General features: G+C 46.3%; 1 protein-coding gene and 1 long non-coding RNA gene across 2 annotated transcripts; both read left to right on the forward strand.

Annotated features, from left to right (window-relative positions):
- Positions 1-5,307: 5,307 nt before the first annotated feature.
- Positions 5,308-29,209, forward strand: LOC123412491 (ubiquitin-like-specific protease 1D). The gene is made up of 14 exons (XM_045105437.1): positions 5,308-5,634; positions 7,158-7,209; positions 7,958-8,034; positions 8,199-8,437; positions 9,292-9,340; positions 20,236-20,306; positions 20,455-20,484; positions 20,570-20,665; positions 20,748-20,847; positions 24,702-24,796; positions 26,088-26,210; positions 26,605-26,719; positions 28,004-28,111; positions 28,229-29,209. Exons 1-14 carry the CDS (start codon positions 5,350-5,352, stop codon positions 28,913-28,915), a joined length of 2,127 nt encoding a protein of 708 aa, XP_044961372.1. The 5' UTR covers positions 5,308-5,349; the 3' UTR covers positions 28,916-29,209.
- LOC123412492 lies at positions 9,347-19,894 on the forward strand. The gene is made up of 2 exons (XR_006613522.1): positions 9,347-9,731; positions 16,443-19,894. It is a non-coding gene; the product is annotated as an uncharacterized LOC123412492 (long non-coding RNA).
- Positions 29,210-72,089: the final 42,880 nt, after the last annotated feature.

Consider the following 72,089-nt stretch of genomic DNA (forward strand, 5'->3'; position numbering starts at 1 on the left):
AGTTGGGCCTTGCGAGACCAGCTTTAATCTAAAACGAATTATCAAGGGGGTCCCCATAACAACCCCGATCGTGTTAGGAGTGCTCAATTATGGAACATAACACCGGTAGCCGAAAACTAAGGGGGCAAAGGTGGAACAAAACACCAGGCTAGAAAGGCCGAGCCTTCCACCTTTTACCAAGTATATAGGTGCATTAAATTAAATAGCATTTAAATATGGTGATATAATAAGGAACCCATGTTATCACATGGAAGGAACTACACCTGCAACTAGCAATGCTAACAACATGGTTAAGCAAGCGGTAACATAGCCAATCAGTGGTTTGCTAGGTCGAACAGGTTGAAGGTAATCATGGCTTTGTTGAGAGGCTGATATTTAACATGTGGTAGGCAACGAAACATAAACGATAGAAGCGGTAAAACTAGCATGGCAATGATAGTAATGGTATCTGGGGAAATGGTCATCTTGCCTGAGATCCCGCTTGGAAGAAAAATGACTCCGAGAAGTCGGCGAACCCACGTAGTCGAACGGGTCCTCACATTCCGACACGCTTGCGGAACTCTATCGAGACGGAACAAACCGGAAACAAACATCAACACACATATTCACCACAAGATGCACAACATGATGCACAACCTAATATGATGCATGATCAGTTCAAAGATGCAAGGAATGGCATGGCAGTTCACCTCACACCAACACTACACATTAAGTGAAGCTCGATATGCAACGAGTTGCATATCGACGAAACTCCACGTTTAATTATTAGTTCACTCCCGTATAATAACACGACAATATTAAAATGTTGTTAACATGGCAAGGGGTGAAGCATAAATTAAACTACCTATCTAGGCATTTTAAATGAGGCCGGAAACGACATATAGCATCTCCGAAATGACCCCACGTGTTAAATCTTAATTCTATCCAGATTTGTTCTAATCACATTTTAGGTTTGTCAAACGGTAAAACAAAGTGGTTCACATGATTCTACTCGTCATTCTGGTCCATTTACATATATGGCACATCTCCAACGGAGCTACGGACAAATAGTTACAACCTAAACCGTTTTCAACACGTCGACACGCAAACCGATGCAAACAACACAATAAACAGTTCTAATTATGCATGAGAGTTGGAAATTATTACTCTACGCAGAAATTCTAGTCAAAAACCATATATAACCCACTCCGATCCGATGCACGGTTTGGAAACTACGCTCGTTTGAAAAAAAAACAAAGCTTTTCCTGAAATTAGCAAAGTCCGTGGAAATTGGAAAATCACGCCACGTTAAAAAAAACAATGGACCGAATTACACCATGGTGCAGTGGCCCAGGGCTGAAATCGGCCCAAGAACTGTGTGTGCGTGGAAAAATAAAAATAGCAGGCACGAGGTAAATTGGGGTGCCCAGGACTCGAGCTCGGGACCTCCAATTTAGTAACCTTGTTACGCTAGCCAACTCAGCTATCATTGTAATCGTGCTCAAGAGTGCTGGCCAAACTGAATAACTTGGACAGGCCGAATGGATCTGGCAAAACAAACAGACTTCAGATCGGGCACTCCTTACAGCGGGCAAAAGGGCCGGCGGGGTTGCAGGCCACGGGCAGTACGGCGACGCAGCATGTCAACGGCGTCGGAAAAACGCTCGGCGTGGTGATCCGGAGGCGGGGACGCCGGATCTGGGGCGGGGCTGCCCGGATCCGTCCGTTCCCGGCGAGCTCAAGGCACAGCACGAGCTTCTCATGCACATCCATGGCAGGGGTGACCTGCAGGAGGGAGAGAAGAGAGATGGGCGAGGGGGGAGAAGAGAGAAAGAGAGGGAGGTCGAGGTCCTACCTGCGTGAGGTAGCCGGCGGTGGCCGGAGCTCCTCGCGGCGGTGGGGCGACGAGGCGCTGGGGCACTGGGAGCACGAGGCCACGGGAGGACGGGCTCGGTCGAGGCTACTGCAGGGCAACTCCGGCGACGATGACGTAGTGGAGGTGACCCAGGGCAGGGAAGACGTCTGAACGGACGTAGTCGACGTCGAGGAAGAAGATGGGCATGCCGGATACGACCAAGGTGGCCTCCGACCACGCAATCAACAACAGGAAGCTCTCAGCCATGGTGCTCTAGTTCTCTGTTCTCTTGAGGAAGAAGGGAAAACAGAGGGAAAGATGAGAGGTGGCGGCGCGAGGAGGGAGAAGGACGAGCTAGGGCAGGACACAGACGTGAGGGCAACTAACAGGGGCTAGGGAGTTGTACGGCAGCAATCAGAACGGTGCCAGGAGGATAAGACGAACATCCACTCGTTGGAACGAGAGGAAGGGGAAGGTGGAGGTGGGCTAACTGGGCTGCATCAACAGGTAAGATAGGTGGCCTTCAGGTGGGGTGGGCCTCTCTCCCTCTCTCCACAGATTTAAGCAAAAAAAAACAGAATATTGAATGAAGATAAGAAAGAGAGGGTTAGGAAAGAATTTAGACATGGGGATTATTTTCTTGGACTCACAAAATGAGCTTGACCCAAGAACTATAGTAATGAGCATGAGTGAAGTTTTTAATTCGAACTTATTTGAATTATATTCAAATGAGTTTGAATAAAGTGGGCATTGGAAGGTCCAAAATGTTGATAAACTAGGAGGAGCTTGGGAAAAAAGATGAAAGAATGACCGCAAGGTTCGGGGACCAAACTTGGAGTAGAAAGCGTGGGATTTAAAATGTAAGTGTGTTCATGGGTGAATCCAAATAATGGATTATTTTATAGTAGCTCCCTAAATATCAGGAGGATATGTTATAAAGAGAATCATCATGTGAAACCCTCAATTAAATAGACCCAAGATCCATGCAATTTATTTATTTGACTGCAGTACAAATTAAAGACTTGATGGCATGCTGACATGATGAATGCAACGAACAAATAATCACAAGGCGGCAAAGGAACAAAAGGGAAATCTTCTGGAGCGTCGGTCTCGGGCTGTCACATACATGTATATAAAACATCCAAGATTGATAATATAATAACATGGGACAATAAAAAATTATAGATACGTTGGAGACGTATCACATACTCTTCACAAACATGTGCAATGTTTAAATCACTAGGTTTTGGAGCATCGCTTCTCATGACTGTTATGTTCACCACCTTCTGACCTTTGATAGCTAGGTCATCCAACATTTCCTCCACCTTTTCATCATCTGTGAGTTCTTCCATTCCTGAAACCCCAACACCTGGATCTCTAACATAATACATGAAGTCTGTCATCCCATATCCTTCAAGCTCTATCAGTGCAATTAGATTATAAAATGTTATATCATCCACATTTAGGCATCTTTCAAGATTATCTCTCTCATGGAAATGAAATCTGGCTTCCCACACCTCATCATTCAATCTACAAATAAAATAAAAGTTATCACTGAGTTAACAATTCAGTTAAAGTAGACAACGAGTAAAAGTTTTAGTTAAAAAATCAGTTAACATTGAGTGAGTTCATATTCAGTTAAAGTTTCAGTAAAAGATTCAGTTAACACATTGTAAGCATAATGTGTTTAGTCCAAATTTACTTGTTAAATTTCAGTACAAAGTTTTGTTATGTTAAAATTGAGTCTAATTACATGTGCCTACTCACACCTGAGTTACATGTCTGACCACATAAACAACCTAGAACAATAATCCTAGAACCCTAGAACTACATACACTTAGAACCCTAACCCTAGAAGCCAAATCGGGGTAGGGAAAGAAAAAACTTACGAGACACCGCCGAAGGAGGATGCGTAGTGATGGCTCCCCTCTAGATCTTCCTTTACGGACTTGGCGAATGTCCTCGCCGTCGCGTATTCAACAGAGTGAGCCGACGATTGCGTATGCGGAGGCGCAACCCGAGATGGGTTTGAACTACCGCAAACCTCAGTTGGATTTGCAGGAGCACCATCACCACCAGATGCATCGGCAGGACCACCGCCGCCGCCATCGTCACCGCTACGCGAGGTGGCCATCACCGGCTGCAAGCAGGGGCGAAAGAGGAGAGGGCGAGAGAAAGGAGAGGGGCGGGGGGGGGGGGGGCTGTCTGACCAGGACTGACTGACGCAACGTCTTGACTCGGTTTGTCCAAACAGCGCCGTTTACCCAACCATTATGCTACGTCGGCGTTTTCCGGCCCCACCTGTCGGAAAAGAGATCAAACGTGGTTAAATGGCCGATCAACGCCTTTTGCAACGACTTAACATTTTTTTTGATGTTTTGTGCAACCGATTAACGAGTTGGTGGTTTCCTGCAAACCTAGCCACAAATGTGATGGTTTCTTGCAATTGACTTCCATATTCCAGTCAGGCCGGGGCCATGATCGAGCCCAAGGATAAAGCAGCCAACACTAGCGCGTAATGGAGTACATCCGTTCTCCATGTATGACATACTATATGCATTCGCCACAATCCTTGAATTGACTAGAAACACAAGAGACCTTCAGTTTAAGATGGTGCTCCTCTACGCCTATTTTCGACGGGAGGTAAGTTGATTGGGTTTGATTCTTTGCTTACTTGTGCAATTCACTTCATACTAATGGAGATTCTCTGATTGACTAATTTTTATGAGGCTAGCCAGATAGCTTGCATCAAACGGGTAAGCCCCACATTGTTAACATCAAAATTATGTGATTTTTTTTTTGGTTTTCATGGATTCTTCACTCTAAACATTTTTACTCGTGGAATTCATTTGTAAAATGTAACTGGTAGCCTATAGTGTTGTTCGTTAACATGGTTTTGATTTTTACCTCCAATGCTGCTGCAAAAGTGTTTACGAATCTGATGATATGTTTAATTGGCTGTATGTACCTATCATCTTTCAACTTGTAGTAATGGGGTCATATTTATCTAGGGCCATTGTAGTCATGTGAATAACCAGCAGTCAGATCGAAATAAATCGGACGTTCGCCTCGCCTGCTCGTGCGACGCGCCGCCGCACCAGCGAACCCTGCTTCCGCGACGCGCCGACGCACCAGCTAGTCCCTACTCCCGCGACGCGCCGACGCCCTGCTCGGCCCCGGCCGAGCCCGAGGTAGCTCCCGCCGTCCTCTCTCCGGTCTCCCTCCCTCTCATCTCCTCTGTTCACTCACCAACCTGCAGCTATGTGTAACCACGTTGGGTGTGTTTGGTTGCACGTGAATGGATTATTGGGGGTGGTCTCAGGCCCTCCTATCTTCCTTTTTTTTTTCTTCCAAGAAGGCCTTCCTCCAATATGCCAGAGGCCCCAGCTGTCAGCACCGTCGACTTCTCCTCCGCTGCCTCCTCTTTCTCTTCCCCAACCCCAACTTCCCCTTGACCCCGCCCCTCCCCGTTCCCCCGCCCCCTCGGCGAGCCGCGCCGCGCCGCGGTGAATGCGATGGCCACGGCTTCGCCGGAGCCGCTCCCCAGCGGCGAGGAGGGGGACGAGGATGCGGGGGTGAGGATCGATGATGATCTTCGCGGCAAATCGCACCAGGAGCTGGAGGAGAAGCTCAAACGCCTAGAGGGCGGCCTCAACGCACTCCCCCGCCGCCTACCAGACGGTGGAAAGAAGTACCGCCGCTCGCTCCTCGCTGTCCGCGGGGAGCTCGAGCGCCGCGCTCGCTTGGCCTCGGATTCGGCCTCTTTCCGGCCGCTGCCGCAAGGCCACCTAGGCGAGCCGGTAAAACTATTTTCCAGTTTTGTATCTCTATTCTCTTGGTGTGCGGCAGTGTGGATTAATATTTTGATCTTTGCCTTGGTTCCTCCGAATTTGGGATGGGTCTGCCTTGGGGTAGATTGGAGATGCGGGTAAAGCTTTAGGGTTCTTAACCTTCCGTTCGATAAAATGCCTGCAAGCCATATGCATTTGTGTTTTTCTCTAAGGAACGGTAGGGGCACCGCCAAATTCTGTAAGCAGGAGAAAAAACACAGCTAAAACCTACTGGCCATGGTCATCAAAGGGCCACCCTGCCATGGCAAAGCACCAGGTCGTAATATCTTCCTACTTGCATGCGAAACAACTTGCATCGAGGCATAAGCAGAGTTAAAAACTTCGAGCATTCTTTTCCTTCCAAATGTTCCAAAGGGTGTAAGTTATGATTTCATCTAAAACCAATCACTCCTTCTTAGTAACATATGCATGGGCCTTGTTCCACCAATCCTGAATGCGGGGTTCCACGGCTGTGGCGCGAGCGTAAGTCTGATTTTTAGCGGAAAGTCCAATAGCGAGGGTACCTAATGGCCAAAGCATATCACCATGAGAGCTGCATAAGGTGACCAACCTCGATCAAACAGCTGATCACAGGTGAAGATTTGCTTCTGGAAGGAAAGCCAAGTGATAAATCCACACTTACGTTTTGCGTCAGCCCTCCAAACCGCATCGTGGTTGATGGGAGTTGAAAGACCCTTCGAACTTCACCCTATATGCCGAGCGAGAGGAGCAAACCCCATCAGCCATCCACCTCCAAGTGATTTTGCGCGGGAAAATGGAGCGGGCCACTACATGGAGAAGATTCCAGAGACGAATTTGTTCACCTGCTCCGCGTGATGAAGCGGGGGTATGCTGCTGTGTTCAACAGTGGTAGAATTCCATGTTATCATCTTACTTGTGTGCGGCGGTAGTATTGAAAACAGAACATCTCTGTGGACAATGATAGTTCCTGAATTTTCTACCTGAAATCCAAACTAAAACCTCTCCTACCATCCGTTTTCTCTTGCTTTTTACGACAGACAGCGTTAATCTTCTAATCTGTTACTTTGGTGACAAAATAGCAGCAGCTTTCTGTCTTTCTTTCCATATGTTTAAATTTTCCCTAGAGTCAATCAGCGAATCATGGCCTTTGTCTGATTAAGGAAAATCTGTAAAAATTTAGCAAGAATTGCTTCATGTGATATGTAAAGCGGGCTAACCATAGGAGGGTTGTATTTGTGTTCTTTTCTATTTAATCCATTCTTTTTAATTTTAATGCATTTGAAAGTTGTTTTTTGTGATATGCCAACTGAATAAAATTTCCACAAGTATAGAAGTAATATTCTTCTTCGGCAATGGTGGTTGCTGGCTCGCCAGTAACCACTGGAGTCATTGGATGGATCTTTGCGCGGTCGATTGGCACTTGGCACCTTCCTATGGTTGTGTATATGTACAGTAAGCGTTCTGAGCTGTCTAGCACTCTATAAGCCTAATCATGGAATGCTCCCTCGCAGGATGGCAATAGAGGCGAACGGCTGATCCAGTCAAGGTGTGCAGAACCGTCTGGTATGTGATTGATTTACTGTTTTGACAATGTATCATATTTGAAACTTTCTGCACACTGCCATCTCATGGAAAATCCATTTTCGGAATACTTGTTTTCATTACATCAATTTTTTGTAGTTGGGTAATAATTCTGAATAACTAGATATCGTGGACATAAAATCCCTGCCTGCTTATCTTTTTAAAATGCTCCATCTAATATTATTGCTTACTGCAGTGCTGCAATGTTATTTTACCATGTTGGTATAACTGCTTTTGGGTCTGTCTCTTCTGTCCTTTTAAGAGAATTGCAAGTTCCGTGCTGTACTTAATAAACCACCTCATACAACCTAAACCATGTGCCATATTGATCAAATGCACATGAATAATGATCTAAGTTAGTCACTTCAGTGCCATGCGATTTTGTATTTTGCTATTGAAATTGATGAAATCGATAAATAGTTTGGGTAAAGAAAATGTAGTCAAAGCTGGAGCTACTATTGTCAAATTGTTTTGTGCCCACAGCTATATCGAAAAACCGAAATGAATGTTTTTTGAATTTACTCAGACTTTATATTGGTGTCACTATGTATAATTAGGCAAGCCACTGGCCGACTGGATTAAAAGATTGAACACCAGAAGGTCTGAATAGTTGTCGTATCTCATTTCCTAAACTCATAACTTATTGACCATTTTTCTAACACGAATTTCTGTTATATTCGTTATTTATTAATTTGCTATTCAAAATTTTAATTTTCTTTACGACTTGTAGGTTTGTCTAGGAAATGCAATGAAAATCATGGAGTAAACAAATCTGATTTCCTTTCCGCATTTGCGGTGGATGATGAGGTAATAAATGTGTTGCATGGTAATTAATGTGTTGCATGGGTTAGGCTTGCTTCGTATAATCCTTCCCCATACCCCACCTGGTGTGGGAGCTTCTATCACTGGGCCTGTGCTATGGTACTTAAATCTGTGTATTTTGTGCAAGTGTTGAATTTTCTGTACGTTAGGCAGGCATCGATGTGGATATAACAAGTATATGCCCTGGCAAGACTAAAATGTCAGTAGAAAATAAAGGGAAATCGTATGAAGTGAGTGAATCTTGCAAAACCAATGCACAACCAACGCCTCCCAAAGTATTATGTATCGACAACTCAATCGACGTGGAAAATATGTCTTCTGACGACGACTTCAAGGATAATGACGATATTAGGATATGTGAAAATGCTTCCACACCTTCTCGGAAAAGGTTAGTATGTATACGCTCTTCTGTTTCATTGTGTTAACCTGCACGTCCATTTGTTCTTTATGGCAATGATGTGTTGTTAACTAACTTTAAATAGTCACGGCTTGCTGCACATGCTGCATAAGCCTATCGAAATTCTCCTTCATACGGGACAGTGATAGCTTCCATGGTAGATGTAAAAGGTTCTGTTAGATAACTTACTACTTTTAGTAAATACCAAACACTCTGACTTGAAGATACCACTACCAGGAAATACAAAATTTATGATTTGAACTACAAGGGCTCTCGGTGTAGTTTTTAGGAGTACAAAGGAGTCAAATTTATTTAATGTTTGACTTACATAACATCTGCCCAAGGAAAGTTAGGCAGTGTGCTTAAGTGGTCAATGCATGCTATTGGTTCAAGGAAGGCAGATTACTGGTCTCTTATGCTTAACTTTGTTATTATTTTCTGATCGATCACTTCATTGTTTGAATGTGGTTTTGTCCATCATTATCAAATTCAAATACAATACATATTTCTCAAAAGTACAAGGTCAAACTGACATGGAATGAAAAGGGATACACAGCAATTTGACAAGAGAAACATGTGATTCTTCAAGTAATCTAATTTAACTTCTGCAAGGATATTTCCAGTATTCATCAGTCATGTCCCTATGCATTCCCCAGTTACTTCACCTGTTGTGTAACATATCTGACTGTGATTATACCCCTGACCTTATTCAATTGTAGTTTTCTGATCAATTGGTTGAACACTGTATATATGGCCACATCTCATGCATGCATGGTTATGCTAATTTTTACCATCTATTATGTGAACTTCTCATTGTACTGAATCATGCAACCTACCTCTGCCAGGAAAGGAGATGACTCAGTAAACTTCTCAATGCGGTTGAGACCAAGAAAGGTTTGTAAGTACTTTTTAGTTTCTATGACTCTTACCATCATGACCGTCAGATTGCTCTTTTTATGTTGATTATTATTGAAGTATTAGGATTGACAGAGCCCCAGCCGCTCATGATTTTGCAGTAGATACTAGAAAAGGGGTTTTGTTTTAGAATGACTGTCATACTGGTTAATTATATGGAAATATTGCTAGAACTTAATATTCTGAGGAAAATCATTGAGTGTAATGATAGCGTCACCTTTTTTCTCATGGGCCAATATTGGACCTTCAACCTGTGGCCCTCTACAGATATTTGTAAGTAGCATAACATCAACATGTGACCTTTCTCTTGTTGTGATGGGGTTGAGTCTCGTTGTATTAAGAACTTTAGACCGACAACCATGTTGTTGAGGTTTTTTTGAGAAAACGCAAAAGCCTTGCGTTTCTTTGCATTGAAAAGGGGGGGGGGGGTAGTACAGCCTCCGAAGAGGAAGTTGCAGCACGGTTACATGTAGGTCTAGTGGACATCCCAGGTTGGGGGCAAAGCTACCCTAAGCCCTTTGTCCCCAGCCCGAGCCCAGCACCTAACCTCATCTTGAATCCTATCTAAGAGCTCGTTCAGCGACGGAGGTATGTGATCGAACACACACGCGTTCCTATGCTTCCATATCATCCAGGGGACCAGCAGCGCGACAGAACGCAGTGTCTTGCGGAGCGGTGGGGGGGTGGCGTCTCGCGCCCTACTCCACCAGTCCTGGATGGAAGCGTCGTGCATCGGCAGAGGGGCCGGGAGGTGCAACCAGGACAGCGTCTCATGCCATGCCTGCCGCGCGAAGGAGCAGGAGATCAGCAGGTGCCGGATAGTCTCGGGCTCCTGGTCGCATAGGAGGCAGCGAGTGTGGTGAGGGAGCCCTCGGCGCGCAAGCCTGGCTGCGGTCCAACAGCGGTCCAGATCCGCAAGCCAGTGGAAGAACTTGACTTTCGGGGGAGCCCAACCTTTCCAAATGAGCTGCCAAGAGTGGCACGTTAATGATCCATGGAAAGTTGCCCTGTAGCAAGACCTCGCCGAGTAGATGCCGTTGGCCGTCCACTTCCAGATGAGCTTGTCCGGCTCCGAGGACAGATTGATCCGAGCGACGAGCTGCCATGTCCTCAAGTATTGGCCTATCTCCTGCAGGCCCACCACACCTCTGATGTCACGGGCCCAGGCATTGCCGGCGATGCCTTCCGCCACCGTCCTCACTTTTCTTCTGTTCTTGGGGATGCATAGGTATAGGAGTGGCGCAAGCTTGCGAATTGACTGCCCATGCAGCCATCGGTCCTCCCAGAACAGAGCGGTGAGGCCATCACCTACTAGCATGAGGGTGGATGCATGGAATAGGCCGCGCTCCTCAGGGGAGAACTGTAGGTCAAGGCCTTGCCATGCACGGTCGGCATCCGTCCTCGATAGCCAGAGCCAGCGGAGCCTGAGCGCTAGCCCCGTGCGCTCTAGGTCTCGAATGCCCAGCCCGCCGTAGGCGAGCGGCCGGCAGACAGTGCGCCAGTTGACGTGACAATGCCCTCCCATTGCAGCCTCACGACCCGCCCAGAGGAAGCCGCGCTGTATCTTCTCAAGCTGTTTCAGGGTCTTCTTCGGGGGCGAGAGAGCCAACATCTGGTGAATCGGGATCGTGCTGAGAACAGATTTGACCAATGCCAGCCGTCCTGCCTTGTTCATGAGCCATGCCTTCCAGGACGGGAGGCGGCCTACGACGGCGTCTACCAGTGGCTGCATCTGTGCCGGTGAGGGCCGGCGAGAGGAGAGCGGGATGCCCAGGTACGTGATGGGCAGCGCCGCGGGCTGGCAGCCCAGCGCCTCCAGCAGGGCGTCGGCATCCTCACCCCCATGCAGGGTCGTGGCGGAGCTCTTGCCGTAGTTCACCCGCAGGCCAGATGCGGTCTCGAAGATGCCCAAGATGCTCTTCACAGCAATAACCTCCTCCATCTCGGCGTGGCAAAACATCATCACGTCGTCGACATATAGAGAAATTGCCGGAATGCTGCGACGGGGGTGCAGGCGCCTGAGGATGCCGGTGTGGAGCGCCCTGTGCATGAGGCGGGCCAGCGCATCGGCCGCTAGGACAAAGAGCAGCGGCGATGTGGAGTCGCCCTGGCGCAGCCCGCGCCTGTGCCAGATCGGGGGGCCGGGTACTCCATTGAGCATAACTCGCGTGCTGGCCGAAGAGAGCAGGATGGACAGCCATTCCCTGATCCTGTCATCGAAGCCATATTGGCGCAGGACCTCAAAGAGGAACGGCCAGGATATGGAGTCGAAAGCCCGCGTGAGGTCGAGCTTGAGCATGATGCACGACGCGCCCAGGTGCTGGAGCATCCGCAGAGACTGCCTGACGAGCACGAAGTTGTCGTGGAGCGTGCGTCCGGCGATGAAGGCGTTCTGGTTGCGGCTCACCAAGCTATCGAGCTTGGGGGCGATGTGCAACGACAGAACCTTGGCGAATATCTTGGCGACTATGTGGATCAGGCAAATGGGCCGATAGTCTCCCAGCTTGTGTGCATCCGCTCGCTTGGGCAGCAGGGTGAGCAGGGCTTGGTTGAGCTTACCAAACCCTCTTCCTCGTAGCGCATACAGCTGCTCGAAGGCGTCCAGGATGTCTTGCCTGATGATGCACCAGCAAGCGCGCAGGAATTCGGCGGTAAACCCGTCCGGCCCCGGTGCCTTGTGGGGCGGCATGCGGCACACCGCAGCCCAGATCTCCTCGGAAGTGAAAGGCTCGTCCAGGCTGCCCAGCTGGCCGGGCGTGATGAGCTGTGCCAGGTCAAGCGTGTGCTCTCGGGCCACCGCAATGCCCAGGAGCCCGTCAAAGTGCTCAAATGCGGCCTGGGCCATCTCCTCGTGATCAGTCCGAACCTGTCCATCAACTAGGAGGCTATGCACACGATTCTTCTGGCGGCGGTAGGTGCACTGCCGGTGGAAGAAGCTCGTGTTAGCATCTCCCTCCGCGAGGAAGGTAATACGGGCGCGCTACCGCGCGATGGTGCGCTCCAGGGAGGCAAGCCCGAGGTATGACTGCTTGAGCTGCCTGCGCAACCAATCCTCTGATGGGGTGAGCGGGCGAGTCTCCATTGCGAGGTCGAAGCGGGCAATCAGCTCGCGGGAGATGGCCAGCTTGTCCCAGATACTGCCCGTGGAGCGGGCGCTCCAGCTCGTAAGGGCGCGGGCAGTGGCCTGCAGGCGCCGGACCAGCCGCTGGAAGGGGTCGGGGTCATGTACCGAGCTCCAGGCTGTGGCGACGGCGTCGTGGAATCCGTCGAGGCGAAGCCAGAAATCCTCGAAGCGGAAGCGCCTATGGGCCACGGGCATAGGAGAGCAGTCCAAGAGCAGCGGGCAGTGATCGGACACGACGGATGCGAGGCAACGGAGGTGGCACTCTCCATGGCAGTCCTCCCACTCCGAGGTGCATAGTACCCGGTCAAGGCGCACGAGCGTCGGCGGCGATTGCTCGTTGGACCAAGTAAAGCGGCGCCCGTTGAGGTAGACTTCCTTCAAGGCAAGGTCGTTGATAGCACGCCGGAATTTGCCCATCATGCGGCGATTCAGGTTACCCGAACTCTTGTCAGCATCCCGGTATATGAGGTTGAAATCACCACATAGCATCCATGGGCCCTGGCATGCGGCGCGAATGTCCCGCAACTCTTGCAGAAACAGCAGCTTCTCGGGGTCGCCTTGGGGGCCATACACCGTGGTAAGCCACCACGGGGCTCCTTCAGGCGCGCGCACCTTGACCGTGATCGCGTTTTGGGTAAATAAGGGGTCGGAAATGGTGACGGCCCTAGTTTTCCAAGCGATGAGGATGCCGCCGCGGGTGCCGTCAGCCGGGAGATAGGTAGAGCCATCGAACTCGGACCCGAGGGTGTCCAACACAGTCGACGAGCAAATCAACTCCATTTTCGTTTCCTGGAGACATACAATGGATGCCCGAGTAGTACAAAGCAGAGAGCGAATCGCGCAGCGCCTAGCGCGTGAGTTTAATCCCCTAACATTCCAGACCACAATCTGAGGACCTCGATACATGGAAGAGAGATCGACAACAGACGCCGCCAGCCTAGCACGCACGGACCATGACATCACCCGCCGGCGTAGCCAAGTCAGCGGGATAGCTCGGTCGACCAAGGCGGCCATGGCCTGCAGCACTGGAAGCCCCAGCGGCATGGCAAACATCTCGTCATAGGCCTTCATCTCTGTGGCTGTAATCTGCTGGTTCACCCCCACAATGCCGAGGGTGCGCATAATCTGCACCACCGCGCGCCGATCTGATGGGCACGGAGCCGTGGCTTTGTCGGTGGCTGCGGAACGTCCCCTCCTGGGACTGAAGTTGAGGGCGGGGCGCTGCCGCTTCCCGGGAGAGGGCAGAACGGCGTCGAGCTGTTTGGTGGCCGCGGAGAGGAAGGCACCCAGCGTCCAGGGCTGGCTGGGGGCGTGGCAGTTGCGCCGTCGCTGCAGGGTGATCGGCGGCGAGGCGAAGCGACCAGGGGCCAGAGCACGGGTGCTAGAGCTAGCAGCGCGGGGGGAGGAGTCCTGCCTGGGCGTGGGTCTCAGCAGTATCGAGAGGCGCCCTGGGCAGGGGGAGGAGCCCGGTGTCACGCGCGGCAGGGTCGACGGCTCCGTGGGCGTCGCGGGCCCAGGCGCCCCGGCAGGCGTGGCAGTTAGCGCGGGTGTCGCAACTGGCGCGGCCCCAGGGGCAGCGATATCCCAGGTCCTGGGCCCATTCGCAGCAACAGCCAGCCCGGCCAGGTCAGCTACTGCGGGCGCAGAGGCAGGGGCAGCAGCACCAATCTCCGCGGGCCCCGGGGTGACAGCTGGGGCCGGTGGGGACGGGGCGGGCAAGGCCGAATTGGCGGGAGCGTGCAGATCGCATCCCGCCTCCCCGACGTGAGTGCGCGCGTGGGCCTGCTGCGGCTGCGCAGGGAGGGGCTGCGGCGGTGCGGGGGGGGGGGGGGCAGAGGAGATCCTCGCCCCCTTCGGTCCAGACAGGGCTGCAGGAGGGACAGGGAGGGTCATCCCGTCTGGTTGCTTTGCAGGAGCCGGACGTGGCTGGCAGCGATCCCGACGGGGTGTGGGATCGGGCTCAGAAGTGGCGGGCCCGGGCGAATCATCCTCGGTCAAGGGCGTGTTAGAATCGGCGGCCCCCTCCGGTCCTCGTCCAACGAATGGGGGCGTGCCACCCGTCCCACTGCCAGCCGTCGCGCCGTCATCAGCGGGAGGGGAGTTGGCAGCTAGCGATGGGGCCACCGGCAAAGTGGCTTTGGGCGTCACTGCGGGCCCCTGGCGCCTTCCTTTCCTGGCGCCCTGACGCGGGCGTGCAGGCCCCTGCTGACCGGGCCAGGCGAGCATCCCCTGGCGCGTGGGGCGGCGCCCCTGTCGCGGTGCGGCCGAGGACGGCCAGGGCGCAACCGTACAGGCACCGCCGGGGCGGCCGGAGACGCCGCCGGAGCGGCCAGAGCCGCCGTGGGCATGCGGCACCAGAGCGTCCACTGCCATGCCATCCGCCCGGCCGGCCTGCGCCCCGTCCGTTTGACGACGTTTGCGGCCCCGCCGACGCGTGCGTCCATTGCCGGGGCCCTGCCCCCTGCTCGGCCCAGGGCCATGCCTGCCAGTAGCATCGTCAGCCTCGCCACCATTGTCGGAGGAGTGGGCAGCGGCTGGAGCGGGTCGGATCAACTCGGCCTTGGTGAGGGCGATGGCCACCGGGAACGTGAGCGTTCTGACGCCGACGCCTCCGAGGGCACGCGGCCGGGCAGCTGCTCGACGATTTCCAGGACGGCGGCGCGCCGGATGGCAGCCGGGTTGTGCGCGTGCCCTGAGACGCGGAAGACCGCCATGTCGTCGCGGGAACGAGTGCGGGGGTGCAGTCTCTCGATCCAGCAACAGTCTCCCAGCAGGTGCTCGACAGTGGAGAGCAACCAGGCGTGAGCGGGGATGCCGCAGAGCTCCAGCTCGACGCGGTACTCGAGCTCGCCGGCGCCGGCGTGGGCGAGCTTGCACCAGGGCCGGAGCGACAGCGAGAAGCGGCCGGAGCTGATGAAGTGCTCGCCACGGAGCCGCCGCATGATAGCCAGGGAGGAGAAGATGATCAGGAAGTCTTCGGGATGGTGCTGGTGAACTGTGAAGTCTCCTTCCTCGAGCTCGAGGGAGCCGAGGAGCAGAGCGGCGACCTCGTCAATGGACACGGAGGGGCGAGTGCCCGTGACCGAAGCCACCATCGCGCGGGCGAGCACCAGCTCGGCCTCGTCCATCTCCTCGGTCTGCGCCATGAACACGCGGGGGGGCGCGTCCGCGGCCGGCAGGGCGGGAGGTGGGGAGGGGACTGGAGCCAGCAAGACGGGAGCGGGGCGTGCCGCTGGGGGAGGGGCAGCGCGAGGAAGCCGGGTCTGCAGGACCGTGGCGTTGCACTGGGATCGCTGGGTCGCGGCCGCGGGCCGCCTACCATCACAGTCCCGAGAGGAGTGACCGGAGGCGAGGCAGCGGCGGCAGCGAATGTCGTTGGGGCAATCCCGGACGCAGTGGCGATGATCGAGGCACCGGAAGCAGAGGCCCGCGAGCTCCTCGGGGGAAGGGCTGCGGCGGCGCGAGGTCGAGGGTCTGGCAGGGGCCTCCTGGCGCGGGCGACGGCGGTGCTCCCGTCGGCGAGCCTGCTGGAAACCATCTGCGTCCAGCACCGGCCCGCCCGAGACACGGCGGACTTCCGAGCGGGGGCCAAGGCGATCTTTGGCGGGAGGACGGGCCGCGGGAGCGACGCAGCCAGGAGCGGCGGCGGCCGACGGCGCGGGGACGGCCGGCGGGGTGCGGTCAACGTCGCTGTACGAGCGCGCCGACGAGCCGCTCTCCGAGCCAGAGCTGCAGTCCCCATAGGAGACGCGCTCGCCGGAGAGGGACGTCCGGCGGTCGACAGGGTCAGCCAGCACCGGAGCCATGGCGCGAGGGGCGGGGGGGAGGGCGGGGAGGGTGCTGCCGGCGGGGCAGTCCGGGCGGCGCGGTGGCTAGGCGAGCGGAGCGCGGAGGGAGAGCGGAGCGCACATCTACCTTGGCACAATAGATCTTTGCTGTTACTTCTATGTTGTTGAGGTTCAGCTGCATATTATCCTCTGGTCCAATGGAAATATGCAATGTCATTTCTAAGAGCATGCTGGTCAAACTTTCGGGATGACTATTAGTCTATATACTCCCCCATTCCCAAATACATTGTCATGGTCTTCACGGTACAGCTTTGGCTGTCCAATCATAATACTCTAGCGTATATAAGTATCTTTCTGTGATGATTCTATACTATTTCTGGACAATGTATGTACTTTTGGCAATGGTTTCTAAAGCAATATCTATTTGTGAATGGAGGTAGTAGCTAATTTAGTTTGGCTAGAAAAAAATTATGTAGTCATATTTGCGCACAAAATTACGTAAACATAAGCCAAGATTGACTGCTGCGTGCTACCTATGTAAACACCGCATAGTGCTAATTTCCTTCCATGTCGTTATGAAAATATGTTCACTGGTTTGAATCTTAGTGTTGCATAGTGGTGTCAAATGGCTGCCTTCATCACTTCTGCCACATTTTTCCTCTGTACCATGTGGCACCGCATTAGGTCCGCCCCTGTCCGTTTGTGTCGGGACGGACAAATAGCATGGCCCAACGCGCGTCTCCTGGCCCAAATTTTGTCTGCCGCACATCCGTCTGGACCCATTTCCGGCGCAAATTGGGCCAGATTTGCGTCCAGACGGACTCTAGACAGACGAGCGCATGTACTCTCGCTGTTCGCCCTTGGGCCAGCATGTCATTCGTCCAACCAACTCCCATCGACCCCGTTAAATCCTCATGCGTGGACGGGCCCGCATGTCAGCCACCCATCCATCCCTGCTGGGGTCCTTAATGGCAACCCGTGAACCGGCCGCAGGTCCACGTCCACTTCCACACACTTCTCTGCCCCCCTCGCGCCCGACAAGCCATACACCACGCCGCTTGTCATCGCCACCGCAATGGGGATGTGGAAGTGGATCCCCGACAAGTCGGGGAATAACACCCATGAAGCGGGGTCGTCCTGTGGGTCGTCGGGGATGAGGAGCGCCGCCGGCTTCTCCCTCTCGCCACTCGCCCCGGCGCCGCGGAACAGACCATACATCAAGGTGGAGGTTTGCCGGCGGTACTCACAACCACCCCATTGCCGTGGTCCGATGTGCACCTGCCAAACTGGTGGCATCTCAGCCCGGATCGGGTGCTCGTGCCGGCCATCCCTGTGAGCGTGCACGCTCGCTGTCCCCGCCCGCACTGCTAATGGCCATGAGGGCCGAAGAGGAGGAGCTCATGAAGAAGGTGCTTGAGGACTTGGTCCGTGAGTACGTGCACAACCAGTGGGAGGGCTAACGTGCAACTCGTTCTGTCGGCCGCGAGCGTCGTCTTTCTGGAGCCGTTGGCCGCGCCTTGAGACCCGGTGTTGGTGGGGCAGTCCTGGAGCTGGACGTTGACGGTGCCTTGCACACTGGAGTTTGTGTCTGCCCTGCCCTCTTGGCTGCGCGCCGAACCGTGGTCACCGCCTTCGACGCATGAGCTGCCGGTGGTGCATGAGCAGCTGCAGGAGCTGCCCGCCCACTTGTGGCAGTGGCACAAGCGCTGCCCACCCACCTGTGTGGCAGCCACCGCCCTTCGCCGACCTCACCGAGGACGAAGAAGGCGACCAAGACGGCTGCGACGGCATGAACTGAGGACGACCAGGACAGGCACGCGTCGGCCGGTCTAGGGTTTCATTTTAGTTGTTTTAGTTGTTTTTAGTTCATAAGTTTAGGGCCAATTCTTTTGGGCGGCTTAAAAAATAATCTGCCTCTTCCCAGCTTAAAAATTAAGCCGCTCCCAAAATTTGTCGAGTCTTCTAAATTAGTAATCCCATAACTAGTTCAGAAGCCCCAATGAACGAGGGAGACGGCTTATGGGAAAAGCTAGGGAGGAGGCGGCTTATTTTTTAAGCCATCAAAAGAATTGGCCCTTAATGTACGGAAGCCGGGACTTTTGGACTTATATGTAATATATATGTTTAAGTTTTTAATTTTTTTCATGACTTTTTTGTTTGAATTCAAGTTCTAAAAACCGGACATTGTTTGAAATGCGTCGGCCGCGTTGAGTGCACCGATGGGCGGACGGCCAAAACCAGACACGCTGGCCTGCTCATCCGACCCAAACGGGCAAAAATCGGTCAAAACGGCCGTTCGTTTGGGTTGGCCGGTTGGAGTTGTTCTTAGTCTCTGTTCCTGGGTGAAGTTCAGGTGCGTAAGTACCGATGGAGAAAAAATACCAAAGTTTATGCTACTTCATCCAAATGAGTGACACCTCCATTAACGCGGTGCACACTCGAAATTTTTTGGTAGAGAATTCACCTGTAGTTGTAGGTGACAAATGTATCGGGTCATAACTACTAGCTTTGTGGTTTGTCTGGATCTGGGCCATAGTTTCTCTGGTCGTGATGCACCACTTCATAAAAATAAGTATTGTTTGGGGCTATACATCTTCAGTTATTGAAACCTTAATGGGGTTTGCGAACTTCTGATTTTCTACAAATCATATGTAGTGGAAAGGACAGACACAATGCGGTGTAATGCTTGATAATGCAAACACATTCTCAAGTAGCCACTCAAGATCTTAATTCTTAAGATGAACAAAAAAGTATAGAAGAAAAAAAGAGAAGATGTCCATGGCCACTTTGCGACATTTAATCCGGGAGCAAATATAGTATAGGAGTGGGAAGACCCGACATCTGAATGTATTTTACCAGATTGCGCCTGTACATAGTTAGCTTGTAAGATTAAAGTAAGATAATTACTTGGTGCACTGTACTACATCTGTAATCTTTTCGAAAGAAGTTCAATTTCCCAAGGACGAAGCGAATTGGCGAGACAGTTGCAGTATGCAGTTCTAAGCATAAGCTGGATTTGGTTGCACTTTTGAGGATGGTGTACTACACTCATCTGGTACATCCATGAATTTTTCCGAAGGTTCTAGAGGCAGTACAGTGTGCAATATCTACATGCAAATGTGGGGGCAACATGCATGGACCATGGCACAAGATTGAGCCAAGGGTATTAGATGAAGATAACAGTCACCAGACGGCGGCCATCTCCATTTGATGCCACCAGTAGAAAATAAAAATAATACTGATCTATAGGACCAAGCAAAGTCAAATCACAGATCACCTTTATGAAAGAAAAAAAATGGAGAGAAATCATCTTTGAAAATTAACCTGGTAGCTTTCTTGCGGCCATCTGAAAAAAAGAAGAAGAAGCTGCAAGAAGAAACTAGATGAATTAGATACCGATCCTAGCATGTGAGCTATTGTCTCCTACCATTGCTGACAAGACGCAGGGAAAGCTGTATGTCATAGGGTCATGCGTAATAAGAAATACTTTCCTTCTGCAGTGATGGTAGTATCTGGGTATACGTAGTAGCTAGGAGAAACTAGGAAGTCATAATTTTGAACCATGACGTGTGTGGCTGTTGCTAATGAGAGGATCATGATTTTCGGGGGAGTGCCAGAAAAGAAGAAAGGAAGACCGACTGTTTTCAGTACCAGTAAAGGATTAGGAAAGGTTATCTTCAGTTAGATGTTAGGTCTGCTATCCTGCAATTACAACAACTTTCTCTTTGGCAGTAGTGATTACAACAACCCAATACAATTTAAGTGCTCTTACTTCTCTTGTTGGGGTTATTCTTGATTATTTTCTTAGTGAATCATAAATCATACTGTAACCAACTAACCATTAGTAACGATCTGTCCATGTCAGCTTCTAGAAAGAGTAAGCTAAGCAAGTTATGATTTGCTTGCAACCATGATGAGGTAACTCTTCTGACAAGTTTGGTCTGATTTTTGCACCGGTTCAGGCTCAAGAGGTGGTTCTACTCGATGCAGATGCACACCATTCAGAATCTGCAGAGAAGCCAACCACTAAACGGTAATAATTTGCTAATTTCCCATGTGTACTCTGATACTTGGGACAACGCAAAATTGTGTGGCCAACCTGTGACTCGCTATAATGAAATATAACAATATTATGTATGTTTAAAGTTTTTAGATTATTAACTTAATTCTGACTTCATTAGGGATGCAATGAAGATATATTATCCTTCAAGGTTAGCATTTGAATTCTTAAGAACCCATTGAGCTTAATTTTTGTGTGCATAGTTGATGATTATTTTCTTTTTGCCTTGCCGGCAGCGAACACTCAAATTCTATTGAGCTTTGTGATGATGACATAAAATGCCTTGAGCCTGAATCGTTACTTTCCTCACCTATAATGAACTTCTACATTATGTAAGTATCGTTCTTTAGTTTCTAAATTCCTCATTCATTTCCTTTCTCGTAACAGTTAAAGTCATAACTATACATCTTGTAGGTACCTTCAAGGGCCAATGTCATCAATTAATACACAAAGAGACAAGTATCACATTTTCAATACATACTTCTTCAAGAAACTTGAAGCCCTAAAATCAAAGGTAACTCTCTGCAGTAAATTTCTAAATTGGTTGTCTTTACTGGCTCAGTATTCTATACTGTGATTTCTGTTAGGAAAGCAACTTATGTTTATTGAAGCCCCAAGGGGCATATATATATTACACATGACTTGAGGTGCAAGGAAAGTAAACATAGACTAATAAGGACTCCTAGACTAATACTAATAGATTAATAAGGACTCCTAGACTAATACTAATACTTCCTAACACCCCCCCTCAAATGCAAAGCGTATGCAATAGCATTGCATTTAAAGAACTGTAATACTAAAAAAAATGATAATCCAAATCCGCGTCTTGAGAGTGTCGTCGTAGCATGAAGAGTCTTCAAAACTTGTCAAGTCGCCGAAGGAGAGAACGAAGAGATGGCACATCAGAGGTAGACACCGCATCACTTGAAGATACAAGATAAGTATCAAGAGAAGATGGGTTGTCAAAAGAAGATGGCACATCAAGAGGAAGACAACGAAGAGATGGCACATCAGAGGAAGACACTTCATCACTTGAAGATACAAGATAAGTATCAAGAGAAGATGGGTTGTCAAAAGAAGATGGCACATCAAGAGAATAAAGCACTGTGCAGAAAATCATAGTCCACGACAACCGTCGGCGAAAGAAGCTCGGCGGTTAAGGCACGATGGACGTAGATCGACAATGCAAAAGAAGTCCAGAAAATCCTATAGAAAACAACAAGGGCAAGTAGGCCACAAAAGTTGCATAGAAAGGATCAGAACTGGAGAAAGGCTGACGGACTAAGGTACGGTGGACTCGCATGGCATGAGAAAACACAAAATATCAACGGATTTGGTGGACACAGCGGAAAACAAGGAAGCTAAAAGCTAGGAAGCATACACGACACAAAGATGCAAAATCCATCGTGTATGCAAAATACATTGTACTTTTTGTTTATTGTTAGTGAAATCAAAATAGGAACGGAGCAGAAGCTAGCACGCCGCCAGCCACGTACGTGACGGAAAGGCAGTAGCTAGCATGCATGAGCGAACGCAGCAACTAGCAAGCAGGCTAGCATGCAGCAGCCAGCGTAGCAGAAGATAGCAGCAGCAACGTGCGGAGCAGAGGCAGCGGTGGCCAAGAGGAGCACCATGTAGTAGCAGGAGTAGCACCACGTAGCAGCAGGAACTGCTGGACGAAGATCGCGAACGCAACATGCGCATTGACGGCTCCTCGCGAGATCCATCAAGCTGCGTGGCCGCGAGCCGCTCCATCCAGCTCCTCGTATTAGGAAAGCAATTGCTGATCCGGCTGTAGCAGCAGATCCGGTTGTACGAGCAGCTGGTGGTGACGGGATCCAGGTGCTATCTCGATCTGGCCAGCACTGGTGATCTGGCAGATGAGGTAGCGAGATCCAGCAACCAGTATCGATTCGGCCAGGAGCGGGGCGGATCCGGGGGTGCCTCGATCTGGCAGATGGGGTGGCGGTAGCAAGATCCAGCGAGGACGAGGCAGGGGCTGGATCCGGCGGCTGCTGTAGGGAAGTGGCTGCTTCGATCGGGGGCCTCCTGCTGTGAACGCTGGGAGAAGACGAGATCGACCCAGATCGATCGAGAGGAGAAAAAAAAAGTTGGATCGTAAGGTCGAGTTGCAGCGTCCGGAGACCTAAACCTAGGCTCTAATACCATGTTAGGAAAGCAACTTATGTTTATTGAAGGCCCAAGGGGCACATATATATTACACATGACTTGAGGTGCAAGGAAAGTAAACATAGACTAATAAGGACTCCTAGACTAATACTAATAGATTAATAAGGACTCCTAGACTAATACTAAGGCCCCCTTTGTTTGGGCTACAGATTTTTAAGAATCGCTTTGGATGTGGATTTTGGGAATCAGCTGCAGCTACAGATTCCTAAGAATCAGAATCCAACTGTTTGTTTGTCATGATTTTGGATATCTGTAGAAATTTTGAGAGATGTGAAATGCCTATAATGACCATGGCGCTAGAGGTCGCTCTCTGTCAGGGGCAGAGCAGCTGGAGCTTAAAGGTCGGGCGGAGGATCCTGGGAGGCGGGACAACTGGAGCTCGAGCTCGGGCGCTGGGTGGAGGATGCTTGCCGGAGGTAGGGAAGGGGCCGAGGCACGCGGATCCATCCTTTGGGCACCAGCAGGAGCAACACTCCGCTTGGGATGGAGAAGAGGTTGGGGTGGAGAAGAACGAGAGGGACAGGGGGCTCGGGATGGAGAAGAGGTCGCGGTGGCAGTTCTGTCGTAATTTTGACTGAAAATAGGGGCAAGTGCTCAAAACGAATCGTTTTCTTTTGTGGGAAGCTGCAGAATCTATGGAATCACCAAAATCGCCGCTTCTGGCTTTGCTTGTGTGCTAGTTCATTTTTAGAATCAGATTCTAGGAAGCTAGATAAGAATTTGGTGTGTTTGTTTCAGATTCTGATTTTAGAAGGCCTAGAATCTGAGAATCAGAAGCTGCAGCCCAAACAAAGGCCACCTAATACTTCCTAACAATTTCTACAGTTGCTATGTTCTATTCTAGTACATAACTGCCACGACTAGGTTACGTAGGGTAGGCCATGGCAGGCGTGACAATAACCCGTACCGTGTTTCCTAGCTGAGCACCTAGAAGGCTAGAACAACGAATATGCTTGATGCTTCTCTTGGACAAGTGTGATATGTTGTAGAATAAGAAATAATTTTCTTATGGAAATGACGGACTGCTGTGCATTCAATTAAGGAAAATAATGCCTCTTATCCATACAGTGCCACACAAAAAAAATGCATTCTTATCCACTGCCCATTCAGGCACAGGAAAGGCTGTTATGTCTAAGAATATGAAAATCTTTGTCTTAATTTAAGGCTTATTGAGTATTAGGTTCTTCGTTGCCCCTTGTCCGAGTGCAGCATGTCATGAACAGAGCTTTTTGGACTGTACTGCCTGTGCAAATCTATAGTACAACTGTACAAGGATGAAAGCACACACATAAACCTCAGACCAAGAAGTGTAGAGGGAGGGAGGGTAGCAGCAGCAGCAGCTGTCAAATGCACACATCAGCAGTAGCACAAAGCAGAACACCTCGCTTCTCCTAACCGTAGAGCAGCAAGGAAACAGTCTCGGGCATCCTCTTCTCAACCAAACAGGCAAACAGCAAAGCAGCGACATGCAAATAGCCAACATCATAGGTAGTCCCAAGGAAACAGGAGTGCATCCAGAAAGCGTCTCAGACCAGCATGCGAACTGCAACGACCAAAGATGTCGCTAGTTGGCAGGGGCTGATGAAAGAAGGAACTGGCGGCAGAAAGAAGCATATCTAATTAAACAGCCAATTGGTCTTATTATCTGAAATCAGTAAACTGCAAGCTGAAAGTTAACAATACCATTTTATCTGACTGAACACCATCGATCAGAGACGTGGCTTGTTTGCAGTGGCTGATGGAAACAGGAACTGGTGGTGCTAAGAAACATATCTAACTAAACAACCAGTTGGTCCTTATTATCTAAATTAGTAAACTGCAAGCTGAAAGTTAACAATGCCATTTCATCTGACTGGATGGTTGTGCTTAAATTTACAAGGCATGTATCCACACAGCGGAAGGTACATGAAATTTTTACAAGGCATGTACCTACACAGCGGAAGGTACATGAAATTTTTACAAGGCATGTACCTACACAGCGGAAAGTACATGAAATACAAAAGGGTTAAAAAAACTGCATTTAGGTTTTACTATTAATCTTTTATCCGTCGGGTAACATCGATGATGTGCGTTGTTAAGTACCTTTTCGTAGTAAATTGAAGATTTGATGTTTATCTCAGCTGTAAACATGTGGTCGTGTCTTATATATTCAACTCATTTTGCTTTCTTATTGTGAAGGAAGACAAGTGTTCTTATTTCTTAAACCTGAGAAGATGGTGGAAAGGCATAGATATATTTCAAATGCCATATATATTATTTCCTGTGCATGCAGAGTAAGCAATTTTGTTGTCTCTTTCGCTAAGATACATTACTTTAGATTGGTATTGCTTTTACTTGTAGGGTTATACATGTTTTATAGAACTTCACCTCATGTGTATTTTGATAAAATGCAATTGAGTTTGAAGGTGGAAATTTACATGTTTATAGAATATTGTATATATTGTATCTTTTGAGATTCTTATAACTTCTACTCATGGTTTCCACGTTTTTTTTAATGTAAGGATGATTTCTACGGACATTTTGTTGTATCACAGCAAACGTCACTATCAGTTAGCATTTTGAAAATACGTTCCTGGCTGGTGAATCTATGTGCATGACAAACCATGATATTGTTTCTCGAGATTCTGATTTGCCATGCCTAGGACAGTCATTCCGAGGCAGAGCTATAGAAGCTGATAAAATCTGGTTCCTGTATAACAAGCCAAATGCTGGATATGGTATATTGGCAGATTTGACAATGGGTTAATGTCAGTCTTAGCTTATACCATAATTAGCTATTACATATCGTGCTCTGAGATTGAGCAATTCCGCAAGATTACTGGTGATATTTACCAAGTCATATCTTTATGAGGAAATCTGGGAACTGGCTGGTTTCTGTTTCTAGCAAAATTGTGGGGACTGCTGGAACGCTGGTCATAACGAAGTAGATGCTATTGTGCTTGTTTTTTAGTATATAAAAACGAGACCAACAGGGGGAGGAGCCCCTGCGGCTTTTTAATTAAGAAAAGGGTGTGAGACATACATTCAAACTCATGGGCTTGAACCCACGCCGGCAGTGGACCACTGCGCTCCAATCACTGGGCTAAGAGCCCATCCATGCTTTTTTTTAGTTTCAGTTGATACTTGCAGACCTAAGAGTGGATGTTTATAGAGAATAAGGCGTGCACATATTTCAAAATTAAACTTTGACATAGATTAGACTAATCAAATGTATATTACAAAAAATATCTCGTTGGATTCGTATTCGAAAGAAGTTTCAGTGATATAATTTTTAAGTCACAAAATAATATATTATTAGTCTGCTTTATGGTCAAAGTTGGATTTTGGGATGCGTGCGTACCTTATTCATCGGAATGGAGGGAATATATATTTGTTGTAAATGCTAGGAGGGAGCTGTCTGTAAAAGGTAATTTGTATTCCTATGTTGCCTGACTGGATTCAAAACTTCACTGCAACATGACCTGATCGTTGATGCATATTTTGACCACATATGCTAGACTTATGCGTTACGTCAATATTCTGTTAAAAGGCTCAGGATGTTTTGTTTTTGTTCCAAATGTTCAGTACCCATTGGAGCCTGGTGATTATATGCATGCCAGCAAAGGAAGATCTATCAGGCCCCATTATACTTCATTTGGATTCACTGAAGTTCCATAGCAGCAGATTGATTTTCAGTGTTGTTGAGAGGTAAGTAAGCAGTCTCAAAAGTCAAAAGAGTTGATGAGTTGTACTGCTTTGTTTTGGCATTAGGCTTTTATTTGTGCAACATAACGACACAAATGGGATACAGCTACTTTGTTTCCTCTATTCTTTTCATACAACAGACCCGAAGTGGTCGGACCCTTCTCCATACCCTGCGTAAGCAGGAGCTACATGCACCGGGCTGCCCTTTTTATTAAAGTATCATTTATTTCATACATTTTTGCATTAGAAGTATATCTTCTGGAAAGTAGACACTATTATTTTGGCATGCCATTACTTTTCTTGTCTAGGGTGTCAAAATTTCGTGATATCCTCACCTTCTCAGTTTTCTGCTGTATTATTTTCATTGTATTCTAAAATTATGTATGTTCATTTGTAGATTCTTAAAACAAGAATGGAATTACTTGAAGGAAAATGGTTCTTTAGCAGAATGTCCTATACGAGAAACGGTGTGGAAGAGCCTTCCTCGTAAAATTGAGAAGAAATCAATTGCGGTAACTTAAGATCTTTTTATGAAATGCGTGTACTGAGATGTGTGCTTTGAGGTTAGCTTTAGCTGATAGAATGTACCTATTATAGCATCCAACAGTTTGTGCATTGCTGTGTCCATTTCAAATCTGAATAACAAAACCATTATTAGATTCAGTCACTCAGGAAAATAGCATCGGACCACCTGTGATTTTCATTTGCGTATTGACAACCTCTTGGAATTTTTGTTACTGTTCATACTAGTGAGTAATTTTTTAATAGCATGTATTGTGGCCGAGAAGGTATTATTTGGTGCCCAGGCTTAGCTGCATCCGCGATAAACAGAACAAAAAAAAAATAATAGAAAAATTCAAAAATATCCGTTTCTTTTTGCATGGAAGATAATTTGGTGCTTGAGGTGCGCTCCAAATTTCAGATCATTTGGACATTTGAGTAGCTCTCGGCAAAAAAGACAAACTTGGGGTCTGTGAAAAAGTTTACTGTTCATGTCTTGTTTTGACCCAATTTGTCTTTTTTTTTTGCTGAGAGCTACTCATATGTCCAAATGATCTGAAATTTGGAGCGCACCTCACGCACCAAGTTATCTTCCATGCAAAAAAAAAGAACCCTGTACATTTTTGAACTTTTTAAGTTTTTTTTGTGAATTTTCTCTCCACCGGGTGCAGATGAGATTGGGCTCAGAAATGGATACAACAACAACAACAACAACAAAGTCTTTAGTCCCAAACAAGTTGGTGTAGGCTAGAGGTGAAACCCATAAGATCTTGCGATCAACTCATGGTTCTCGGCTCAGAAATAGATATTTGAATAAAAGCATGCTGTAGAATTTATCTCTAGCAATTAATATTTGCATGCCTCTATAATTATGGGGTGATTAATATTCATAAGAAAACATGTGACTAATAGATGACATCTAGATACAATGAAGAAAAGCATCATAGGCATGAAAATATCATCTCTCTTTAGATAAAAGAAGGCACACTCTTTCTTTCATTTTTCTCTCTTCCAACTCAGCATGCTGACATCATCCCATTGTGCGTGGCCTAAGACAACAGGTGTGATGTTGCATCAAGTTACAAGTACAGGCTGTAAATTGCTAAATGCATGCATGCAGTGATTTATGAGTTCAGGATATTGTCAAAATGAAATTTTGGGTGGGCATCCAGATTTCTTATAAGTGAATGCCCATTGTTGCTTACATATGCTGTTATAACATGTGCACTATAGATGGTGTATTTGTCTCTCCATGCTGTGATCTTATAGCTCTTACTCTCTTCATTTTTTTCCAGGTTCCGCAGCAGGAAAATGAATTTGACTGTGGCCTCTTTGTTCTGTACTATATGCAACGGTTCATTGAGGAGGCACCTGAAAGGCTTCGCAAGAAAAACCTTTCTATGGTGAGCCACTATCTGTTAGTGTGTTGACCACTTTACGTTATGTGTTTTTGACTGTAGAATACTGAACTGCACGCAGATGTTTCTTGCTCATTTCTTCTCTATTTTTTTTTCTGTTAGTTTGGCAAAACATGGTTTCAACCTGAAGAGGCTTCTGCATTACGAAAGAAAATGAAGACCCTGCTTCATCAGTTGTTTGAGGAAGCGAATCCCAGTAACAACAGTACATCGGAGCAGACAGCGTGTCAGTTGCTTTTGGAAGCTAAATCTGCAAACAATGTAATGGAGCCGGCAACGTCAGAACACCCTTTGGAAGTCGGTTCAGGTTCAGCTGAGGTGGCACCAACGTCTGAACGCCCTTTGGAAGTCGGTTCTGCTGAGATGACACCAACGTCTGAACACCCTTTGGAAGTCAGTTCTGCTGAGATGTCACCAACGCAAGAACATCCTTTGGTGGGCAGTTCGGCTGAGATGACACCAGTGCAAGAACATCCTTCGGTGGGCAGTTCGTCTGAGATGACACCAGTGCAAGAACATCCTTTGGTGGGCAGTTCGGCTGAGATGGAACCAGTGCAAGAACATCCTTTGGTGGGCTGTTCTGGTGAGATGGCACCAGCGCAAGAACATCCTTTGGTGGGCAGTTCGGCTGAGATGGAAACAACGCAGGAACATCCTTTGGCGGGCAGTTTGGCTGAGATGGAACCAACACAAGAACATCATATGGTCGGCAGTTCGGCCGCGCAGAAACCTTTGGAAGGCACTTCGAACCGACCAACAAGTTTTGAGCACCCTTTGGAATGCAGCTGATTGATGTTACCACCTTTGGAGCGACTTACGTTGCCCGTAGAAACCGGCTCGGAATTGTGTATTATAACCGGGAAGGTGTTGTAGCCTGCATCTGTAGGCAACTTTGAGGAAGGGGTGGTGTTGCATAGCTGAACGTTACAGTTAATGTATCCACGGGAGCTTCCGTGTATATAAAATATCAGTAGGAAAACTGGTGGGTGTATGACGATATGAGTCGCTCAGGGTCGGCTTAATTTGTTGTTTAGTTTTTTTAGCCAGGCTGGGAGAGCACAATCTAAGGCTCTGATTAGACCATGTTTTTCAAGCCAGTTGGCGAGTTGCCATGTTCCGTGTTCTTTAGTTCTGCAAACACTTATGGATTTTACGTGTTGTGCCAAAGGGCGCAAGCAGGTGTGGAGATGAGCAGGTTTGTAGATTATAAGTACCAGATCTCGCCCTGAAGCGTTAAGAGTTGATCTACACGGTTGTTTAGTTACACAACAACACATTCGCCTACTTGCGACTTAGGCCTCCTCGTCCTTCCTCAACCAGTTCGATCGGACATGACCAGGAACGCGCCGGCAATTTGCGGCTGCCCAGCCATCCGTGTGCCGACTGATACGGCGAGATAAGTCGAGGTTAACTGGATTTGGGGATTTTAATCAGTGGACACACGCACACAAATTTGTGGTTTGTAATCTGCAGGGATATAGAAAAGCGAGGACGTTTTGAGCAGCTTCATTCATGAAAAACGAGCGTGCCTTCAACGTCGCAGCAAAGAAGGGGACTCCAGCCTGAAGACCATGGCGTTTCAGTCTGCCGGAGCCCACAACCAAGCATAGGGGTAGGAGGAGATCGGATCCCCCTGCCGGAGCCCACAACATAGGGGGAACCACTTCCTCGGGACGTCGTTAAGGAGCACAGTAGAGTGAGAGGACCGGAGATTTTTATCCATCCAGTCACACCACAGCGTGGGAAACCACCGCGCGAGCATGATCGTCCACATACTCGCCGAGTTGATGCAGTCAAAGGCTTTGTCGAAGTTACACTTGAAGACAAGCGTGGGGGCAGCCCGCTTAAAACATCACTACACCATTTTCGAGGCGTGGACGAAATTTTCACCAATGCTGTGCGCGGGGATAAACCTGGACTGGTCCTCGTCGATGGTCTCACAGATCTGCAGCTGCAGCCGCGAGGTGAGCCTGCGCCAGAGAGTCTTGATATCCGTGTTTTGGAGAGAGACAGGTGGAAGGAGGTGGATGTCGCCTAGAGGGGGGGGGGGGGGGTGAATAGGCGCTTTAAAATAATTACGGTTTAGACTTGAACAAAAGCGGAATAAAACTAACATTTAATTTGTCAAGCACAAAACCTAAAACAACCAGGTTCACCTATGTGCACCAACAACTTATGCTAAGCAAGATAAACAATTAGGTTATAGGAAGATATACAACAAGAAATAATATGGCTATCACAAAGTAAAGTGCATAACTAAAGAGCTCGGTGAGAGATGTTAGAGTTATAATATAAGTCATGTACCCTTTTGTATTTAACCAAATATATAAGGGGTTTCCTGCATATAGTCCACCATCCGTACATGTATATATACCGGTTTATGGCCTCATGGGAATACAAGTTGCTTTCCTAACACACGTGAGAGGGGGTGTTACAGTATATGTGGATTGCACCAGTCCATTCCATCGGTTCGGACTTTTGGTTGCGTTGGCTAGTGCATGAAGCTTAACATGGTATTAGAGCCTAGGTTTTCTTAGCACGCGCAACTCGTGCTCCTCCCGATCTAATTCCCAGCCGCCGTCGCTCCTGTCTCCGTCGAAGACTCGTGGCTGTCTCTTCTCCGAATCCCGCTCCAACTGCGTCTCGTCATGGTGACAGAAGGACCCCCTCTTCTACCGCTGGAGGGAGCCCCGTCCCAGCCTCGATCTCGTCCAGAACCGACTCTGCTCTCGCGGCGGTTCCAGGTCTTCAGGCACCAATCCGCTCCCTGGATCTCGCCCAACCTCGATCCGACTCTGCTCTCGCGGTGGTTCCAGGTCTTCAGGCGCCAATCTCGCTCCTCCCCGGCGCCATGCAACGCGCCGCCAGGATCCGCGCCGCGCCGTGCCGTGATGTCCGAGGGACGCGCCACCAGTCCGCCCCGACCTACCGCCTGGATCGGATCTCTCGGCCACCACGGGACCAGCCGCCCCGACCTACCGCCTGGATCGGATCTCTCGGTTCCCACTGCCCCGGCCGACGCGGTTTTTGCCCTCGAGAACGATTCCAGATCGGCTCGATCCCGTTGACTGATTTCCTTTCCTAAAAAAATAAAAAAAAATGTCCACTGCATCTGGCTATGTTGCTGTCCCTCGCTGTTCGGTGATCTTTGATGGTACTAACTACGCCGAGTTCACTGGCTTCATGCGCATTCACATGCGTGGCATCCGTTTCTAGGGAGTTCTCTTTGGCGAGGTCTGTTGTCCGCCACGTACGGTTCCTCCTGTGGCTCCCACTCCTCCGACTCCACCGGTTCTTCCCGCGGATGCTCCTCAGGCTGCGAAGGACGCGGCTAAGGTTGCTAATGAGGCTGCTATTCGTGCTTATGATGAGAATGTTTTGACTTATGAGGTGGCTCTTCAGGTGTATCATGGTGCTTTGTCTGTTTACACCGAGTGGCTTGATGATGATGACCGTTCTGCAGCTGTTCTCACTGCCAGTGTTTTGCCTCAGTTTGCCTCTGAGTTTCTGGGCCTTCCTACTGTCTTTGAGATGTGGACTCGCCTTCGTCAGCACTATGAGCCCTCTGGTGATGCCTTATACCTCTCCGTGGTTCGTCAGGAGCATGCTCTTCAACATGGTGACTCTACTGTTAATGACTTCTATGCACAGAGTTCTGCTATCTGGCGCCAACTTGATTCTCTCCACAGTGCTGGTTGTCGTAGTTGCCCCTGTTGCCAGGCTGTCCAGGCCGATTTGGAGTTTCATCGCGTCTACGAGTTCCTGTCTAGGCTCCGTAAGGAGTTTGAGCCTCGGCGTGCTCAGTTGTTTGCTCGTGGTCGTATTCTCGCATGGAGGCGCTTTCTGAGATTTGTGCCGAGGAGACTCGCTTATGTGGTGTTGGTTTGCTGGAGGTTCCCTCGGTGCTCGCTGCTCGGACTCTTTCTACGCCACCTGCTGCACCGACCCCTTCTCGCTCGAGTGCTCCGTCGCTCTTGCCCACTCCTTCTGGCGGCTCAGGTCGCCCTCGTTCACATTGTGGCTACTGCAACAATGATGGTCATATTGAGTCCCACTGCTACACAAAGAAGAAACACTTGCGCAAGGCGCGATCATCATCTACAGCGACTTCGTCATCTGCCTCGACAGCTTCAGCCATCACTTTGACTGAGCAGGATATTCTGAGACTTAAGCGTCTGCTCGCTGCTTCAGGTTCTTCCTCGACGGGTACTGCTGGTTCTGTGACTGAGGCTTCCCGCACTGAGCAACCACCTTCTACACAGTCAGGTACATCCCCATGGGTTATGTACTCTGGAGTTTCCTTTCATATGACTTCTAATTCTTCCACTCTATCCTCTCTTCGATCGCTTGATTCTCCTGTTCATGTCCTCACCGCTGATGGTACTCCCCTTCCTGTCGTTAGTAGAGGCACTCTTACCACTCCTTCTTATTCTGTTCGTGATGTTGCTCATGTTCCTCGACTTACCATGAATCTGTTTTCCGCTGGTCAACTTGCTGATTCTGGTTGTCGTGTCATCCTTGACCTTGACTCTTGTTCTGTCCAGGACCGTCGCACGCACACTCTGGTTGGGGCTGGTCCTCGCCGCTGTGATTCTGAGGGTCTTTGGGAGTTGGACTGGCTTCATGTTCCTTCCGCTGCCCACTCTATCGCTAGTTCTTCCGCTTTGGTTGCCTCGGCTACTGGTTCCTTCCAGCAGTGACATCATCGACTTGGTCATCTGTGTGATTCTCGTTTGTCGTCGTTAGTTCGTCGAGGTCTTGCGGGGTCTGTCTCAGGAGAGGCCTCTTTAGAGTGTCAGGATTTTCGTCTTGGCAAGCAGATTCAATTACCATATCCACATAGTGAGTCAGTGTCTAAGCGTCCTTTTGGTTTAGTTCATTCCGATGTATGGGGTCCGGCTCCCTTCGCTTCGAAAGGGGGTCATAAATACTATATTATTTTCATAGATGACTTCTCTCGTTACACATGGCTTTATTTCATGACTTCTCGTAGTGAGGTGTTGTCCATTTATAAGCGTTTTGCTGCCATGGCTCATACTCAGTTCTCTTCTCCCATTCGTGTGTTTCGTGCTGACTCCGCCGGCGAGTATATCTCTAAGATGTTGCGTGGTGTTCTTGCTAAGCAAGAGACCCTCTCTCAATTCTCTTGTCCTGGTGCTCACGCTCAGAATGGCGTAGCTGAGCGCAAGCATCGTCATCTTCTTGAGACGGCTCGTGCATTGATGATTGCTGCCTCTCTCCCGCCTCATTTTTGGGCTGAGGCCGTCTCGACCTCCACCTATCTCATCAATTTCCAGCCTTCCGCTGCTCTATAGGGTGGTGTTCCTTTCGAGCATCTTTTTGATCGTTCTCCTGATTATTCGACGCTTCGCTTGTTTGGTTGTGTTTGCTATGTTCTTCTTGCCCCCCGCGAATGCACCAAACTGACCGCTCAGTCTGTTGAGTGTGTCTTCTTAGGCTATAGTGATGAGCATAAGGGCTATCGTTGTTGGGATCCTTTCGGTCGTCGGATGCGTATCTCTCGGGATGTGACTTTCGATGAGTCTCGTCCCTTCTACCCACGCCCATCTTCCTCAACATTTTCAGTGGAGGATATCTCTTTCCTCACTTTTCCTGACACACCTATCACACCCGTCGAGCCTTTGCCTATTCGTTCCGCTCCCTCTGCTTCTCCACCTCCAGTCGATTTGTCGCCACCATCTTCCACGGTCTCCTCGTCTAGCATGTCACCGGATTCTACACCTTCATCTCTGGTGAATTCTTCGTCGCCACTCCCCGATTCTACCTTGGCGATTCCTCCTTCCATTGTTCCATCTTTTCCTCAGTGTTACACTTGTCGTTCACATTCTTTGGATGCCTCTGAGGATGTGTCGTCATCCTCGTACCAGCCTACTTATGGCTTGCGTTCTCGTCCTCGTCCGCCTGTTGACCGCTTTGGATTTTCCACCGCTGGTGCTGCTGTTCTTGAGCCGACTACTTATCATCAGGCCGTTGTTCATCCTGAATGGCAGTTTGCGATGGCAGAGGAGATTGCTGCTCTTGAATGCACTGGTACGTGGGATCTTGTTTCCCTTCCTCCCGGAGTCCGTCCCATCACTTGTAAGTGGGTCTACAAGGTTAAGACCCGCTCCGATGGTTCTCTTGAGCGTCACAAAGCTCGTCTTGTGGCTCGTGGTTTTCAGAAGGAGCATGGTCGTGATTATGACGAGACTTTTGCTCCTGTGGCTCATATGACCACTGTTCGTACACTTCTTGCCGTGGCCTCTACACGCCACTGGTCTATCTCTCAGCTTGATGTTAAGAATGCTTTTCTTAATGGTGAGCTGCGTGAGGAGGTGTACATGCAGCCACCACCTGGGTATTCTGTTCCTGATGGCATGGTATGTCGTCTTCGTCGCTCTCTCTATGGCCTTAAGCAAGCCCCCCGCGCCTGGTTTGAGCGTTTTGCCTCTGTGGTGACTGCCGCTGGTTTTTCACCCAGTGTTCATGATCCAACATTGTTTATTCACCTTTCTCCTCGTGGTCGGACTCTTCTTCTTCTCTATGTTGATTACATGGTCATCAATGGGGATGACCCGAGTATATTGCCTTTGTTAAGGCCCGTCTTAGTGAGAAGTTCCTTATGTATGATCTTGGACCTCTTTGCTACTTTCTTGGGATTGAAGTTTCTTCTACCTCTGATGGCTTCTTTATATCCCAGGAAAAGTATATCCAGGATCTTCTTGCTCGTGCTGCTCTTACTGATGAGCGCATTGTTGAGACTCCTATGGAGCTCAATGTTCACCTCTATGCTACTGATGGTGATCCCCTGCCTGACCCGATGCGTTATCGTCATCTTGTTGGCAGTCTTGTTTACCTAGCTGTCACTCATCCGGATATCTCTTATCCGGTTCATATTCTGAGTCAGTTCGTCTCTGCTCCCACATTGGTTCACTATAGTCATCTCCTCCGTGTTCTCCGATATCTTCGGGGCACGATCTCTCACCATCTATTCTTTCCTCGCTCCAGTTCTTTACAGCTTCAGGCCTATTCGGATGCTACGTGGGCTAGTGATCCTTCAGATCGCCGTTCACTATCTGCTTACTGTGTTTTTCTTGGTGGTTCTCTCATTGCCTGGAAGACGAAGAAACAAATTGCAGTTTCCCGTTTGAGTGCAGATGCTGAGTTGCGAGCGATGGCTCTTTTGACGGCAGAGGTGACTTGGTTACGGTGGTTACTTTAGGATTTTGGTGTTTCTGTCACTACACCGACTCTGCTCTTATCTGACAGTAGAGGTGCTATTAGCATTGCGCGTGACCGTGTGAAGCATGAGCTCACCAAGCATATTGGCATTGATGCTTTCTATGTGTGCGCTGCTGTGCAGGATCAGGTTATTGCTCTTCAGTATGTGCCTTCCGAGTTACAGTTGGCGGATTTCCCGACGAAGGCCCAGACTAGAGCACAACATGGCTTTTATCTCTCCAAACTCAGTGTTGTTCATCCACCATGAGTTTGAGGGGGGGGGGGTGTTAGAGTTATAATATAAGTCATGTACCCTTTTGTATTTATCCCAATATATAAGGGGTTTCCTGCATTTAGTCCACCACGTGTACATGTATATATACCGGCCTATGGCCTCATGGGAATACAAGTTGCTTTCCTAACAAGAGATAACCAAGGCACGCAGAGACGACGATGTATCCCGACGATCACACCCTTGCGGATGCTAATCTCCGTTTGGAGCGGTGTGGAGGCACAATTCTCCCCAAGATGCCACTAAGGCCAACGTAATCTCCTCACGCCCTCGCAAAATGCAAGATGTCGTGATTCCACTAAGGGACCCTTGAGGGCGGTGACCGAACCCGTACAAACAAGGTTGGGGCAATCTCCACAACTTAATTGGAGGCTCCCAACAACACTAGAAAGCTTCATCATAATGGCATATGGCTTCGAGGTGACCACAAATGCTCGGGGCAATCTCCACAACTTAATTGGAGACCCCGACGCTTGCCCGGAGCTTTACACCACAATGATTGAGCTCCGAGGCACCACCAAGCTTCTAGGACGCGAAAGCATCCATGAAGAACAATCTCTAGGGTACCAGGTACCAAAGGGTAATAAGCTTCTCAAACTTCACTTCCACGTGTCACCGTGGAGAACTCAAACCTATGCACCAAATGCAATGGCAAGGGCACACGGAGTGCCCAAGTCCTTCACTCCCAAATCCCACCACAACAACTAATGCTATGGTGGAAAATGAGAGGAAGAGCAAAGAAGAACACCAAGAACTCCAAGAACTAGATCCAAGGGGTTCCGCACACTTAGAGGAGAAAGTTATTGGTGGAAATGTGGATCTAGATCTCCTCTCTCTTTTCCCTCAAAAGGAGCAAGAATCATTGGAGGTATTGGGAGTTAGCAAGCTCGAAGAAGGTCAACAATGGGGGAAGAACACGAGCTCAACAGATAGGATCCAATGGGGAAGAAGACCCCCTTTATATAGTGGGGGAAAGAATCCACCTGTTACCCCCACTTTTAGCCCGAGCATAGCGGTACTACCGCTGCCTAGTGCGGTACTACCACACGCACGGTAGTGGCAGAGGGAGGAACTACTGCACGGGGCAATGAGCGGTAGAATCGTCGGAGCGGTACTACCGCACGCCCTTATGGTACTACCATAGGGTACACGGGAGGTACACGGAAGTAAAAAATTACTTCCGTGTCTACCTTCGCTAAGGCTACGGCTGTGCAAAAATCCGGCACGGTAGTACCGGACACGGTTTTGCGGGACTACCACATGAGGGCGGTAGTAAAAAACTATGTCCGCTCATACTACCATAGGCGCTCGTAGTAGAAGCTGGTGACATCGGTAGTACACAGCGGAAGTACCGCCTAAGCGGTACTACCGCCTGTTTAGAGAAAAACAACTGTGGAACTGAAACTTCCATAACTTTCGTATGCGAGCTCCGAAACGAGCAAACTCAAGCTTGTTGGATTCAGGACGACAAGAGCTATCCAAACAACGTGTGGAAATCTTAAGAACATGCAGTTATGAAAATGCAAATGGACTCCGTTTTCGATGAATCCGAGCTTGTCATGAAGATGACCATAAGCTCTACAACTCACAAAGAGAATCACCAAACAAGAACCAAGAAATATGATGCAAGGATGCAAATGGTTTGAGCTCTCAACGAATGATACGATGAAGCTACTCACTTGTGAGCCCCCCTGACAGAACTACAATCAATTCTAAAATAGAAAAACCTATCAAGGGCAAACATATACCTTGCACCTAGTCCTCTTGAGCTAGATGATAATGATCTTGGCTTCTTCAAGATGGACCACCTTTCTTGATTGCGTTGGTTTGATGAAGACTAGTTGATTGCTCCCCCATACTCACTATGGGTGAGCCACTCTTTAGCACATCTTCACAAGTCCATTGCCACCACAATGGATGACAAGCTTCAAGAATGATATCTTCGTGATGCTCCACTTGAACTTGCACACCGCAATCTTGATGATGATCACCATTTGATGTCATCCTTCATAGGTTGAACGAGATCTTCCTCTTGACGCAAACCCATGGAAACACAGCTAACCCCACATAGAACTCTCACGAAGACTATGTGTTAGTACACAAAAGCGTTATGGACAATGCTTACCATACCATGGGATCACTTGATCCCTCTCGGTACATCTTGTACGCTTTGTGTGTTGATCATCTTGATTTACTATTTGCTTAGTCTTGATCAACCTTGTGTCTTTATGACCAATCTTTGGATAATACATTGAATACCACCTTGGTCATCATATAACTCCTTAAAACCATCAGACAGACTTCAAGAAGTGCCTATGGACAAATCATTCAATATAACTTAAGGAAACCATTAGTCCATAGGGATTGTCATCAATTACCAAAACCACGTACGGAGAAATATATGCTCTAACAATAGGCCTGAAACCAACACATGGGGAGAAACGCGATGAAGGCATGGTTGATCCCGTTGAGGCTGGCCATGCCAAAGTGGAAGTCGTCGAACATGCGACAAACGTCGCGCCCGACCATCGACCAAGCAGCATGATAGAATGCTGGGCCGAGCCCATCGGGACCGGGGGCGCTAGTCCGGTCAAGAGCGTGAACAACACACCTGACCTCGTCGGTGGTGAAAGTGGCCACCAGAGATGGGCCGTGCACCTGGGGCACATTCGCATAGAGGGACTCCAAGTTGAAGGCCTAGGAGGGCATCGCCGGCTAGCCCAGAGGCTGGAGTAGAAGCCCAGGAGGGCGTCGGCCTTTGCTGCATGCCCATGACGTGGGAGCCATCGACGTCGAGGGCGCGGATGCAGTTCCCACGCCGGCGCTGGGAGGCCTGGGCGTGGAAGGAACGAGTATTCTCGTCCCCCTCCCGCATACCCCGACACTTCCCCCGCTGCTTCCAGTATGCAGCATGACGAAGGATGGCTGCTGTAACACCCCCTGGTTAACAGCTACAGTAACTTTAAGTGCAGCTAGTGCCCCTTAGTGATTTTGGTGTATTGAAGACTTATAGGTTAAGAGACTAATGTGTTTGAGTTATTCAAAGAACATCGACCCCTAAAACGAATTTCTTCAACTGAAGACTTTGATACTTTCATGAAGATTTTGAAAGTGAGGAAATTGGTCCTTGAAGATATTGAAGCGAGGACTTTGAAGTGTGAAGACTTCTGTTTTTGTAGTTTCATTTCTTTTCTTTTGAGTCATAGGAACTCCATACTATTGAAGGGGGTTGAGGTAAAACTAAGGAAAAGTTTCCAAGTGATGCTCATCTCAAAGCCTACACATACCCAATCCTTCAAGTGAAGCCTTTGGATTTCTTTTCGAGTTTAGTCAATTTCTTAAGTGATAGAGACGAAGATCTTCTGGTCTCTTAGGAAATCGCTCTAACTGAGAAGTTAGGATTTCGCGAGTGTGAATTGCCTACAAGTGAGGAACACGAGAGACATGAGGACTTTCACAGCTTGAAAGTTCAAACCGCTGCTGTGCCGCATGCCAGCTGTCCCCAAACCTTATCCACGCAACGGTCATATCATTGGGGCATTTATGTCAAATCATGTCGGGATTCTCCCCGGCTATAAATAGCCGCCCCATAACCACTAGCTGGTTGGCTGCTCCAAGAGAGAACTTGACACTTGTCATTTGAGAGCATCCCATCCTCTGAGGACTTTGAGAGAAAATCATCAGTAAGGAAAAACCCCAAACACCCAAACCAAAACCCAAAAACCCAAAGTGATTGAGCATCATAGAAGAGATTGCTACTGTGTGGAACCGAAGCTTGTTACCTTTGAAGACTGTGTATTTTCCAAATGGTTAGGCGTCACTCGTCTAGAGCATCCTGTAAATTGTGGATTGCGGGGTGACCGAGTTTGTGAGGGTTTGGAAGTCTTCCCTGAAGCTTACCACGAGTGTTGGGCGAGGACTGTGTGTCCTTAGTTCAAGGAGAATACGATAAGGACTAAGTGTCCTGGGACTGTCTGCCCTGTAGTTTAAATACCAAGCCACTCCAGACCAGATGTACGACTGTCACATTAGTTGGAACTGGGTCATCAAATCACTGTCTTGACCAAGTACCTTGTTCTATTCCTTAACCCTTCTATTACCTCATTTATGTGTTGATGAAATTGATCATTACTGTTTGAAGAACTTGACTGAAGACTTCCTCAATTTCCTCATCTCAAATTCTTCACCCCACTAGTTCATCACCCGCTTATCCTGTTCATGCTACTCATGCTAAGTGTTTGTTTTATTCCTTCATGACAACCATGCTTTTGGCACGTTACACTTACACCCAAGTACTTATTCCGCTGCAAGTTCTTCATTACTTACCAATTTCCTCACCGGGAAATTCCTCAATGACAAATTTATAAAAATCACCTATTAACCCCCCTCTAGTCGATATAATGCACTTTCAATTGGTATTAGAGCAAGGTACTCCCTTGTTCTGTGTAATTTTGGTTTGATTACCTAGAGTTTTAGTTATGTCGACCGCATGTATGATCAAGGTCACAACAGGTTGTCCTACCTTCAATGGGACGGACTACCCCTACTGGAGGAACAAGATGCGCATGCATCTTGAAGCAATTGACAATGATCTCTCATACATTATGGAAAATGGTGTTCCCGTTGTATGTGAATCTATCAACGCTGCTGATGTGAAGAGACTCAAGCAACTTGACTCTCACGCGGAGAATTGATACGTCTCCAACGTATCTATAATTTTTGATTATTCCATGCTATTATATTATATGTTTTGGATGTTTTATATGCATTAATATGCTATTTTATATTATTTTTGGGACTAACCTATTAACCTAGAGCCTAGTGCCAGTTTCTGTTTTTACCATGTTTCTGAGTATTGCAGATAAGAAGTATTAAACGAAGTCCAAACGGAATAAATCTCCGGAATGGTTTTTCTTGGACCACAAGAAACCTGCTAGACTTGGAGAAGGGGGTAGGAGACCTGCCGGGAGACGTCAAGCCTGCAGGGCGCACCCCCTGGATTGTGCCCCCCTACAGGCCTCCTAACCCTAATCTTCATCCTATAAATTCCCAAATGTTCCCCCAATACCAGAACGATACCAAAAAATAGTTTTCTACCGCCGGGAGCCTCTGTTCCCGTGAGATCCAATCTTGGAGCCTTTTCCGGTAATCTGTCGGAGGGGGAATCGATCACGGAGGGCATCTACATCAACTCCATTGCCTCTCCAATGATGCGTGAGTAGTTCACAACAGAACTACGGGTCCATAGCTAGTAGCTAGATGGCTTCTTATCTCTCTTTGTTCTTCAATATCATGTTCTTCATGATCTTCATGGAGATCTATGTGATGTAATACTCTTTTGCGGTGTCTTTGTCGAGATTCGATGAATTGTTGGTTTATGTTCAGATTACCTATGAATATTATTTGAATCTTCTCTGAATTCTTATATGCATGATTTCATATCTTAGCAAGTCTCTTCGAGTTATTGGTTTGGTTTGTCCAACTAGATTGGTAATTCTTGGAATAGGAGAAGTGCTTAGTTTTAGGTTCAATCTTGCGTTCCCTCTACATCATGTCATCTTATCTAATGCGTCACTCTGTTCTTCATGAACTTAATACTCTAGATGAAGGCATGAGTCGGTTGATTTGTGGAGTAATAGTAGTAGATGCAGAATCTTTTCAGTCTACTTGAAACAGACGTGATGCCTATATGCATAATCATTGCCTTGGATATCTTCATAATTAATCGGTTTTCTATCAATTGCTCGACAGTAATTTGTTCACCCAACGTATTATTTTCCTTCATGAGAGAAGCCTCTAGTGAAACCTGTGGCCCTCGGGTCTATTTTCCATATTATACTTTCAGATCTATAAACCAAAAATACCAAAAATATATTGCTGCCATTTATTTACTTCTGTTTTACTTTTCGTTCTAGCAATCTTTTATATCTATCTCTATAGATCTCATCCTAGCAAATAACCGTGAAGGGATTGACAACCCCTTTTTAGCGTTGGGTGCAAGTGTTTGATTGTTTGTGTAGGTGCTAAGATTGGGGCCTTGCTTGTTCCTCCTACTGTATTGATACCTTGGTTCTTAAAAAACTGAGGGAAAGACTTATCTACTTTGCTGCATCACCCTTTCCTCTTCAAGGAAAAAAAACGCAAGCTCATAGAGTGAGTGTTTTGGGATCTACAAAGCTCATCTGGGACATGCTGTCCAAAGTCAACGAAGGAATCTCTACTCAACGTGTCTCTTGGGTTGACATTCTTCGCAATCTCCAACCACTTTAAAAGACTCGATAATGAAAATTGTTAGCAAACCTTCGATCGCCTCACTTATATCTCCAATGAGCTACACGCTCTTGGGGACACTAACATCACCGACCATGCGGTGTTGAAGAAATTGATGAGATCTCTTGATTCCTCATTCGATATACGTGTTTTGATGATTCAAGAGCGTGGAGACTACAAGTCACTAGATTCTACTGATATCCTTGAGAGACTCAATACTCATGAATTCCAACAATATGAGAAGTGAGCTCTCTATGATTTAATACAGATGCGCTTCAACCTATATGCTCTTGTCCGACAAGGTGTTGATTTTGATGCTCTCACTACTCCTTTCGAATCCTCGAAAATTGATGATGTGATCAAAGAAATGCCCCCTGATCGCGCTCCAGGATCAGATGGTTTTAGCGGAGCCTTCTTGAAAGCTTGTTGGTCGATCATCAAACATGATTTTTACATACTCCGCGACGAGTTTCATAAGGGCACTCTTAACATTGAATCTCTTAACTACGACTACATCACGCTAATCCCAAATAATAACTCTCCATAGACAGTGGGTGACTTCCGCCCGATCACGTTGCTGAACTGCTGCATAAAAATGATCACCAAAATACTTGCCAACCGTCTTTAGAAAATCATACTTCAAGTTGTGCACCGCAACCAATACGACTTTCTTCGGGGGAGATCAATTCACCATTGCCTTGCCTGGATGTTTGAGTATATCCACCAATGCCAAGCCTCCCGTAGGGAGATCATTCTCCTTAAACTTGATTTTGCCAAGGCATTTGATACCTTTGAACACTCGACAATGATCCAACTCATGCAGAATATGGGCTTTAATTCAAAACAGATTGAATGGATCAAATGCATCTTATCCTTGGGAAAATTCTCGATGTTGTGGAATGGATCTACGGGAAGACAGTTTCAGTGCAAGTGAGGTGTCAGACATGGGGATACGCTCTCCCCGTTGATCTTTGTTCTTGCCGCGGACCTCCTTCAGACAATAATGAACGAGGCGCTGGTGCAGGGTGTTTTGTCCCACCCCATCAACGCTCCGGGTAACAGTGACTTCCCAGTCATACAATACGGTGATGATACCATCATCATCATGCCCGCCTGCCCGATTCATGCTGCAAGATTGAAAGGATCCTTAATGACTATGCCACGCCATCCTGCCTCAAAATCAACTACCACAAATCAACACTGGTGCCTATCAATACCCCCGCTGACAAGTATGATGGCATTGCGGCAATCTTTGGCTGCAAGACGGCCAACATGCCATTTACCAACCTGGGCCTTCCCCTTGGCACAACCAGGACAACGGTGCTGGACATGACACCATTAGTTTGCAAGGCAGAAAGAAAAATCACCGCCGCCATGTCGATGATGTCGTATGCAGGCAAGCTACCCCTAATGAACTCACTCATCACATCTCTGCTCATGTTCTCTATGGGGACACTAAGAATCCCACCAAAGATACTTGAATAGGTTGATAAGATCAAGAGACGTTTATTGTGGAGAAAGGGATGGGCTGGGAGTGTTTAACCTTAAAGTACAAAACGACGCCCTACTTCTGAAACTGTTACACAAATTTTACAATCGGCAAGATATCCCATGGGTGTCGCTTATCTGGAATACCTATTATACTGCTACCGTTCCACATGCCCAGGATACATGTGGCTCTTTCTTGTGGCGGTACCTCATCAAGCTCATGCCGATTTAGAGAGGGGTAACCAAAGTGATGGTGAACGATGGTGCATCAGTGTTGTTGTGGAAGGATGATTGGAATAACACTATCTACACGGACAAGTTCCCTCGGGCATTTTCATACGCAAGATATGAAGATGCCTCGGTTCAAGATTTCCTGGGAACATTTTCTCTACAAAACGCCTTCCTATTGCCGTTGTCGGTACAAGCACATGAAGAGGTGAGGCTGATGCAGCGATAGGTGAATGAGGTCGAGCTCAATTCAGATGGCAATGTTTGGAACTGCGTTTGGGACACTGGAAAATTCAATACCATGACGTACTACCGCTTTTACTTTAGGGAGGTGATGGATCATGCAGTGTTCGGTTGGTTGCGGAAATTAAAAAGTGTTCCCAAGATCAAAGTGTTTGGGCGGTTTGTGCTAATTCTTCACCTGAAAGCTCAAAAGAGGACACTACAACATCAGACCTAACTTGGATTGCCTGCTGTGTGGTCAACATGTGGAGAATATGATGGAACACCTATTCTTTCACTGCTACTTTAGTCAACAATGCTAGGAAACTCTGAATATCAAATGGACTAGGCACCACCATAGACCAGACCTCCGTCAACACCTGAGGACAACATGTCCACGCAAAATGTCTATGGACATCTTCCTTGTGGCAGCCTGGAGCTTGTGGAAAGAATACAACAACAACTATTTTGAGAATGTGACTCCATCACTAGCCTCTTGGAAACATTGGTTCATAAAAGACTTCTCACACCTAAAAGTTAGAGTGCCTACTAGCAAGGTGCATCTTGTAAATGACATTGTAACATCTCTGGTTAAACATCACTAGATGTGATCCCCCCTCCCCTCCCCTCTCTGTACTCATGTGTATATGTAAAAAAAATATATATGTTAATATATATGCACTAGGAACCTTTCCTACTATTTCCATTGTCAAAAAAAGGCAAAGGTTGTTTCCTCATATGAAGAAGAAGAATCTGATTGCAGTCTTGGTGATCCTGAAGAAATTGGTCACGAACTTGAAGTGCTTGTGAGGAAATTCCAGAAGTTCTCTAGACGAGGTTAGCTCAGAAAATCTTCAAGAGGAGATGTGAGGAAATCATAATCTTCATGTGAGGACTATAAGAAAAGAACCTGCCATAAATGCAAGAAGTGTGGTCACTACATTGCTGATTGTCCTTGCTGGTCAAAGGAATCAAAGAAGAAGAAGTACAAGGATGATAGTTCTGATGACTCGAAGAAAAAGAAATCTTCAAAATCCTCATCATCAAAGTCCTCATCGCACAAGAAGAACAATTTCAGAAAGGATCGGGCTCTTATTGGCAAGGAAATGGATTCTGAGGAGGAATCTGAGGAATGTGATGAAGAGGAAGGATCCGAGGAGGAGTCAGAGTCTGGTGTGGCAAGTCTAGCCCTTGCTACCAAATTCGTCAGCAAGTCCATCTTCAACCTTGAAGAAAATGACTACGTCAACAACGCCGATGACTGCGACGACGACTTTGCTCCCACCTATTGCTTCATGGAAAAAGGTGCCAAGGTACCCAAACACACTTCCTCTTCTGACTCAATTGACAGTGGACCTGATGATTTTCAAAACCTAACAATCTTGCTAACATTCCCACTAATCAACATAATGCTCTTTAAAAGCTTTAGAAACTGCTAGAAAAAAGCGACGACCTGTTGAATGAGGAAATGGATCGAACTCAAACTTTGACTGATGATATTCAAAGTCTCCAGTCTAAATTTGGTAGTCTTCAAGAAGGTCATGACACCCTCTTGGCTAATCATGAGAAGCTTTCTTATGAATTTCTTCAAAGAAAGCAAGATCTTAAGAAACTAAGTGCGTCTCATGATGATCTTCGAAGTGAAAAATGATTCTTTGCTCACTCAACAGACCAGTTCCGCTCAGGAAGAATTCATTCTACCATGCATGAAATGCATAGAACGTGAATCTGCTAATTCTTCACCCGAAAGTTCAAATGCTTCTATTGCTACAAAATTTTCAACTATATCCGTGGTCACAAATTCCTCACTTGAGGAACCCACAAATGTCACTGACGAAAATGCAGGGTTGAAGGAATTGTATGTGACATGCATATACAAAAGTCTCAAAGGCATCAAACACTTTGCAATGTGGTCAAAAAGCATATTATGAAAATAAACCCTAGGAAAGAGGGTATTGCATTTGAGAGGAAATTGAATGCTGATGGATCATATTGGAAACCTGAGTAGTATCCCAAAACCTCATGGGTTGTTGCGAAATGACCTCGTGTAGATCCATCCACATTACCAGGCTTTGCATGTGAAAATTCATATTCCTCTGATGAGTTACATGACTCCAATTATAAACTGTTCAAAAATAAGAATTGTGAAGTATTTGCTAGATATGTTGGAACTAACTGCAGGAATGGACCACCCTTGAGGAAAATCTGGGTACCGAGAAGCATCTTGGAAAATCTTCAGGTGAATGCCCTCATGACACCGCCCATGAAGAATAGGAACCCAAATCAAATTCCTCAAGTAGACCAAAGTATTCACGAGGTCCAACTCCTCATATGGTCCAAATTTTGCTCATACTCGTGCTAATGCTTTTGAATGTAGGGAAACTACAAGGGTCATGAATATGTGCAATATTCCTCAAATCATTATGTTCATAAATCCTTGAAGAATTTCTGTGCATATGCGTTCGAGTACACTAACCTTCTGCTATGAAACGAAGTGCATTAGCATCAAAGCCTAAGTTTTCGTATGCTGCTCGTAGAATGATGAACTCTTTGACACCCCTTCAGATGTGGGTGGTGAAGAAATTGAACTAACCATTTATGCATGTCAGTTCTCTAGTAAAACTTAATCTTCTGAAAAATATGATGGAGACGTGAGGAAATGCTTGAAAGGATGCAAGCTAATCATGATGAAATGATAATAATTTCACACGTCCTCATGTAATCTTAACTCTACACTTTTGGATGAAATTCAAGTCAGATGAATTTGATATCATATTCTTCACTCTGAAGCATATGAGATGGTAAGATGTACTAACTCATCTGCAGGATGACACCCCTAAAGCCAATGAGTGGGTTCTTGAAAGTGGATGTACTAATCACATGACTGGTGACAAGAGTCTATTAATGAAAATTCCATTAATTCCATCACCATTGAAGCATATCGCCTACGCAGACAAAGGAAAAAGCAAGGTATTGGGTCTTGGTGAGGTTGCTATCTCCAAGGACCGACACATTGACGAAGTCATGCTTGTCCAATCCCTTGGCTTCAATCTCATGTTAGTCTCAATGCTTTGTGATCTTGATATGATTGTCATCTTTGGCAAATATCATTGCGTAGTCATCATGGAATCTGACAAATCCAAAGTCTTCGAAGTCTTTAGGAGAGGAGATTTGTACATTGTTGATTTCTTTACAGGTCCACAGTCGGCCACGTGTCTACTTGCAAAAGCCTCAGAGGGTTGGCTATGGCATCGACGACTTGGTCATGCTGGCATGAGTAACCTTCACACTCTTGTGAAGAAGAAGCATGTCCTTAGCATCGATGGCATCAAATTCCTCAAGGATCAATTGTGTGGGGCTTGTGAGTCTGGAAAGATGACTAGATCCAAGCATCTCTTGAAGACTATCATGACTACTACTCGTCCTTTTGAATTGCTTCACATGGACCTCTTTGGACCTACTCATTATGCCACACTAACCAATGCAACATCTCTGTATGGCTTTGTCATTTTTGATGATTATTCACGTTAAACTTGGCTGCATATTATCTGTTACAAAACTGAAGTGCAGGAAGTCTTCAAACGATTTACCTCAAGGGCCTCGACGAACTTTGGTGTCAAGATTAAGCACATCAGGAGTGATAATGTGGCAAAGTTCAAAAAAATTAGTCTTGATGACTATCTTGATGAACTTGGTATTACTCGTGAGCTGTCTGCTCCATATACTCCTCAGCAAAATGGCATCGTGGAGCACAAGAACAAGACTCCTGTTGAGATGGCTTGCAGTATGCTTTAAGAATATCAGACCCGTCATCGTTTCTGGCCTGAGGCAATCAACACTGCGTGCCACATCATCAACAGGGTATATCTTCACAAATTCCTCAAGAAGACCTCATATGAACTCCTCACTGACAAGAAACTCAATGTAAGTTATTTCAAAGTCTTCGGTGCAAGATGCTGGATTAGAGATCCTCACCACAGTTCTAAATTTGCACCGAAAGCACAGGAGGGTTTTATGATTGGTTACGGAAAGGACTCGCATACCTACAGAGTCTTCAACAACTACCACAAGAAAGTTGTTGAAACTGTAGATGTGCAGTTTGATGAAACTAACAGCTCGCAAAGAGAGCACCTGCCTCCTGTGCTAGATGAAATGCCTCGTGAGGAATCCATTAGGTTCAAGGCTACCGATGATATCATCCCCACTGAAGAACCTCTACCTATTGAAGAAGTCATCCCAAACAACAAAGAAATTTGGGCTGGTGCACCTAAGGTAATTTCTACTGATCAAATTCCTCAACCCCAACAAATTCATCAACCTGCACATCCAAGGGTTGCAAATGAAGTGCAAACTCACAAAATCCTCGATGACATGAATGCACCAGGTCCCCTCATTCACTCCAAAGATTCACATTTAACTAACTTTTATGGCATTCCTCCTTTGTGTCTATCACAGAACCCTCAAAGGTTTTTGAAGCCTTTATGGAGCCTGAGTGGATTCAAGCAATGCAAGAGGAACTACATCAATTCAAGCTTAACAGTGTGTGGGAACTTGTCAAGCGCTCTGATCCTCACAAGCACAATATCATCGGTACCAAGTGGATCTACTGAATAAAGCAAGACGAAGATGGTCAGGTAGTGAGGAATAAGGCACGACTTGTAGCACAAGGCTACACATAGGTTGAAGGAATTGACTTTGTTGAAACTTTTGCACCTGTTGCTAGACTTCAAGCTATTCGTATATTTCTTGCTTATGCTAACCATCACAATATCACCTTATATCAAATGGATGTGAAAAGTGCATTCCTCAATGGTAAGCTTGATGAACAAGTATATGTTGCTCAACCCCCAGGTTTTGAAGACCCAAAGCATCCTCACAAAGTCTTCAGACTCAACAAGGCACTCTATGGACTCAAGTGGCCCCCTTGGGCATGGTATGACACGTTGAAGGAATTCTTCATGTAGAAAGGCTTCAAACACAGTTCACTTGACCCAACTCTTTTCAAAAAATCGTATGAAAATGACCTATTCGTGTGCCAAATATATGTAGGCGATATTATCTTTGGTTGTATTGACAAATGTTACGGTGACGAATTTGGCTATATGATGGGTGAAGAATATCAAATGTCCATGATGAGAAGTTGAAATTCCTCCTAGGCCTTCAAATTCGTCAACAACGCAATGTCATCTTCATCTCTCAAGAGAAATACCTCAAGGATGTCATGAAGAAATTCGGCATGCAAGACTGCAAAGGCCTCAAGATTCCAATGCCCACAAACGACCACCTCTGCACTGACAAAAATGGTAAAGATTTCGGTCAGAAGGTATATCGCTCCATGATTGGCTCATTATTGTACATATGTGCATCTAGGCCAGATATTATGCTTAGTGTTTGCATGTGTGCCCGTTTACAAGCAACACCGAAGGAATTACACCATAAGGTTATGAAGCATATCCTTCGATATCTAGCTCACACACCAACGCTTGGATTATGGTACCCCAAGGGCTCAAATCTTCATCTCATTAAATATTCTGACTCTGAGTATGCTGGTGACCATGTGGATCGCAAGTCAATATCAGGCAATGCCGTTTCCTCGGAAGATCCTTAGTATGTTGGTCCTCGAAGAAACAGAATGATGCGTCACTTTCCACTGCTGAAGTTGAGTATATTGCTGCTAGTTTGTGTTGTGATCAACTACCGTGGATGAAGCTAACCCTCAAGTACTACGCCACCAATGTGAAGAATGTGCCACTCTATTGCGACAATGAGAGTGCAATCAAGATTGCAAACAATCCAATACAACACTCGAAGACCAAGCACATCCAGATTCATCATCATTTTCTTCATGATCATGTACTCAAGGGTCATCTTCCTCAACCACGTAAAGACCAAAGAACAATTGGAAGATATCTTCACTAAGCCCTTGGATGAAAAGAGATTTTGCAAGTTGTGGTATGAGCTAAATATCTCAGAATCTTCGAATGTTCTGTTAAAGGACACACATCCTAACACTTATGCAAAATTGATGACTTAGATGTGCAACACACGAAGTAACATTTTTCTTCAATCAATGAAGAATAACCCTCTAAGTGTGAAGAAACTAATGAAGAATTTGATTCTCAGAACCCTATGACAATTGTACGGGGTGTCTGAAATCACCATTCTCATACGGTGGGTTGCGCCACCAACCACAGTTGAAATTCTTAAAAGTTGAGATTTTTGGAAATTCTTCAATCTTCAAGTTCTTCAAGTTTGCAAATTCCTCAAAAGTTCAAATTCTTCAAACTTTTCAACATGGGTTCTTCATTAACTATACACACACCCACCCACCCACCCACACACACACACACACACACACACAAACACACACACACACACACACACACACACACACACACACACACACACACACACACATATATATATATAAGCTTTGAAAGTCCTCAACATCATTCACTTATTGTTAATTCTTTAAGTTGATTTTTCTTCTAACTGAATGTGATCAAACCCTTTCCCCCTCTATGGTAAGCTCTACCCAGTGTGTTCTCAAATTCTTCATATGCGTTCTTTTTGAAACCCATTCAAAGTCTTTACTGAGTCCTTGTCAGCTGAAGAATTTGCGAACAAAATCTTCAAAAATATCTTATCAAAATTGTCAGCCATTACCGCTCAAACTGCTCCCACTTACCATGACTGGATAACCCACGATCCCCCACTAACTCCACCTCTTTATACGTGGGTGAAACATGTCACCCAGAGAGGAAGAGTCAAGGGCAGTTTGGTCCGAAAACTTTGGGCCGAAGCATTTTCGCGCGGGCTATAAATACCCCTTCACCCCCTTCAGTAACCTACTTCCTCTCGATCTCACTCTTCACCGCTGGAAGCTCAAACCTAGCGCCACTGCTGGAAATCATCACCATCGAAGAGTAAGAGCTTCACTGCCTCGACCTCCTGGTCCTCGTACTCGCGCCAACTGCGGACATCTTCACTCCGCCTATGTCGTAGGTGTCTTATGCCTCCGAGTTAGGGCACAGAAGATCTAAACCGAGGAACTTCTCCTCAACTTTTCCGTGTTCATCGTGTTCTTCAGGAAGGGTAATTTAAATCTAATTTTACTGCCCTTGTAGATCTTTGTGTTTCCATAAAATCTTCAAAAAGTGTTTAGTCCTCAACAGATTCATCATATGAACACCTCCTAAGCTTAGTTCACTTGATTTATTTCACTAAGTCATATTATTCTTTGAAAGATTCCTTAATTGTGTGATTTTTCGGATGTGAAAAACTCTGGAACCTAAGTCAAGAACACCTAGCAAAATTCTTTAAGACAATCTTTGGTCAAATTCCTCAACTCAATTTACTTTTGAAAAACTTATTAGAACACATATGAGCTCTTCAAATTCGCACTTCACAGGTAGAAAATGTCTGCTGACGAATCTCTAGGTTCTCACCAACTTAACTCATTTGCAACATTTCTTGAAGAAAATTTGCACACCTCGTTAGAATCATCAAAAGTTCAAATTCCTCAAGTGAAGAAAATGGGTGAAGGGAAGAGACAACAAAAGGGGGAAAGAAGCTAGAGACCAACACTGCCTTTGAAATCCCTGAGGACATCTATGATGAATATTGCACACCAGATGAGGAAATATATGGCAAGGAAACCAAACAAAAGAGCAAGATGCGCATACCGAAAATTGACACGAGATGGGCGAGAGAATGGAAGGAGTACACACGTATGACTCCTAAATACATGAAGAAATTTGCTTTGAATCCTTCATGCCCAAGATCTCCTCTCATTGAAGGCCAAGTTCCTATCCCACTAGCATTGTTAGTGGTGAAGAATTTCCTCCTGAATGGGCAAAGAGTCAGGCAAAGTTGTAGAAGATTGCAAAAGATGTAGTGAGGAACCTCAACCAGGAGACTGCTGATGCAGCAGCTGCTGCTAGCTCCTCTGCTGTTGAAGCTTCTGGCATTGAAATAGCTCCAAAGCGAGCTCTTGCTAAGAAATCAGCTATGAAGACCAAGTCTTCAACTTCAAAATCCTCACATCAAAATCCCCAACCACCTCCAACTGTGGTTGCAACTTCCTTAGCAACTGCCGCAAAGTTCTCGACGCTAGTATAACTAGACACAAGTCTGCGAACATTGGGAACAACAATTCCCTCAAGACCGTGTGCATATGGCTCTGCACACACTTCTTCAAGTGCAACCATGAAGAAAAATATGACTGTTGGGCGAGGCAAAAGACTAAGTCCTAAGAAGGTGGTCTTCTATATTCCGTCAAGATCAGAGGATGAAGGAACTGATGATGAAGAACTTGCTCAAATCATCAAAAGCAAACAAGAGAGAGTTTCTCAGGCCAAAGGCACAAACATTCCTCTGATGCTGGATCCGAGGGTGGTGTTAGACTTCATCGACACCTGGTATCAAAATCCTCAAACTCCGATTGATGATTTTCAACTTACATGTGGGCCAAGCCATGTGCTAACGGCATTTATCTCTCAAGAGAAATGGAAGGTTGAGAAGGCCAAGAGGGCCAGAAAGGAACAAACTCAGAAGGAAAGGATTTTGCAGAATAACCTCCTCTCTTTGTCTCTTGAACATCTCATTTCCACTTAGACTGAGATCAAAAACCTTAGTGAAGAATAGAGTCACTATCATGCTGACTGGAAAGGTGCGAAGGTCAGATTCATCACTGTGGCGACCAAGGCCATCTCAGATCACAACGCCAAGGTTGCAGCTCCAACGCAACCAAAAATTCCTCAGGCTAGCTCCTCCACTCAGCCTGCTGAAGAAATTCAAGCGCTTGAAGAAATTCTACGTGAAGAACCTACCAGGACAGCTGAAGAAACTACCGTGCTAGAAGAAAATGCTCCAGCCAGGACGAGTGCATCAGCCGTGCCTGAGGAATCTGCACCAACCAAAAAAATCTTCAAGAGTGAACAACTTGACACTTCCTTCTCCATCAGAAGTGAAGAAAACCAAGGCTGCTGAAAAGGAAGCCGCTAAGAAGCAAAAAGCGTCAACTAGTACAGATTCCTCACAAGCCAAACACTTGAGGACTTTGACAAGTTCCTGAAGTGCACCAATTGATTCTACTCCTATCAGTACGGTACCTCTTATGAGGTAGTGCCATTTGGTGAAAAACATGTCATCCCTGAAGAGGATGAAGAAGTTGAAGAAAATCGATATGTTGCTTCCACAGAGCCGATGAATGAAGGAATTGAAGTGGATCCAAACACTGCAATCCCTCAAGCATCATCACCTCCACCTCAGGTTTTTGCTGAAGAGGCGGGCGTTGAAGAAATGGAAGAAGATGTGGATATTGGCTGCAACACACGAGTCATCAATGATGAATATCGGGAAGAAACTCATCCCAATTCACCGTTGGCTACACCACTTTATCAAAATCCTTAGCCCCCTGCTGTCACTGAGGAAATTCATACCGGGTCTGATGTCTGCCACACTTGAATGAAACCCATTCCAGAGGAAGTACCAGCTGCATCAGCTGAAGAAACTATTGAACAAAGTGCAATTGAATATATTGATGCATCTCATACTCAACCCACTATGAGCCAGACTGTCACTGAAGAATCTACAAAGCATATTCCTCAGACCGAAGAACTTGTGGCTGAAGAAACTGCTCCTCATTGTGAGGCTACTGCCGGTGAGCCCATAGTTCAAAATCCTCAGTCAGCAATTGTTTTGGTCAAGCTCCTCAAACTAAAGAAGATCTGAGAGGATTTATTGAGAGATACAAGACAAATCTTCAGCCCAAGCCTCTTCTGCCATTCAGTGGTACAAATAGACCCAAATTCCTCAAGGAGAACTTTTATGATGAACATAATTTCTTCATGGGTGCAAATCCGTATGACTCTCCTAGGATAAAGCGCAAGAGGTTTTGGACTTCCACACACATGAACTTCTACGATGCTGTGCTCTTTGGGAAAAACAAACTCTTCCAACACCAACAAATTATTCATGTAGATATGGAATTCATTCCTTTCTCCATGCTAGTCCTCAGTGTTCTTCATGATGCTGACCTCTTGCTGTTCTGCATGGATATATGTGATTATAATGAAGAACGAATTCTTCAATTCTATGCCACCTTGCATCTTTCTGGTGAAGGACAAGACATAAACACATGGGTTCTTGACTGGATGACCGAAGGCACACACTACACTGCCCCTACAACGGAATTGCTTCATGTGGTGTCAGTTGGAATCCCCTCAGAAGGAGCGAGATGCATCTATGATGAACCCGAGCTGCCCAATCACCTCATGCAAGTGCTGATGAAGCCTTTGGATCCTGGCAAACCACCAAGAACCACATTCCTCGTCAAGGACCTCCTGTATGTGCCAAGGATAGTGTACTGCATCTTGACCAAAGCCCTTAGTCCTATCAAGCGTCACAACTCTAAAGAAGAAGATGTGGTGAGAATCATGAAGAATTTGCTGTTCGACATCGTTCATGGGATTCCCATAAATCTTCATGATTTCTTAATGAGGACTTTGGACAACATTGCTATGTCACTTTTTGAACTAAAGCCTTATGCGTCGTGAATCAGGAAATTCATCATGGCCAGATCCTCAATTCCTTACAAAGCTGATTTCCAGAATCACTTCAGTTATCTGCCCCCACTCGAAGTCCTCAAGAAAACCTTCGAGCAAATTGAAGGCAAGGGCAAAACTATTATTGATGAAGGATCTCATCCCCTTGATGGACAATTTCGTAAAGTAGCATCCTACTCCACCAATGATGACACTGCATCACAAGACTCTGCTACAAAATCCTTAGATCAAATTCCTCATGAAACTGCCCCACACGTGATGACTAATCGTGAACTTTTACTAAGTGTTCATCAGAAGGCCGATCGCAATCACATGTGGGTAAAGCGTTAGTGCAACGACTAAGATGTGACACTTTCCTTATTTGGGGGCAAGGCCTCAAAAGGGAAATAGTCGCATCTAAGCGTTTCGCAAGCAGGATAAACATTACATTACATAATACATGGAAGAGTAATAAGATTTGGCTTACACTCGCCACAAGCTAGATTACAGAGTCACACAGTCATACATTATTCAAATGGAAAACAGGGTCCGCCTACGGACAAGATAAACGACAAAAGCTAATGCTATCCCACCTTCCTAGGCCCACGATCATGACCAAGTGCCACTAATCCTTGGGATACGTCACGTACAGCGTGCCACTATCCTCGTCGAACTCCCACTTCAGCTGGGTATCCTCGGAAACATCTACATATGGGGTACCTGTACCCGTGGGTGGTTGTAGTAATCTGTGAGCCATGAGGACTCATCAATCTCATGACCTTGGTATCGAGTATAAGTAAGTCATTAGGAGAGGATGGGGTATGTGTTTGAGTTTGCAGCAGCCTAAGCATTTATGGTGGCTAACTTATGTCGAATAAGAGTAATTAGAGTGGTCTACGCATGATAGTCGAAAACTAATATAATGAGTAAGTGATCCTGAACACCTACTTACGTCAGTCATAACACCACCGTGTTCTCGATCAGAGAAGGAACTCTGAAGGAGACAGTCGCGGTTACACACCCAGTTGGCATGTTTTAATTAAGTTACTTTAAGTTATCTAGAACCGGATGTTAACAACATATCCATGATTGCCACATAACCGCAGGCACGGATTTCCAAAAGATTTAACCCTACAGGGGTGCTCCAACTAATACATCACAAATTACCACAGGACGCATAGAAATCCTCGATCACGAAGCTCACGATCTCATCAATTTTTTTGACCGGCTACTGTAGGGAAAACCCCCCACAACCTTCTTTTCTTTTATTCCCACATATGAGATGATTATGTACAATAGGAAATTAGAATGTACAAAGGGGAAGAGGAGCAAAGACTATAAACCTCAAGGAGGCAAAAAGGAAACCATCAAATTCCTTAGAGGAAAACCTCAACTCTGAGAACACCCAAAGTCTCACCAGAATCTCAATGCACAAGATTTATCGTTAAGGCAAGACAAGTCGAGCAAGACCTCCCAACGTGTTGACGAACCCGATAGGAGCCGTGTATCTCATTCTCAGGACACGACGGATGAGAGATGGTTACCACGCGAAAACACCGAGTTGCCCGGGGGAGCATTAATAAGCTACTCTGGGTTGGACCAACACTCATGAGGAGCACTGGCCCGAGGGTTGATTAATTTACTCGGGGTAGCTATTCCCTCAGCTTTTTATTAAGTTGTTAGCAAATCTAACACCAAATTTGGGTCTTGCCAGACAAGCCTTAGACTAAACGATTTACCACGGGGGTCCCCATAACAACCTCGAATGTGTTAGGAGCGCTCAGTTATGGAATAAAACACGAGTAGCCAAAACTAAGGCGGCAACGGTGGAACAAATCACCCGGCAAAAGGCTAGGCCTTTCGCTATTACGAAGTATATAGGTGTATTAATTAAATAGCATGTAAATAAGATGATATCAATTGCCCATGTTTTCACATGGACCAGCTTGCACCTGCAACTAGCAACGGTAATAAAATGGTTCAACAAGCCTAACCTAGCCAAACAATATTTGCTAGGAGGGGAGGTGTTAGAGGATTCATGGAAGTGTTTGATGACCTATATATCATGTGGTAGGTAGCGGAGAAATAACGATGGGAACGAATCACTATGCATAACAAAGCTAGAAACGGTGTCAAGGTCACGGTCATCTTGCCTGTGATATCTTTAGAGTGGAACTGCTCCTGATCTTCCTGAATGAACTCATCGAACTCCTCGAACTCGTTTCCCATACCCGATGCTACCAAAAGAAACAAACAACAAATAAACAGCAGAAAATGGTAATGAAACACACACAGTATGATGCGTGCATGCACACACTTCAAGGCACACACAGAAATAATCCTACTCAAATGACAAAGTGCCACCTCATCACGAAATGGCACTTTTGCAGAACTGCTCAACTCTGGAATCTAGTGCCACAATTGGATTCCTGGTGTTTTTCTACCCCAAATCCACATATCATACTACTATACTTGCATGGAGAAAAACACCACAAAGCAGTAAAGAAATTCTGCCCTAAATCATAAACTTCTCATGTCAAGAACAACGATTGTTCTTGCACCTGCCAGATTTGGTATATACCAGATTAGGTAAATTCCATTTAGGGAATTATTCCAAAAATGGAATTATCACATCAAACAGAAATAAAAAAAAATACTACAAACCTAATTTGACAGGGCCCCACTGGTCATAGGCACCAGGGGCCCCTCGAGTATGCCATGTGGGCCCTACACAGCACAACACATGAAAATAAAATGGGGGCATGGTGGGGGTTCGAACCCACCACCTGTGCCTCCATGCACACACACCCTACCAATAGGCTGCAAGCGTGCATTTGCACTACTAGGGGTAGGAATGCAGCTATGCTGCCTCTGCTACTTAGCACGTGCCTCCCCTGCCAGGGGACTCGAACCCACGATCCATAGGGGTAGCTGTGGCTGTATTGCCACTGCGGTAGTGAGGTGTTTCTGTTAGAACAGAAACAAAATACAACACATATCGTAACTATTGAACCTCTACAGAAGCTAAAATACGCGGAATAAAAGTGCGCTTGGGGGCGATCGAACCCCTGAGCTCTTGGTCACTGCGTGCATCGTACCAGTCGGGCTAGCGAGGTGGATCTGCTCTGAGAGGGGATTCACCCTAGCTGAAATCAAAAAAGGGCGTCTTCCCTGCTCGAGCAGAGAGACGCCGACGACGTTCTGCTGGTGCACACACACACTACGTACGACGGCAGCGCGACTACGTGGGGAAAATACCCCATGCTACGCTACAGTGCGGAGCAGGGAAATCACGACCATGATGCAGAGGGGCTACGCCCATGCACACGCGCATGCATGTGCAGCAACATGCTACGCGCAACCTGCCGGTGCAATTCCAGCAGGGCGTCGTCTCACGCACGACGGCGGCTAGCAGAAGGGGATGCGGAGGGGAGCGGGAAGCTCCGACTCACCAAGAGGGCAGAGAAGACGATCCCATGCGAAGGAGAGGAGCTGCCGTCATGGATCCGTTGCAAGAAGGCTCACCATAGGTGAGGAAGGAGCCGCTTGTCATGGACGTCGAGGAAGAAGTCCTTGCGCCGTGTCTCCTTGAAAATGGAATGCCCCTGGCGACCTCTTGCTCCTGGTAGGGTCGGGGAGGAGGGAGACATGACCCTACGCCGGCGACGAGCTCGGGCCAAAGCTCTCCATGGAGACAGTGGCGCTCTACGGTCTCCTTGACGGCGCGAGGGGGAAGAGTGGGGGAGAAGGGAGAGGCTAGGGCAAGGAGAGGGGAAGGGGGAGATTTATGGATCGCAGCCCAAGGCACAGAGCCGTTGATCTGCTGGGAAAAGAATGATCAACGGTCTCCATGGCATCGTACGACGATGACGACAACGAGGAGGGAGAAGGCGTCTCCGGGCAGGCCTGGGCCGAAAGGTGCGCAGTTGGGCCGCTCCTCTTTCTCTGGTTGAAAAACCCCTATGCAATAAAATTGAAACAATTTTTGAATAAATGCCAGAGGCTAGAAGAAAAGGAGTTAAACAAAATAAAAAAATTATTTGGTCTTCTAAAATCTTGCCACTATTTATAAAAATAAGTGGGGAATTTTTGGAAGAACAAAAATAAATTCCCTTTATTTAAAATGAGACTCTTTTTTGAATAAAACCAAAAGGAAAATAAACTCAAACAAAAGGGTGTTGAACCCGAGAATTAATAAGAAGATTTTTAAACGGAGAGGAAATTTTTTTCGGGCAAAACAGGAACTTAGAAATCCGCCTCAATTACTTGGAAGGGAGGGCGTTTTGAATCCATGGTGCAACAAGGGGTTTTGAGGTTGATCTTGTTGCATCCAATCATATTGTAAACACCAAGGCATATTCACAACATGCACTGCACACCTCATACCATGGTACCACAAGCAACACAAAACAAGAAAAGAACAATAATTGATACGATGCAAGATGCCATGATGCACATGAAATGAAGACACCATTGAGCTCAAACCACTTAATCATCATAGCAAGGTTGCCATACAAGGGAAGAAATTACAAGAGGGGGAAGGAATGCATTGGGCCTATCACAGTTAGTTTGGTGCCATCGTGCGTGTCCTAACTGTGATGCATTATGTTGTGAGGAAGAATCACTATTATCTTCATGAAATCTTCGATCGCACATGGGCCATTCTATTTCACCTCAAGCCTCCCAAAGAACTTAAGGAGATGGAATTTTAGCAGGACTTCGATTGGTCGTGGCCGCCTAAGAAGAAGTTCAAGAAGGTTCAAGTTCCTCTTCTCGTGACTAGTTCATTTTATTCATCGTGCTCGACGGATGAAGCTAAGGATCTTGTCGACACTGCTGTCGGCCCTTCATCGACAAACGACCACGACAACGCTGGCGCTCCTCCACCACCAACGAGTTGAAATTCTTCACGGGCTTAGTCCTCAATTTCATCCCTTTTCGTCATTTGATGATAAAGGGGGAGAAATGTGAGTTACTCTTCAAGCGGGTCTATCTATTTGGCCGATATTTTTTGTTAAGTTGCAATTCTCGTTCTTGTGAAGTGTTTGGCTGTATGAGTTGTAAACTTATGTCTGGTGGTGCTCTGTCACTTTTGAACCATTTTCTTCGCATGTTTATTCCTCACGTTGATTAATGCACGCATGCCGAATTTTGTCAGACACCACTTTCCAGCATGCATTTCAATTTCCTCATGATATATGTTAAATGCATGTATGGATTACAAGATATAGGAGGAGATCTCCATGGCATAAACCCACAATGTGTATTTGTAGTTGAAAGCAAATTATTCAAATATGCACATCTTTAGGGGGAGTTTCTCTATATCTTGCAATCAAATTCCTCAAACTCTGTACTTACACTTCAAATATTTATCCCCGTTGAAAACTTAACCTACTTGTCATCAATCACCGAAAAGGGGGGATTTTAAGTTTATATAGTGCCCCTTAGTGATTTTGGTGTATTGAAGACTTATAGGTTAAGAGAATAATGTGTTTGTGAGTGTACAAAGGCTCTATAAGTCGTTGAGAACTTTGAGTTACTCGAAGAATATCGACCCCTGAAATGAATGTCTTCAACTGAAGACTTTGATACTTTCATGAAGATTTTGAAAGTGAGGAAAGTGGTGTTTCCTTGAAGATATTGAAGCGAGGACTTTGAAGCGTGAAGACTTTTGTTTTCATAGTTTCATTTCCTCTCTTTTGAGTCATAGGAACATCGTATTGTTAAAGGGAGTCGAGGTAAAAGTAATGAAAAGCTTCCAAGTGATGCTTATCTTAAAGCCTACACATACCCAATCCTTCGAGTGAAGACTTTGGAAATCTTTTACAGTTTAATCAATTTCTTAAGTGATAGAGACGAAGATTTTCTGGTCTTCGAGGAAATTTCTCTAATTGAGAAGTTAGGATTTTCCTAGTGCGAATTGCGTGCAAGTGAGGAACATGAGAGACATGAGGACTTTCATAGCTTGAAAGTCCCGACCGTTGTTGTGCCTCGCGCGAGCTGTCCCCAAACCTTATCCATGTAATGGTCATATGTTTGGGCAATTTATGTCAAATCATGTCAGGATTGCTCCCCGGCTATAAATAGCAGCCCCCATAACCACTAGCTGGTTGGCTGCTCTCAGAAAGAACTTGACACTTGTCATTTGAGAGCATCCCATACTTTGAGGACTTTGAGAGAAAATCATCAGTGAGGAAAAACCCCAAGCACCCAAACCAAAACCCCAAAACCCAAAGTGATTGAGCATCACTAAAGAGATTGTTCGTGTGTGGAACCAATACTTGTTACCTTTGAAGACTGTGCATCTTCCAGACGGTTAGGCATCACTGGTCTAGATCATCCAGCAGTAAATTGTGGATTGTCGGGTGAGCTAGGTTGTGAGGATTTAGATGTCTGCCTTGAAGACTTACCACGAGTGTTGGGCTAAGACTGTGTGTCCTTAGCTCAAGGAGAATACGGTAACGACTAAGTGTCCTAGGATCATGTGTCCTTTGGTTTAAATAGAAGCCGCTGCGAACCAGGCGTACAATTGTTACAATAGTTGGAACTCGGTCATCAAATCAGTGTCTTCACGGAGTACCTGGTTCTATTTCCTCAACCCTTCTATTTCCTCATTTATGTGTTGATGAAATTGATCATTACTATTTGAAGAAATTAACTGAAGAATTTCTCAATTTCCTCATCTCAAAATTTTCATCCCACTTGTTCTTCACCTTCCTATCCTCGTCACGCTACTCACACTAATTTTTTGTTTCATTCCTTCATGATGACCATGATTTTGCGATGTTACACTTACACCTGAGTACTTATTCCGCAGCAAGTTGTTCGTTACTTAGCAATTTCCTCACATGGAAATTCCTCAGTGACGAATTCATAAAATTCGCCTATTCACCCCCTCTAGTCGATATAACGCACTTTCAGCAACCTCTGTGGTTAAGATACAATAACCTCTTTTGCTTAAGCCAAGTTATTTTGTTAAACATTGTTCCATCATTTTGAAATGATATCTCATTCAGATTTATTTTGAAACTCTAAATTCAATTGATAAGTGGTTTAAATATTTGTGCAAATTTGAAAACTAAAATCATGGTTGGTTAAAAATATTCCCTAAGTATTTATAAAATGGGAACCAACTTTTTATAAAGTATTTTAGTGCCTCAAAACAATTATAGCAGAGGTCAAAACAATTATTTAAATGCCGTTTGAATTATGAAAATTCCCAAACTTTTCAATTGGTCCCCAAATTTTTTGTGGCTCTCCCTAATATTGCATTCCTAATAAAGGGCCAAACTCCATATTTTAGAAAAGTAAATTGTTGTTGTTTTTAAATCAAGCATAAGGAATTATTTTAAAACCAGAAAATAAAGCAAATGAAGAAAAAGGGAAAGGCTTAAGTGCACCGTGCACTTATGCCTGATAGTCTAGGTGCCGGTCTAGCCCACCTCGACCCCCATCGTCCTCGTGTGTTCACCGGAGAGGACATCCTCATGTGTTCACCGGAGAGGACGTGTGCGTTGCGATGAGCGCGAGCAGCCGATGCCGATGTCGTGGCAGCCATCCGCCGGCTCACCGTCGGTGATAAGGACGCCCTGGACCTCCCTTTGACACCAAAGACAAAACCTAGCCTCACACCTGTCCTCCCTCGCACCACTCCCTTCTGCCTCGTGTAGAGCAGAGCCGCCGTCGCCATGCCAAGCTCGCAACCGCGACCACCCTGCTCCCCGATGCCTAGGATCATGCCCGTTCGCTCCACCATCGTCGTCTTCCTCTCCCTCGCCCATGCAAGATAGCCACGGGCCCCTGCTTCACCCTCGACATTGCCTTCTTCCATCTCAAGCCACCAGAGCGCCACCACGTCGAGCCGCTACCTCAAGCTTGCCCCGTGCCCACTTAGCTCTACACGCTCGCGTTGAGCTCCTCTTTCTTCCCCCACTCCGCGTGCTCGAATTCGAGCCCCAGCGTTAGATGCGCCGGTGACCGAGACGCTCCGCCGTGGGAGCTCGTCACCGACGAGGCTCCAGTGACCAATTTATCCCGGGTTCATGCCCATCATCACTGCCGTACCACGTAGAACCTAGTAGGCCCGCTAGATTGCTCGCTAGCATGCTGTAGCCCCGGCACCAGCACCGGCGACACCCGAACACGCCTCCACCTTTGCTTGTCGCCGACGTGGCTTCCAGCCGCCCCCAATCCGACTACCTCCACCAATTGACGCGGTGTTGTACGCCCGATCGAATGCGCCCTAGCGCGCGCCAATTGAGCTCGTGTAGCGAAACCTGAGCCCCTCTCGAACGGGCCGCCATGGGTTTTCGTCATTGGTGATGCCCCAGTCGCCAGAGCTGACCTGGCCGACCTCGAGCCACCAACGAGTGTTGGTGCCAGTGGCCTCGCAGGCCCAGCTGACCAGTTGACTTGGTCAATTGTGCTCATTCGGCAGCCCCAGTCACTGATTGGTGGCCCCGAGTCATTAGCTTAGTTAGTTGGTTAATTAAAATAATTAGTTTTAGTTAATTAGCCACTCACATGTGGGCCCCTGTTATTTTTGTTTATTTAATTTAGGTAATTTAATTCCTGTTAGTCTCGTTGTCTATGACAGGTGGGACCCACTGGTCAGTTTGACTAGTCAAGCTCACTGTTGAGTGCTCACGTGAGGATGATGTCATGGTGATGCAATAAATTTTACTTTTTGAATTAAAATAAATCTATTAATTTCAAAATAATAATTAAAATTTGAAAATTCAAATAAAATAAATTATAACTCGGAAGAAAATAATTTATATATGAAAGTTGATTAGAAAATCAAATGAATCCAAATACGCTCAATGTTCATGTTCACACGAAAGTAACATGATGAACATGGAACTTTCCTCTCCGATTCATGTGTCGAGTAGAAGCCCGAGACTTGGGAAATATCATCAGACTTTTTCCCACTTTATCTGTGACGTGTAGTACCGCGTTAGCTCACCCCTAGCACTGCATATTGTCATGTCATGCATCGTGTTGCATATGCTTACTTTTATTTATTGTTTCTTCCCCATCTTCTCTCCGATATATAATGAGACTAACGCTCCTGCTGGGCACAACTACGCTCCTAAAGATCAGCCTTTTGTAGCAGAGCAACAAGGCAAGCAAACCCCCTTGATCATTTCGATATCACCCATTCTTTCTCCCTCATGCTTGCATTAGATTTTGCCACTCTTGTAGATAGCTCCTATTCTGATGCATAGCCTGTTTTTGTTAAACTACTGTTGTACCCTACTGCATATTAGATGCTTAGTATAGATTGATTACTGATCCCTAGTGACCCCACTATGTCTGTAAAGCACAATTTCTCCCTAGGGTGGTTTTGATAATTGATCACAACATATGCATCATTGGACTAATGTGTTTTCCAAGTATATCCCAGAAAAGTTCAAAAGATGCTATGACTTAAGGTTTATATGGTGATACCCCTTGATGCAAGAAAGGAATAATGTTGGCTCAAGCTTCAATCTAGAAGACTCTTCATTTTATATTTGTGATAAATCACTTTTGAGTCCATAGGAAAGCCAATACTATTAAAAGGGGGTGAGGTAGTAAAATGAACTAATTGCTCAAATGCTCAAAGCTAGCCACCAAAACACTCAGTCATTTTCCCCCACATTTCCACTCTTTCAAGTTCCACATTCACAAATTTGGTTTCACCAACATTTCCACATTGGACCCACATCAGACAAAACCCTAGCCATTCCCACCAAATCAGTGCAACCGAAACTACATCGGTGCTACCAAGTTCAGTGTGACCAACATTCTGTTGCCAAGATACACAAAATCGGAATTTCCGAGTTTGAGTATCGGTGCCACTGAGTTTGGCCATATGACCGTTACTCACCTTTTCGACGCCACCGAGTTGTATATATCGGTCTCACCGAGATTCAAAAGTTCACACCTTTAGTGCTAGTCGGTACCACCGAGTTTCCAACTTCAGTGTCACCGAGTTTGCTCTTTTGTGTGTAACAATTGGATTTTGGCCACTGCCTATATATACCCTTTCAACCACCTCTCATTCGTGGGATAAGAACTCAGAACACACACTTCATTTCCATATCCATTTTCTGTGAGAGAACCACCTACTCATGTGTTGAGACCAAGATATTCCAATCCAATCATTTGAAGTAGATGGTCCACTCTTGGATTACTCTTAATGATGTGATCTCGGCCTTCTTGATCTAGCAAACAAGACGGAGAAGTTGATGAGTTCTCCGGCAGTGTGACGGTGCTCCGGTGGTGGTGAAGGATCTACTCCTGCATGGATCCGCCCGAGCTCCGTAGAAATACGATCTAGAGGTAAAACTATGGTGTCTAGATCTGAGTTGCACGTGGCAAAAGTTGTCTCAAATCAGCCCTAAATCACCACTATATATAGGAGGGATGGGGAGGAGGATTTCCTTGAGATCCAAGCCCTCAAGGGTGTGCCGGCAAAGAAGGAGGAGGAGTCCTACTCCAATCCTAGTCCAACTAGGATTGGAAAGTGGAGTCCTTCTCTTCCTTCCCACCTTTTTTTTCTTCTTTTCTTTGGTTTTTCTTTCCTGGCGCATAGACTCTCTTGGGCTGTCCCACCAGCCCACTAAGGGCTGGTGCGCCACCCCTAGGGCCTTTGGACTTCCCCCGAGAGGGTTGCCCCCCTCCCGGTGAACTTCCGAAACCCATTCGTCACTCCTGGTACATTCCTGGTAATGCCCGAAAACTTTCCGGTAACCAAATGAAGTCATCCTATATATCAATCTTCGTCTCCGGACCATTCCGAAAACCCTCATGATGTCTGTGATCTCATCAGGGACTCCGAACAACATTCGGTAACCGCACATATAACTCAACTATACTAAAACATCGCCGAACCTTAAGTGTGCAGACCCTGCGGGTTTGAGAACTATGTAGACATGCCCCGAGGTACTCCTCGGTCAATATCCAATAGTGGGACCTGGATAACCATATTGGATCCTACATATTCTCCGAAGATCTTATTGGTTGAACCTCAGTGTCAAGGATTCATATAATCCCGTATGCCATTCCCTTTGTCCTTCGGTATGTTACTTGCCCGAGATTCGATCGTCGGTATCCGCATACCTATTTCAGTCTCGTTACCGGCAGGTCTCTTTACTCGTTCCGTAATACAAGATCCCATGACTTACACTTAGTCACATTGCTTGCAAGGCTTGTGTGTGATGTTGTATTACCGAGTGGGACCCGAGATACCTCTCCGTCACACGGAGTGACAAATCCTAGTCTTGATCCTTACTAACTCAACGGACACCTTAGGAGATACCTGTAGAACACCTTTATAGTCACCCAGTTACGTTGTGATGTTTGATGCACACAAGGTATTCCTCCGGTGCCAGTGAGTTATATGATCTCATGGTCATAGGAACAAATACTTGACACGCAGAAAACTATAGCAATAAAACGACACGATCAATATGCTACATTCATAGTTTGGGTCTAGTCCATCACATGATTCTCCTAATGATATGATCCCGTTATCAAGCAACAACACTTGCACATAGTCAGAAAACCTTGACTATCATTGATCAACTGTCTAGCCAACTAGAGGCTTGCCAGGGACATTGTTTTGTCTATGTATCCACACATGTATCTATGTTTTCATTCAATACAATTATAGCATGGATAATAAACGATTTTCTTTAAACAGGAAATATAATAATAACTATTTATCATTGCCTCTAGGGCATATTTCGAACACTACCGTGGGTAAGACTAGTCCTCCATGGACGGAAGCCGTGGTGGGATAGACAAGGCTGCTTCTTTGTGGACCCTCCGTGGGTGGATTCCATCGTGGACTCTCGCAGCCATTACCCTCCGTGGGTTGAGGTCTCCACTAACATGGACGTACGATAGTGCCACGTACCGGAACCATGCCAAGAATGGCCGTGTCAACCTCATGCGTTTGATCTCCCTACCTTACTCCTCTATTTATACTTGCAAGTTTACTTTTTGCTGCTATACTATTATAACTGCATGTGTAGGGTGTACTTGACTTGTTGTAACTGTCGTAGCGGCCTCTCAAGTAAAATTGGGAAAATGCAATTTTTTTATCTTGTCAAGTAGTCTAATCACCTCCTCTAGACATACTTTCGATCCTATAAGTGGTATCAGAGCTTTGGTTTCCATTTCATTGGTGTAGAAACCTAGGAGAGTATGGCATCTAGTGAGGGAAATTATCATCGTACAGGTCCTTACTTCAATGGCACTAATTTTGCTAGTTGGAAGCGTAAAATGAAAATGCATATACTTGGCTTTAATCCTCATGTTTGGGCTGTTATTCGTGTTGGTGTGCAATATAACTTATTTAGAGAAGGGCATGAGCCAGATCATGATGCGACAACTGATGAACTAAAGATGTTGCAACTTAATGCTCAAGCCTGCGATATCATCTTCAATTGCCTTTGCCCCTAAGAATTCAACAAAATCAGTTGTCTTGAGAATGCAAAAGAAATTTGGGATACTTCGGTTGATATTCATGAAGGTACTGATTCTGTGAGAGAATCTTAGTTGCATGTGCTTCAAAGTCAGCTTGACAAGTTCAAGATGAAGGATGGTGAAGGAGTCGCTGAAATGTACTCTAGGCTAGCTCTTATCACCAATGAGATTGCCGGATTAGGAAGCGAAGAGATGACCGACAAATTCATCATCAATAAGATACTTAGAGCTATTGATGGCAAGTATGACACAATGTGCACATTGATCCAAATGATGAAAAATTACAAAGATCTCAAGCGAACTCAAGTCATTGGTAGGATTGTTGCTCATGAGATGCCACTCAAGGACAAAGATGAGCTGCACAACAAGTCAAGCGGTGCTTATAAAGCTTCATGTTATGCTCCCGCTACTTCAAAAGACAATCTTTTCATTGATGAATAGATAAGCCTAATGGTCAGGAAATTCAACAAGTTCTATAAGAGTAGATGCAAAGATAGAAGCTCAAGTTCAAGACATGATGAGAAGCATTCGTCCAGTTGTGACCGAAACTGCTACAATTGTGGGAATCCCGAACACTACTCAAATGAGTGCTCGGCTCCCTACAAATGAAGATAAGAGTCACCTCAAAGACGAACCTCAAGAGATGAGTCACCCGTAGAGAGAGAAGGAGTAGATAAGATCACTATGAACGAAGACACTCACGGAGAGGCAAGGAATCGGAGAAGAAGTACAGATACACCAAGAGCATTTCAAGAATAAGACATCAAGCTCATGCTGGTGAATGGGTCTCTGTCTCTGAGTCTGATCACTACTCCAAGAGAAGCTATCACTCTAACTCTGACTATAGTCAAGATGAAGGTGTTGCCAGGATTGCGCTTGTTTCAACCAACTCCTACGACTTATTTGATTCACCAAATGAGGGAGTCGGAAACGGCTTCACGACTAAAGGCCCCAAGGTATCACATCCTTGGTATCTTGATTTCAATAGTGATGAGGATGACTTGTTAGGAGAAGATGACTTGCTTCGAGATAAAACTAGTGAATACACTGAAAATGAACTTGCTATTTATCATGCTAGTCGGGAGAAATCGAATGATGATGATAAGAAACAAACTGAAAGACTAACTCAAGAATTGAAAACTCTTAAATTAGCTCATGAGACTAATCTAGAAGATCATAGAGAGATTGCAAGAACCCATGAGAAGCTACACTTCGAGAACCTCAACTTGGAGCAAGAGCATGAGTTCTTCAAAGCAATCAATGATGATCTTCGGAAGAAGAGTTATTCTTATCTAGCCAAACGATTACTCTTGTCTAACATTGTTCCACAAGTTAAACCTAGGAACACTACTAACAAAGGCAAGAATGTTTCTTCATCTAGTAACAACAATGCTAAAGCTAAATCCGATAATGTTGTTGATAGTAACTCTATTGACTACACTAATGATTCTCTTAGCCAAGTTACAATTGAGCAAAAAAATGATGTATTGAAAGGGATTATAGAGAGAGGTCTTTTCAAGAGTCTTTCTGGAAGTAAGGAATTTGAGGACACTGTGCACAAGAAAGGAGGACATCGGAAGAAACAAGGTGTTGGCTACTTCAACGTCAACGGAGATGTATGGGAAGAAGGTCCATATCCCACTCCCAAGTTTGTTCCCCAAGAGGAGAAGTCCACTCCTTCCAAAGAAACGAGCTCACAAGATGGCCTTCTACCACAAGACCACAAAGGCAAGGGGAAGCTTCAAGATGTCATTGACCTATTTGAGGAAGAACTCCAAGCCAAGGTCAAGTGGATTCCCAAGGATACTACTAGCTCTACCTCAACAAGTGCTACCACAACTCCAAGGATTCCCATCAATTTGGTGTGGATTCCCAAGAGGGGTGACTCTACCAATGAAACTCACTCTTATTCATTTTGGCAAGAACTATATGCAATCAACCTCAATTATATGGATTAGTTCAAGGAGTCACACATTCCCTCAAAGGTAAGCAAGGAACAAGGTAATTAATGCATCTTTCGACATTATATCATGTGTGCTTCACTCCATGTCCATAGATATTCTTGCATATGTTCCTCATGCTTTCGGACTAACCCATGTAGGTGAATAGTATGAAAACAACAAGGATTGCTCCCAACTCAAGATGATCTTCATCAACATTGAGCACCCACCACTACTTCACGTACTTGAAGTCTTCTATGACAAAACCCAAGGTTAGTTGATCCCTCTTTGTGGGGATATCATATCAAGGGGGAGATTTACTCTAGGACTTGAGTATAAGCATCTCCTAAGGATATGAACACATTAATGATTATGTAAAAGTGGTAACCCCACTTGTGCTTAACGATGAGTATGACCTATGATCAAGTATTCTTACTTGGCTCCTATGTCAATATACTCATATATAGATGACTTCATCATCGCCCAAGTGCTTGATAGCTGCTAGGATGTTTGTGCATGTTCACCATGTTTTATTCATCATTCCTATTGTGTGAGCATGTTGGTCTGCATGTGTTTGATCATTCGAGGACATCCAATTGTTGTTATTTGGCTTTTGATTTATCTTTTGCCAATTGGATAGATAAGAATGCCTACGACCCTTCTCTAGCTATCTATGCTATGTCATCTCAAGTCCTATTCACGCTTCATCACAAAAATTGAACAAGCTCTTGTCGATCCCTCTGTGTCAAGGTGCACTCGGGTTCTGTATCATCAAAGGCTGCCTTCCAAAACCTCTTTGAAAAGACTCAGTGTGACTGTGATAGCCTGGCTTATTAGGGATGATAGACTACTCATATCAATAAGGAATTCCTTCTTTTCCGGGAGCCCATTTAAACAGAACTCTCAGGTTAAGCATGCTCAGCTTGGAGTAGTTCTAGGATGAGTGATCGACCGGGAAGTTGATCCGAGGTGCGCATGAGTGTACTGGACTAGATGCACAGACGTTTGTGCCAAGAGGGAACGTTCCTGTGACCCGACGAGACTTCTGACGCCCCGGACATACCCACCGACGGTCGTTACTCTCGGCGGGATCTAGACTGGCCCCACATATCAATACTAGTCTTTTTTGCGGAGTGATGTCCTCACTCATGCGCACCCGGGATCAACTTCCCGGTCGGTCACCCATCCTAGCACTACTCCAAGCCAAGCATGCTTAACCTGGGAGTTCTGTTCGAATGGGCTCCCGGAAAAGAAGGAATTCCTTATTGATATGAGTAGTTTATCAACCCCAATAAGCCAGGCTATCACATACACCACCACTCAGTGAACCGACGTCCTCGTCGGGCCACATGAGCGTTCCCTCTTGGTACAAACGTCTGTGTATCCAGTCCAGTACATATACCATGCCGTGTGCCACGACGGGTCACAAATGTCATGAACAACATGACCGCACACCTGTCAGCAAACATCCATGTAACCGCAAGGGTCGGCTCTGATACCAAAGCTATAATGCCCCGGACACACCCGTCGGCGGTCGTTACTCCTCGCAGGATCTAGACTGGCCCCACATATCAATACTAGTCTTTTCTGCGCATTTTGTCCTCACTCATGCGCACCCGGGACCAACTTCCCGGTCGGTCACCCATCCTAGAACTAATCCAAGCCAAGCACGCTTAACCTAGTAGTTATGTTCGAATGGGCTCCTAAAAAAGAAGGAATTCCTTATTGATATGAGTAGTCTATCATCCCTAATAAGCCAGGCTATTGATACGTCCCATTTTGCATCATGCTTTCATGTTGATATTTATCTCTTTATGGGCTGTTATTACACGTCACGGTATAATACTTATGCTTTTTCTCTCTTATTTTATAAGGTTTACATGAAGAGGGAGAATGCCGGCAGCTGGAATTCTGGTCTGAAAAAGGAGCAAGTTTGAGATACCTATTCCGCGCAACTCCAAAAGCCGTGAAAATCAACGAGGAATTATTTTGGATTTTATAAAAAATACTGGGCAGAAGAAGTACCAGAGGGGAGCCACCAGGAGGCCACATGCCTGCCAGGCGCGACCTACCCCACTGGCCGCGCCTAGGTGGCTTGTGGGCCCCCTGTTGCCCCTCTAGCTCCCATCTTTTTCTATAAGGAGGGTTTCGTTCCAGAAAAAAAATCAAGAGGAGGCTTTTGGGAGGAATCGCCGCTGCCACGAGGCGGAACTTGAGCAGAACCAATCTAGAGCTCCGGCAGGGCCGTCCTGTCGGGGAAACTTCCCTCCCGGAGGTGGAAATCGTCGCCATCGTCATCACCAACACTCCTATCATCGGAGGGGACTCATCTTCATCAACATCTTCATCAGCACCATCTCATCTCCAAACCCTAGTTCATCTCTTGTAACCAATCTCCGTCTCGCGACTCCGATCGGTACCTCTAAGGTTGCTAGTAGTGTTAATTACTCTTTGTAGTTGATGCTAGTTGGATTACTCGGTGGAAGATTATATGTTCAGATCCTTGAAGCTATTCAATACCTCTCTGGCCATGAATATAATTATGCTTTGTGAGTAGTCACTTTTGTTCCTGAGGACATGGGATAAGTCTTGCTATAAGTAGCCATGTGAATTTGGTATTCGTTCGATATTTTGATGCGTTGTATGTTGATTTTCCTCTAGTGGTGTTATGTGAACATCGACTACATAACACTTCACCATTTTGGGCCTAGAGGAATGCATTGGGAAGTAATAAGTAGATGATGGGTTGCTAGAGTGATAGAAGCTTAAACCCTAGTTTATGCGTTGCTTCGTAAGGGGCTGATTTGGATCCACTAGTTTAATGCTATGGTTAGACTTTGTATTAATTCTTCTTTCGTAGTTGCGGATGCTTGTGAGAGGGGTTAATCATAAGTGGGACGTTTGTCCAAGTAAGGGCAGCACCCAAGCACCGGTCCACCCACATATCAAACTATTAAAGTAGCGAACGCGAATCATATGAACATGATGAAAACTAGCTTGACAGAAATTCCCATGTGTCCTCGGGAGCGCTTTACCTCCTATAAGAGTTTGTCCAGGCTTGTCCCTTGATACAAAAGGGATTGGGCCACTTTTCTGCACCTTTGTTACTATTGCTACTTGCTACTTGCCACGAATCATCTTATCACACAACTATCTGTTACCGATAATTTCAGTGCTTGCAGAGAATACCTTGCTGAAAACCACTTGTCAGTTCCTTCTGCTCCTCATTTGGTTTGACATTCTTACTTATCGAAAGGACTACGATAGATCCCCTACAC

Source organism: Hordeum vulgare, chromosome 7H, assembly GCF_904849725.1.
Source record: "Hordeum vulgare subsp. vulgare chromosome 7H, MorexV3_pseudomolecules_assembly, whole genome shotgun sequence".
In the NCBI taxonomy this organism is placed as follows: Eukaryota; Viridiplantae; Streptophyta; class Magnoliopsida; order Poales; family Poaceae; genus Hordeum; species Hordeum vulgare.

Excerpts from the sequence above, each read along its gene's own strand:
- LOC123412491 (XM_045105437.1), top strand. The coding sequence starts at position 5,350 with ATGGCCACGGCTTCGCCGGAGCCGCTCCCCAGCGGCGAGGAGGGGGAC. Across the intron at positions 7,210-7,957 it reads AAGGTGTGCAGAACCGTCTG|GTTTGTCTAGGAAATGCAAT; the intron begins GTATGTGATTGA and ends TACGACTTGTAG. Across the intron at positions 20,848-24,701 it reads TTGAAGCCCTAAAATCAAAG|GAAGACAAGTGTTCTTATTT; the intron begins GTAACTCTCTGC and ends CTTATTGTGAAG.